Raw genomic sequence first — 66,611 nt, 5'->3', positions numbered from 1 at the left:
TTACACTAGGTAGTATTTATCAAATACTTTAATGTTTTAACTTTTAAGTTACATCTACCCAACCTCAATCCTAAACGCACTCTTAAATATATTGAATTACAATTATAAAAAATTCCTAAGGGTAATTAGAGAATACACAAGATCTGCTTAGGATTGAGATTAGACAACTATAGCTTAAAATTTGCAGCATTAAAGTGTTTAGTAAACACTAGTCGATGTAGTTTGGAAGTTATATTAATATGATTTTTCACTTGTATGATGGAAAATCTATTATATCTTTAATAATTTTGACTAAATTATTATTTAAAATTTATATTTTTTTACATATCGATCATTTCACATTCATTAAATCGATCATTTCACAAAACGTGTCATCAATCTAAATAAAACTGCATATAATTCATTATTTGAAATTTATATTTACTATATATTATTAATTTTTATTTAATAATTAGAGTTATTTTTTTTACAACAGTTGTAAATTAAAAAGTTACAGTATCTTAATCCCATTAATCCCAAGGAAACCTGCCGGGGAATACACTTTACAGCCGATATATATGATATATGTTACAATAGTTGCAAGTTTTTGTTATCAGCCACAAATTATTTTGCGACGTTCACCGAATATGTATTTGTAATGCAAGTAAGAGAAAGAAATGATGAAACAAAAAACTCCATGAATTTTTCTGTTTTCAGGTGATTGTTGGCCACTTGGCCCAAGAGCCTGGAATTTGCCTCTTGTGAAAACGCTCAAGAGCATCTAAAAATGGAGATGGTCAAGATCTAAGTTCATCGATAAGTGTTGCTTTTTCTTTTACAGTTTTAGACTTTTGTACGAATATCGATAAATTTGCAAGAAAACATGTTACGTTATTGTAATGATTCCTCCATGCCCTTCCAAAATATTTGCCCCTACGCAAATGATTACGCAAATATAAACGTAAAGAATAAGGAATAGAATGTGGGATCATGTGTCTGCATAATTACATTGCATACATTTTTGTATTGACTTTATTTTCCTTTGAACATAATGCATTATACAGTTCAGTTTTCCGTGTTGTGTACCGTATTTGGTTCAATGATCAAACAATGAACCAAAAAAATTGACAGCCTATTACAAAGACTAATTGAAAATCATTAAACAAAAGCTGAACCAATAGAGGTTCATTAAAAAAGAAAAAGAAAAAAAAGAAAAAAGAAACCTTGGTCACGTGCGGGCGATTATACGTGTGTAAAGGAACTCGTTCCACGTGTCGGGTACCCCGGGGAGGCACCAATGGATACAGTCAGCATAAGTTGCAGGGTCAGCTTGCTGTTCTGGCGTTAGCATTTTGCCTTGGCGAATTGTGTATACTGCCGTGTGTCCATCTTTTCTATACTCTGAGAGAGTTGTAATGTTGATGAAATGAACTGGAACTTTCATTGATCGAGTAACATTTGATGCCACCACAAATAGCCTTCTGTCTGTCCCCACGTTTAGTGGCATTGAAAGGTTTGTGATTGGGGTAGTTTCTAAGGCACATTTGATCCCATCTGGGTTCTCCCAATCCAAGCTCCTGTAACAAAATTTGGTGGTAAAATTATTATTAAAATAAGTAAAAGGGTAATTGGAGGAAAAAAAAAAGAAAGCCCATGTTAGGAAGAAAATCAATTGAAGTGAAATGACACCAAAGAGAAGATGCTGCTTTGAGGCAAATAATGATTGATTATTAGGTATAAAAGTGGTTTACCAACTAAAGCTTAAAATAACGTTTAATTATGGTCATGTAATTGGGTCACAAGGCCCACAATCAACCACTCATAGGCATGCTACGTGCGTGATACAATTAAATATGTTTAGTAGAAAGCATTTTTCAGAAAACTATTTAAAAATATATTTTTTTATTAATCGCCTATTAAAATGCCTCACTATCGATATATAGCTTCTTCCAGACTTGGTTTAATTGAGAGCACTGTTAAGCATTTTTAAATTTCAATTTCAATTTAACTATCAATTGATATAGTATTTATTTTCTTAGATGGTAGTTAAGTTATTTTACAAATTATAAAATCTATCATTTAATAAATAAGTGATATATAATATTAAACCTAAAGTTGAAACTCAAATATCAAAATTGTTAATATTATTGTCTAATTAATGAGCCAACAGCAGGCAGTAGCCTGCCAATCGTTCCAATTAAAAAGAAAAAAAAATATAAATCCAATGATAATTAGGATTAAGGCAGGATTATGAGTTAATTACTTGATATGAAGAGGAGACATGCTACCAAAGAAAACGGTCGTTCGATTGGGGTCCACATTTTGCTCCACCCATTTTGACCACGTCTTTAATACTCTCGCGTAAGCGACAGGCCGTTCGATCTCATCATACTCCGTGGCCCCTTCGTCAAACGATCCTCGCCTGTTTTCCCCGGAAAGAAAAAAAAAATGAATTAAAATGAATTAATGGGGATAGTGCCACGTGGCAGCGTTAATTGTTGTTACTATATCTTACAGGACTTTCATGGAGAAAGTGTTCATCCACCAAATGTAAGTATTGAAGATCAAATAATCAACGTTCTTCCAATTTTGACCATGCTTGTTGATTGATTCGGGCATGATTATGCGATTTAATATGCTGTGCATGTTTGGATCATCGGAGTTTGATTCGACCAAGAATGGGGCCCAGTAGAATTCCACCGTTGCATTGTAGTCCTGCAAACACATGATCACCTTAAATCCCGCGGGGCAAATCTCCATGCAAATGCCGCCAATTTTTTTTTCATTTATATTTTTTATTTATTTATTTTGGAAGAAGATAGAAGAAAGGAGTCCACATATTTATCTTGTTTATTTTCCAATTTTCAATAGCATATGCATGAAAAAATTTTGATTACAAATTATTCTACCGACACTGAATAGAATTGAGTATGTAATTATATTTATGTGTGGACGAAAAAAATATGAATATCCATGAATTATAAAAATAAAAATTATAAAACTATTCACAAAGCAATTAAAACGTTGTATTAAATATAAAAAAATATGATTATTCATCACATCTAGAGTCTTTTTAGAACCTCCATTGAACTATAATAATAATATTATTTTAAATGTAGGTTATAACCTCCCAAAAAAGTTAGAAAAGTTAAATTGGTTATAACTTCACAGAGCCATAATCTTTTCTTCCAAACAAATCTCAATAATGCCATTCTTAAAATATTAAAATTCTATATATTGTCAAAAAGGAGAGAAAAGTTAAAAGTAACAAGCAAAAAATTAAAGAGAGAAATTTCGCAAAAAAAAAAAATAATAAATAAAAAGGAGATACCTCAATTCTAAAAACAGCTAGGGATCCAGTTTTGTTCAAGCTCTTTCTCCCTGGAGGAACCACAGATTGAACCAAACAAACCATTGATTCCCACTGGTTTCTATTCAACGAGTCCCCAACAAACATAAGCCTCTTGTTCCTTAGCTTCTCTAGCAACAACCTTGCTTTAAACCTTCAACAACAGATTCACAAAACATAATTAAGCTTATGAATTTCCACAATCAAGAAAAATGAAATTCAAAAAATCAAAATTCTTACTTGGGCAAAGAACAATCATTGGGCTGCCATTTCCAATTCTGATACAGAGAATCTTTTCTTCCATTTCTCAGACAAGTAACTTGAGCTGTTAGGAACTCACACTCCTCTTCTTTGTACAAAGGATGTGTCTCATTGTCAAAAACCCATTGACCTGTAAAAAGATCACAATCTTCTGGAGGCAACTCAACTTCTTGATCATCATCATCTTGTATCAATACAGGCAATTCAACCTTTTGCTCCACTTCTTGAGGCTCTTCTAGTGAAGTTCTTGAACTAACTGAAACCGATGATTCTTCATCATTTTGAATTGTTTCTTGAACTGTGTTCGTTTCTTTTACTGTTTCTTGAACTGGGTTTGTTTCTTTTGCTTCTTTATTAGGTCTAGATGAAAATGGAAACTCAGCAATGGACTTGACATCTTCGTTGTACATAAAGACACCGAATAGAAATATTGAAAACACCACAACAAAAACAGAAAGATTGTTGTTTTTCCTGTGCTTCATCGTGGCTTGTGATTCACCAAAAAACAACTTGCGGCGATTTAGCTGCATCAACGAAAAAATAAGGGGGGAAAAAGAATTATTAATACAGCTAGTAAAGTGTTGTGAGAAACTGCAGAATAAGAGATACAAATATAGAGAGAGAGATAAAAGAAAGAAACTTACAATATATTAGGTTTCAGATTTTCTTTATTTATTTATTTATTTATTTCAGTTGAAGTTTGGTGAAATGGGGTTTTCTTGAAGAAAATGGTTAGGCTTTTGGTAGAGGGAGAGTTGTCTTTCTCATTGGACTGAACTCAAGTTGCGTTTTTTTTCTTTTTTTCTTTTTTTTTTGTTTCGTTTCGTTTTTGTTTTTGTTTGCGTCTTTAATGCTTATTTTTGGTAATAACTTTGAGAAAGAGACGAGTGAACTCAAAACTTTTCAGAAGTTGGTCTTAATCTGCTAAAATGTGTAGGATGGCTGTTATTTTCTTTAAGATTCTGAAACGGAAGCTTGAGTTGAGCTTGTTGTTCATCAGAATCTATGGAGACAGAAAGGGCAACAATCATGGTGATTTTTGAAAGGTATGTTGATCAGATGGCTGAGGATGGACTTTTGATTTTATTTAACAAAATGGAAGATCGGACGGCTGAGGGGGAGAGAGGGGTTGCGGGCTACGGTTACAGATTCAATATATATATTAATATATTAATCGTATAACAAAATTTTAAAAAGAATTGGAAGTTCCATGCAGCCTTGGGCCACCCAAAAGTTTAGTTCAATGAGTAGGATAAAAAAAAAAAAAAACAAAATTAGCAGGTGCTTAAACAAATAATAATCTGACATATTTGGTCAACAAATGGACCATTAAACTAGTTTATCTTGACTTAACAACTATGAAATATTTGGTACAAGGAAATATTTGGTACAAGGATCTTAAGCTTAATCAAGATTAATTTTTTTTAGTCCTCTACAAGTTTGTGTTATAATTTTTTTTTAAATTTATTGAATTCATCTGATTTTTAAAACTGATATTTGGATTACATTAATCTTTTCTTTGCGTGAAGAGATGATTTGCACAATAATAGAAAACATTGTTCCAATATTCCATACAAATTAATGCTTTTCTTATTGTAATAAACGATTAGGGTTGCCATCAAAACTTCACCTAAAATCACTTCAAATGTCAATGTTTAAGTTTGGTGCAATGTTGATAATCCACTTATTTGTAGATAGAATTGAATTACTAACACCATATTGTCAATTTTTTCCATTTTTTAACAAAGCATCATGCATGTAATATTTCTTTGTCCCCAACAACTATTTTCACTAGAGTCGAGTTTTAGGGAAAAAAATAAAATAGACACAAATAAATCAAAATTATTAGTAACTTTCTGTTTGAGAAAAGTAAAGGCTAAGAAACCCTTTAATTAACATTTTTACTTGTGTATTCAATACATCAACCATGTCCCTTTAGTTTGTACACTAGGTCGCTTCATCTATCACACTTCCCTTTTGGTGGTAGTTTGATTGGTGTAACATCGCTTTTTTTCCAAGCTAAGGCAACTATACAATTGAGGCTAGACGGCCAGATTGAGGCTTCAATGAATTAAAGAGAAATTTTACAGTAGTTGATGTCAAGTTCTTGGTCACATAACCATCAGTCATGATCAATAGATAAACTTTTGTGCCCACTTTCGCTATCATTTACAATACACCTTTGGATTCAGCCCACTCTTTCCTTTATCTGCAATTCATATTAAAAAAAGGGAAATTAAAGGTGTATTTATAAGTAAAAGTTAGGGTTTCAAAAGTAATTAATATTAAGAAAGCCTTGGGTTATATGTTTTATGTTGGGATAAATTTCTATATTTTGAAGTCAATGTCTAGAATTTTAACACAATATTGTAATTTTATATTTACAAGCTTTAGAAAAGAGAGAGAGTGAGCAATAGTGCAAGAAGATTTTATTTTTTGTTACAAATAATAAAAAAATAAACCATTTTATACTAATTCAGTACATTTTGACAACATTATCTCCCATACAAGAAAGTCTTGTACTACATCAATTGTACATCAATTCAATAACATCATTATTCTTTAATTTTAGTACATAAGTTTCCTCATCCTATTCTCATGCTAAGGAATTAATTATCATGTTCCTTTTTTTTGTTGGATGGGAAATGATTAAACTTTTAAGGCCTTATAAGTTCATTTGCCTTGATTATTGGTCTACTTCGACTTAAATTATTTTCGCTAGTGTGGTGCCTTTGAAATAAATTGCACCATCATAGCTTCTAAAATTCACTTTCGATGTCAAAACCTGTAGTTAGTGATAAGCATAAGCCCACATGAGGACGTTTTCGGCGACGGGAAATAAATAATTGAGCTTTTGTTTGGGAGATTTGTAGCCCTTTTTTTTTCCCATATAGGGCCTAGAGTCAAACAGTTAAGTAGCTCACAATTTCGAATTTATAGCAATGAACTAATGATTCCATTTTTTATCGAACCACTTTTTGAATTGATAATGTTGATTTTCTGTACAGAATATTAACTATTTTTATATTTGTTGCGACATTCACGGAGACAACAAATTTTATAAAGAATATGAAACCTTCTAAACTATCATAGACCACTTTTATTTCTTTCCACTTGTGCTTTTATTTAATGTGTTATCATCAATTCGTTTGGAATTTTTTCAACATAACGCAAACGTGATCAGTAAGTCATTGTAGAATTGTTGTAAGATGATGGATATATCCAGATCGTTGAGCGTCAATCATATTGAACTATCCAATTATTGACCGAAATACAAGTTTCATGCAGTATGATTGAAAGAAAACAATGTGACATCCTATCAATGTATTATTATTAGGAAAATTATCATTCGTATATTCTAAATTTACAGTTTTATCAAAAATACTACAACACTTTAAGGGTGTATCAATCATCCACCCTAAATTAACAAAATTTATCTGCCGACCACTAAACTGTTAGCTGTCGTTTGAAAATTAACGAAACTGTAGTGAATTGACGATTTTACCATTAAAAATGATCACTTGTATACCCTTAAAATAACTTATGATCACTTATATACCATAAAATTATCACTTGTATAATATGAAAAGACCAAATTACCCCTTGACGTCATCATATTTAAACGGCAACTAACGGTTTGGTGGATGACAGAGACATTTTATCAACTTAGGATGAACGACTAATATATCCTAAAAGTGTTGTAGTAAACTTAATAACGGAGTAAATTAAAGGTATACGATTGATAATTTCTCTTATTATTATTTACATTATTCATTGAACTGTACTTATGAGTTCAGCTTTTAAGCTAACAAAATCTCCACTCATAAACCCAAACCCATTGGACTGGTAATTTAATGTTGGGCTAGGACTCTGGGCATTCATTGAAGGTACCCACCCATTCAAGCCTCCATGACATACGTTTTTGCTTTCAACGGAAATATGGAATGAAGAGGTAAACGTATTTTTTAATATTAGTTAGAGTTTATTTTCGAGTTGTACTTGATCTATCCTTGGGATGTATATCTAAATTTTTGATAGACTTTAAATTATAATAAGTTCCAAGCTTATTATGATTAATATATATATATATATATATATATATATATATATATATATATATATATATTTATTATCTAGTGGATAAATCTATTGGTGAGATTGATTTTTTCTAAAATTTTTAAAAGTGAATGTGACCCATTTGAGTACAAATGTCGATTCAATTTGTCTTGAGCTCTTGTATCTAATTTTACTATCATATCTAATAAGTCGAGGTACATATTTTTAAAAAAAATTATGAATGTAAGTAAATTTGTAACATGCTTTTAAACAAATCCAAGCAACTACCCAACAAATGTTCAAAAGAACCCACCGAGTAAAACTGAAATGATAATTTACAACAGCTCTAACAAAACAATAATGGATTAAAAAAAAAGTAAATTACTCTCCACGCATAATCTTCAAAAAGGGGAAAAAAACAGTAAAAACAATTAACAAGTTTTAGATGCGGTATCGATCGAGTGGGTCGTCTTTGAAGAGAAGACGCTCATGATAGACTCTCCATGCATAATCTTCAAAAGAAAATGACTCAAACAATTTTCTCCCTTCTTCATCATCATGGCTTTGGCCTTGGCCTTCACTATTGTTGTTATCATCTTCGGTATTCTCAGCATCGTCGCCATGATTGTTATTACTAATATCAAGCTTGGGAATGAGTGGGAAGACGACGCTGTCAATTGGAAGAGTCACAAGTAGTATCATTGATATGCTATCATCTGATTTGCTTTTCTCATCCCCCACACCACCCATTGGCCTCCCCGATCTCACTTTCTTTGTCTTTCCATTGGTCCATACCTATCATTTAACCCACATTCAATATAAGAAAATTTGTTATTAATTTAAGGGAATCCCCAATGAAGATGTCCTTATGTTTTAAGAATACTGGCTGAGATTAAGTTGCACTGTTTAATTACAATTAGTGTCAAATTAGAGCTTGCACAAAGTAGTCTAGCTTAATTATATCTATTTTTAAAAATACAGACTTACGAAGTTAGGAATTCATATTCACCCGAGCATACTAAAAAAAAAAATTGAATGTCCTAATAATACAAAGCTTTGATGAGTAGTTACATTGGCAAAAATTTAAGATTTTTTTTTTAGAAGATTTGAGATAGTGACATTCAATTATTATTTATTAACGCGATATATAAATAAATCTGGGAAAAAAAAATTAGCATGTATAAATGATATAAATCTGAAATAAGTCAAATTTGAACTACCTTATAAAATTCCCACGAGCCAACTTTAATTAATTAAAAAAAAGTGATAGAGAAAAGAGACGTACGGTGATGCAACATACATTGAAGACTCACCAAATCAAATAATTTCGGTTTAACTTATATCTACTCATCTGGAAATTGATTGAGTCATGCTTATAACACACATTATTATGAATTTCTAAAAATTAATAATTTAATTATGCTTACTTATCAAACACAAATACGTTAAATGTCGAAATTATTGCTTTTTAATTTGCCATGTGGTTGTTTTTGTGGCCCCTTCTTTTACGTGTTTTAAGTTAAGTGGGTCCAATTCACGGCTCAGAGAACTGTTTGAATTGCTGCTCCAAATAATTGCATAATAATTGCAAAAGAGTAGTGCGAGAGAGAAAATCACGAGAGAAAGATCAAATAATTTTGTTCATTCTCAACCTACTTACTCTCTTTCTACCTTTTAATTGTTTCTCTCATTTTTCTCTCGTTCTTTTCTCCTCCAAATATTTTCCATTACAAAATAGCAAAATTATTTAAGAGTTAAAAACTTACTTGAGCTATGTCGCCAAGTGTGACTAAAATAGAGTCCACTTCTGCTGAAATCGGAACCGAACCCGCATCAGCTATCAACGTGTGTTTCGAAGGCCGGATTTGGTAATGTAACCCAACTATATACGGGTAAAATCCACCCGAAAGGACCGGCTTATTCCCATGCAGATTCTTAGACATCCACAATAAAGAACAATACCGGGTCGGGTCATCTCCCAACGGGTTCTGAAACCCTAATGCTGCCGCCAGCATTTCAAAGATCTTCAAGCCAACTTTCTCCATAGCCCGAGTGAACTCACGTAGGGAAGTTAAGTTCAACTCGTTCGAGTCGGAATAACAAGCTGAATCTAAACAAAACGACTCGCCGTTTCCTTCTTCATCTTCTTCTTCCTCAGCTTCATAACCCAGAGGCCAGTTCTTCGGGAAACACGATAGTTTTTTATCTCTTTCAAGTTCAAAGAGAGAGAGAGCTTCTAGCTCAGCTGAGTGAGCGAGTTGAGACGATATGCCATGGTTAGTGAGTTGGAAGAAACCGAGTTGGGAAGCTGAAGAGAGGATCTGTTCATTACGGTTAGGATTTGATAGTGAGATGAGAGGAGGACGCGTGGCCGAAGGAGAGCGAGTGCGGGTATTTGGAAGGGAAAGAGTGGGAGATGGGAGGCTGTGGAGGAGCCGGGAGAGGGCATCTGCGGCGGGGGATGCTGACGTGGATGGGTGGTTGTTGGAGGGCGTCGGTGGAGGTGCCGCGCCGCCGCCGACGCAAATGTTTGGCAAGTGGAGTTGTCGTTGTTGCTTGTGAGCTGAGGATGCCATCATTGCGAAGGAGATAAGAAAAATTATGCAGCTGTGTATTGATATTTGATAATACAAGACATATATAGAGATCGGTATGTGATCACACACGTGTGTGATTGAGCCAATTGGGAAACGAATTTGTGTGCATGGGCCATGAGCAACCAAATAAATAAATGGTATTATTTCAAAAATTCAATTCAATTCATTAATATTAAAAGCGAGAGGAGGGGAATAACAATATATGATATAATATTAGTTATTTGTTTTTGGGAAATTTTATGTGAACTAATGTATTCTAGAATCTAGTACGCGAGTGGCATGCAGAATTGGACGAGTCAAGATGTTCGTATGATTTTGGTGGCAAATTGTCTTTATCAAAGCTTGTCATCGCTTGCAAAAATGTGTGTCAAAGTTTTAATTTATAACCAGCAATTGACAACTGAAAATTGGAACGCGGTTATGTCCTTCTATGTAAGAACTTTATTCTTATGAGTAACATTATTTCATTTTTTAACACGTCACGTACTTTAATAGTTGAGTTGAGAAAGTCTTTGTCGGTCCTTAAGTCCAAATTATATGTGCGCTCTTTCAATAAAATCATACCGCATGCATTTAATTTAAGATTAAATGCAAATGGGTAAATTTGATGTTACCATCCGCATGGAATAATAATTTTAAAATATCATTCAAATTATTATAAACTAAAGCTGGCAAAATGAGCCATTGGGTCGTATTTATGTCGTGTTAAATTTAAGTCAACCTAAACATGAATCATTTAATAATCATGTCAAAATATTAAGATTCAAATATGGTACGGAAAATAAACGGGTTAATTAATAACCCATTTAGTATCTATTTATTTAACATATGTTATGTATACCCCCAAAATATTACACATTTATACTATTAAAGTTATATATATTATATGTATGTATGTATGTGTAATATTATATTATATTTCGATATCATAAAATATGCATGTGTACCAATATTTACACACTTACACTATTAAAGTTCTAAATATATATAATATTTTATAAATAAAACATTGTCTATATGTCCATCCTTCTAAAAAAAAAGAAAAAGAAAGCGATAATCATGTCGAATATTTGAGTTTTATTGACAAGAACTTAAAAATTAATTTAAAATATAAGATATAATTGTGTCATTGGTCGGGTAAATGAGTAAAGAATGTTAACCCTAACCCGACACGAAAAAAATCATGTAAACCCGAACCTGACTCATTTAATGATCGTGTCAAATTCGACGATACATACCCATTTATTCGTGTCATGTTCGTGAAGGGTAATCGGATCGTGTTAAATTTTACCAACTCTATTATAAACCTCAACTAATCTTTTTTTTTTAATTTAAAAGATAATTGAGAAATGGGTCGGTGATGAAAATTATTGTCTTCTTAACAAACATAGAGGATACAATTAAAATTTATAATAGCTTAGTGATTTTTAAAGATTATCATTTTACGAGAGATAATCCAAAATTAACCTAATATAAGTGTACTTTCTTAAAGACATTGATGGCATAAAAGTTTGTTGAAGACTCCTAGGAGCTTCTTAAATATCAGTTCATTATGAGCTTCCTAATTTTATTGCTTTCCTCTATTTTTTTCTTCAATAAAATAGTGAGCATTCATATTTATTTGTGAGGTAGAGGGTTCGAATTTTCACATGAGCACGAGAGCTTTAATTATTTATTATTTTCTTTAGCTTTAAATTTCTTATTAGACTTCAGTTTTGATACATCAAAATTTTTTAGGTTTGAGGATGACTGGTTGAGGTCGGGTGCGAGATTTTTTTTTTGAATTTCTATCTAGATTATTTTTTAAGTTCGAGGATGAGTGATGATGAGTTTTTGTGAGTGAGAGAGTGTTCATTTATTTCTAATTTTCTGTAGTTTAAAATTTTTTAACTTTAATACGTTGAGGCAAATCACGACAGACATTGAGTTAGACTTCAGGTCCTAACAAATATATTCAGTCATATTTAACGTTATCTGCATTATACTATAATGTAATATTAAAAAATTAACAATATTAGCTGGTGTTTAATTCACCTTTGGACTATATATGGTGTATACGGTTACCAGAAATATATTAATTGAAAAGTAAATCAATTAGCTTAATTAATATTGTTTAATTATCCGAGTTGATAACACATGAGACTCAATTGCGAAGGGACTCCACCCAGTGCAGTATCTTTTTGTTCTTTTTTTTAAAAATTGTTAAGTTGCCCAAAATATTCGCAACTTTATTGCTGGTAGTGGCAGTCTGTTGCCTTGTTGCGGGGATATTATTGCTGCTGCAGGTTTGTAGCAGATTTTGGGTCGCACGAGTTCTGTTTTTCTTTGTTGTTATGCTTATATAAATATGTTCCATCTAATTTTATAATTATATAAACTATAAAGGCTACCAAATCCATGTACTTTTGTATGTCACGCTTATCTGTCATCCAAGATTTTACATTAATTATTTTATCCAGAGACTGTAAAAGTTCAGTTCTCAATTGGAGCAGAGGCATTAGGCATAGTTTTTCTTCAGATTGGAACCCTAAATTTTGATACCGAGAACTAACATATATGAACGACAGACTAACATATCAACTACATCAATATTATTATCAAGTATAAATTTATTATTAATTATATATGCAAGTATCATATATCAATTAATATATATATTTCATTATCATGTATTGCTAACAAATAATAAGAAATGGCCAATTTTTGGGAATATTACCGACGAATCCATGGCGATACTTTTTTTTTGTTAAATTTTTAATTTTGGTTTTGTTGGCCCAAGATAATTGTTATTTTATAACAAAGACAAATGGCGAGATTGACGGCATGCTTCGAGCAATCATACAAAATTAAAAATAGCTTGGATCGGTTCAGCAGAAAATGGAAATTAAAATTCAAGCTTGTACGGCGTTTTGATTCTTGACTTATAATAAAATAAGTTTAACCTTTCAATTTGTCTAATAAGGTGGCCTGTTCTTCAGGATCATTAAGAATGATTATATATAGTTTGTTAATCTAAACACTTTTTATATTAACAATATATAAATGGAAACTGACAAAAAAATGTAAATTTTCACACGTCTAATAACTTATTAATGCTTAAAACGATCCATATTATTGATTAATAAGTTATTATAATTAGAGCCAATTCTTTGAGTTCAATGAACGTAAAGTTTTTCTTTACTAATTAAAGATAAAAACAACAGATTATAAATAAATTTATTTGACACATACTCCGCTCAATATCCAGAATCACAAGTTGGTAATTAGAAGTTTGTGAAATGCTTAAAACTTCAAGATGTAAGATATAAGAAAGAAATTATATTATCAAATACCGCAAATTAATATATTCATATGCAAAAAGCAGATAAAGTAATTAATGCATTTTAAAAATTTTTGGAAAAAATGTGGAGGTGTGCGTAACCCTAACCTCTAGAATTATTCATTCTGTCAAGCTAGGGCTTTAAACACCACCAAGATGATCGATCTAAGGAGTTGGGTAAGCACAAAGCTATTTAGAAGAATGCTCTGTGAATCAGAAACTCGTCTCCTCCATGTAAGTAGAAGTTTTCACTCGTTTCAAAAGATCAATTAAAAAAGAAAAAAAGAATGAAAGAGATGAAGAATTGGTGTGTTCTGTGCAATTAATTTATGCAAGCTACATAATAAGAAATTAAAGATAATTAATAAAAATTTGAACTTGAAATTACTAACATGATAAGGTGACAGCTATGGAATAAACTCAATAAGGAGAAGAAGATAAGAGATGAGAGTTATCTTCAAGTCTTTGAAGCTGCAGTTATAATAAATCCAAGCCACCGCCAAATTATTCGAATATTCTCGATGCAAGGGTATATTTCCCTATTTACCCCTTCGGATATGGTTAAATAACATTTATTAATAGTATGGCTTCGCTCTCTCCAATGTTTTGAGTTGCGGGCGGCCCCTTCCCATTCTTATTGAATACCAAAAAAAAAAATTGATGTAAAGAACAAAATATTGTGGGAATGCTACTCTAAGAATAAAATTATTAGTTCTAAGAGAAATTAAAAAAAAAAATTCAAAAGTATACCACTAATAACTTGATTATGACACAACAAGAAGTAAATGCAGTTTAAATTTTTTTTTTTTTTTTTTTTTGGCGGGGGAGAGTGAGGGTAGATGTTACGGGTAAGGTTATTTGCACTATAAAATTACTCTAAATACTCTTATTTTAATAAAATAATTTATTACAAAATCACCCATCATATAAATTACTATTAAGGATAATTTATTTATGACCCAATACAATTTAATTACTTTAAACACTCATAGAATACACTCAATATTTAACATATAATATTTTATATCTAACATCTTAAAAAATAATTCATGGAACAACAAATCAATATTTTAAATAATTTTGAAGATTAAATATTTGTAAGAGTTACATTTTTTAAGAAATAAAATAAGCTGAAATTATTGTAAAGGTGCTCATATTTTTTGTCTTTGATTTTTTTTTAAAAAATAAAAGCACTCTAAACCTAATAACCTAGTCAACATCTTCTTCTTCTTCTTTTTTTGGTCAGATTACAATTTAGTTTTTAATTATTATTAGGGTAGTGAAAGTCTATACTTCTTGATCTTAAAGAAATTATAGGTGCAAAAATGATATGGAATGCATTCTTTGATTAACGAAAACTAATAAATAAAATTATTTTTAAAAATCTATTTAAAACTTGACTAAGTTTCATTATTGCAAGTTATGTTATATTTATTTAAAAAAAAATCTTTGAGTGTGCTGAATTTTTATTGGTGTTTTGAATAAATTAATTTAAATGATTTAAGTGGATATTTTTCTTAATATTTTAAAGAGTGTATAAAATAAAAATTAATTTTTTAAATTTAGTAAATAAGTGTATAGAATGTTTAGAATAATTTTTAGAATACAATGTTAAAGATGAAAAGTCAATTTTTGCGCTGATGGATACCAATCAAATCAATCAAACGGTGACTAAAAGAGCTACTTAGTGGGTCCCTAGATACAATCACCTCATCGATTCCACGTCAGATTCCCGCATCACAAACATTCGAATCACAAAACTTCCAACCCCCGATAAAAATTCTCCTCCATCGCGCCAATATCCTCAATTGCACCAAAACTGGAAACGAACAAACCGAAAACAAACTTCAATTGTTTTGTAAACAGACTTTGGAAAATCAGCAAATCCGTTGTCGTTTCGAAAATGTTCACCAAAATTTTTAAAAAAGCCACCAAGCAACCGTCACCTCCTCGTCAGGTTCTCAATTCATTTCTTCATACGAATCGTTACAATTATTTAATATATAAAATTTGTGAATAATTCGCTACAATGCATAAAAAGCTCTTGTATAAGAGATGCGTTTGGAAATATAAGTGCTTTTAGATAGCCATTGCTTCTTTTGTCTTTGAGATCATCATTTTTTTTTCATTTTATTTTTTGTAAAGATGTTTAATTAATCACAGCATTTATGGAATTCTTCCACAGAATGATGAGATAAAGGAAAATCTGACATCAAAGGACTTTGATCCACGTGTCACTCTCCACTATGGAATCCCCTCAACTGCATCAATTCTGGCTTTTGATCACGTTCAATCCCTCTTGGCAATCGGAACACAGTGAGTTGATATTTTTGTTTGGTAACGTTAAGAATGAGCGTTCAATTGATAAAAGAAACTGGCTTGCACTTGGCCATTGCCTTACTCATTGGAATTGAGCAGTTTTGCATTTGGTTATTGAAGCTGGCTGGTGTGCACTTTATTTTACAAAATTTAGTTTATTGGCGTTCATTAATCTCTGGTTCTTTATATTCACCGCAGAGATGGTAGGATAAAAGTGATTGGTGGTGATAATATTGAAGGCCTTCTTGTATCTCCGAAGCAGTTAGCCTTTAAGCATTTGGAGGTTCGTGCTTTATACGTTTGTTTCTGTTTTGTGCTCCTGGTGGATATATTAAATGCATGATCAGAGAAGTTGGTTATTCAAATTTCACTATGCTTGGATTTTTTTCCCTTTTTAAAAAAAAATCTTTGCGCACCATTTTTATGACAGCACAAAAATATGGCATTTTTTTATTTCATATTTGTGGCAGTTCCTACAAAATCAGGGTTTTTTGGTCAGTATCTCCAGTGGAAATGAAATTCAGGTACTGATTCTTCGTTTTCGGAGCTGCAATTGTCTGGTTATAAGGTACTCTAGTATTACTCTGTTAGGAATTATTATATCTTCATCCAGTGCAAATGTCTGGCAAAGTTGCTTACAAAAGTGTACTTTTAGCCATTTCCTTCTTACTTTCTTCCCCTTTCCATGGACAGAATGATTGGATTATTAATAGTTTGTTGGTTTTGACAGCTGTGGGATTTAGAAGCCAGGAGAATAACTTCTACTTTACCATGGGAGTCCAATATAACTGCTTTCTCTGTTATCTTTGGCACCAGTTACATGTATAACGGTTGATTTTCTTTTAGCATATTGCATTTCAGTTGTCATTGATTGGCTGCAAGTTATAGTCTAAATATTGTAACTTGCTATTGATGTTGGTACCTCCTCATTACATTTAGGTACATTGGAGATGAGTATGGAATGGTGTATGTATTGAAGTATGATACTGAAGAAGGAAAATTAATACATTCACCGTATTATGTTCCGAAAGATGTTATAGAAGGTAAAGGCTTTACTTTCGGCGCCAGTGAATAAAGGCTTTACTTTTGGCACCAGTGAATTTACTTTGAGATGAATATGCATTCTTAGAGTCCTGAGCCATGCATCAATTTTTTTCTTTTCTAATTGCAGTCCAATTGTAGTCACTTCTTTGATTGATTTTTCTTCACATTGATGATTTTAAAGAGCAGAGATATAATGGAGTTGGTAACATGGTATGAAGAGTTCTTCTGTCAATTTTTCCATAGTTTATTGTTCCTTTTCATCCATAAAACCTATCTTATGCGAACAAGAAACTGCCTGTTTGAGGGTTCTGCTCTTGGTCTAATTCTGGACACATTTTACTTCTACTTTGTTTCTTAAAAGGAATCTAATTGATGGTTCATTATTTTAAAATAATTTATCTAGAACTACTAACAAAGTAGAAAATCGAGACATTTTCCTGAAATTCTTGTTACTTCACAGTTCTTTCAGTGGCCTGTCCTATCTTCTTGAGTTGAAAATTAGGCATACTAAATTTACTTATGTCTATTTGGTCAATTATTCTGTTTTCAACTTCAGAATCATTTGTATTAGCTATACAATACCCAACATCTAAACAATGCTACTATCTTTCTCAATTCTGCAGAAGCTGCTAGTATTCAATCATCTATTGTTGGAGTTCTGCCCCAACCATATTCAGAGGGAAAAAGGCAAGGCAGCCTTCAATGCTTCTCTTCTCTTTTACTGCATGCCACCTGATGAGTCTGGTTTCATTGATTTCATCATCAGAAGCAAACTTCGTTTCTTTGTTGAAATCAGGTTACTGCAATTTCAAAAGCATGTGAACTCCACATTGGGATTCAGTCAGTGTGTTAGTTGAGACATCTTGAGCTGCAATTACTCTTTTCTAAGTCTCAGTAATCAAGGTGTTCATGGACTGCGTAGGTACACAATTTACAGAACTTAAGTAGGTATAGGTGCCTCTGACGCTGGAAATGGAACTCGAACCCGAGCTCCATTGTGGTTTTTGTATGCTGGTAACATTGATGCAAGATAGAGAAAATGGATCTTGGTGTCTCCTTTGCTTGGAGATTTACTGAGTTGCATCACTTATTGTGATGTCATACTGGGTTATTCTATAATACTATGTGACCCCGGCTGAAGCTGCTAGTAGAATGACCAATTTTACAAATTCTGTTAGGATTATTCCCAGGAGATGGATATGTACTTTCCTTTAACAAGCCTGAGGAAAACACTATACCAAAAAATGGAACTTGATACTAGAAAAAAAAATAAACCATTTCTATTGCGGTTTTTTCCCCTTATTTTGAAGCATTAAAAGAATTTCCTTTTGCAGATTGCTGCTTGTATATGCGAATGGCTTGATTATTCTTTGGGATGTTTCTGAAGATAAAGTTGTCCTAGTTAGGGGGAGTAAAGATCTTCAATTGAAGACTCAAATAGTTGATGATCCTTCAAAAAATGCCAGTCATGATCTTTCTGAAACCGTATCAGACAATGAACAAGTGGAGAAAGAGATAAGCTCTCTCTGTTGGGCATCTAATGATGGGTCAGTTCTTGCGGTTGGTTATGTAGATGGAGATATATTGTTTTGGAACTTACACACTGCAGCCTCTACCAAAGATCGGAAATCTGAAAATTCATCTGCTGATTTTAGTAAACTACAATTATCATCAGGAAACAGAAGACTCCCTGTCATCACTTTGCATTGGTCTGCAGAGAGATCCCGTAATGATTGCCGTGGCCAACTCTTTGTCTATGGTGGTGATGAAATTGGGTCTGAAGAAGTCCTAACAGTACTCTTCTTAACCCGAATAATAACTTTTTACATTCTGCTCATAGTTAAGTCTTATGTTATTGTCCAATTCAATATAATAATGGTGGAAGGCGTCTTATTTTCAATTGTTTGAGTCAACATTATATCTCTTTGTATCTTTGGCGAACAGTGATGGAATTTCTAGTCTCCTATGTCCATGAAATATCATTTTTCATGTAAGCTTAGAATTATAATTCCTTTTTTTCTCTTCTGCAGATGTTGTACCTGAACTGGTCTTCTAGAATAGAAAGTTTGAAATGCATTGGCCGTGTAGACCTTGAACTTAAAGGTTCTTTTGTTGATATGGTTCTATTACTTAATGGCATGAATGAAAGTCATGGCACCATGCCATGTGTATTGACAAACCCAGGAAAACTACATGTTTATGATAGACCACGCTTTTCTTCTAAAAAATCTGAAGAGAGGAAAAATATTTCTTCTTCTTCATTGCAGTATCCCATTCTCATACCCACCATTGAACCGGACATGACAGTGGGAAAGTTGTGTATGGTATGTAGAAATGGGAAGCTGTCAGTAGAACTTTCAAAGGTATTATTAGATTTAGAGATTTCTTGAGAGACATTGGATAGATTCAAAATTCATCTGCAATTTCTGCTGTTGATTTATTACCAGCTGTTAAATTAGGTTCACTTTGTTTGATTAGACTCTCTCAGCTGCGAAAGTTCGAGCATCACATACACCATCAACTCAGTTGACAGGGAGTACTACAAAGTGGCCTTTGACCGGCGGGATTCCCTGCCAATTATATGATGCTGAAGATTATCTGGTTGAGAGATTATATATAGCAGGTTACAGAGATGGATCTATTCGAATATGGGATGCCACATATCCCACTCTGTCACTTATTCACGTTTTAGGATCTGAGGTTGGTTGAGTTATATCAGTTTTGTGATTTCTTATTGGGGATTGTTATGTACAACTTTGGCTGTTGTTATTGGGGTTATTAATCCAGATCATATTACTTTGATTGGGACATTCTTGCTTGATGGAGCATGTATTGTCTGATGGGCAGCTGCCAGGTATCAGAACAGCTACAGAAAGTGAATCAGTATCAGCACTGGAATTTTGCTCCGTCACTTTAAATTTAGCCATTGGCAGTTCTAGTGGCTTGGTAAGAGCATTTTTTGGGTGTCTTCTCATAATGTCAGCAGATGTAATCGTCTAAAGACCTTTTTTTTTTCCCTTTTTTCTTGGAGAGTATGTAGGTTTGGTTATATAATCTCATCAAGAGTTCAAACGAAGAAACCTTGAACTTAGTGACAGAAACCGGAAAAGAAGGTTGGGTTTGCATATACTTATGTCATTTCTTATAATTGTTAGATCAGTAGTGTTATGGCTGTCAGGAACTTTGTCTGGTAATGGTTCAAATCATATAGACAACTTGGATCAGTCTAGTTGGCTGGTTTTAGAAGTACAACAGATAAAGCTAATTTCAATTTTGTAATTAATTCTCCATATACACTGTTTTCAGTCTTATTTATGAATTTTGCTGCATAACTTGCCTGCAGTTCACATTTTGCCCGGTGGGGATGGGCCTCAATGCAAGGCTTTATTTTCTGTCCTCAATTCTCCCATATGCAACCTCAAATTTTCAAATTTTGGAGCCAGACTTGCCGTAGGATTTGAATGTAGCCAAGTGAGGATCAATTTTTTTGTTTTGTTCTTTGATACTGTGCTTTCTAGCTTGTGTTGAGTGGCAGTACGGCCTAGGATTTACTTTTTCACATTCGTATTTCAGGTCGCAATGCTTGACATCAGTACATTCTCAGTTTTATTTATTACAGATAGTTTATCCAACTCAAATTCCCCTGTACTGTATCTGGCTGTGAAATCACTCTCTGACACAAGTAACTTGACAATAAGTCCAAAAGACTCGGATATCAACTCTTCAAATGACACCAAGAAGGAGACGTTGTTCTTTATGACCAAGGATGCACATATTGTTGTTTGTGATAGCACCACAGGTCATATACTTTTCTCCCGGTCAATACATCATCAGGAGTCAAATGCGATTTATATGTGCATTATAGGCAAGTATTTTCAGTTGTGAAAGAGAATAAAATTTCTTTTTTGCATTTCGAGTTATATCTTCCTGATACAAGCATTCATGCAGAGGGTGGGAATTTTTTCTCTGAAACTTCCAGTGAGAAACAGTCATTGAACGCACCTCAAAATAGCAAAGCTACTAGTGAACCTGATCAAACAAATGCCAACACTGGAAGTGATCCAGTTGTAGCTGAACTTGAAACCTCTACTGAAGCCACATATTTGGAGCGGATATTCGAGCACTTGTTTGTTTTACTTTGTTATGAAGATGCATTGTGGTTGTACCCTTTGAAATCTTTGATTCAGGTGCCTCTGGTTTCTCATTAATTTGTTTGAAGTTCATGATTTTTCTATCTCCACTTGACAAGAAGTAAAATTGCCTATTTCTAGGGGCATACTGACTCCATTCACAAGGTGAATCTTTTAAAGCCTTGTTGTTGGACTACAAGCTTTAAGAAAAATGAGAAAGAGTGTGGTCTAGTTGTACTTTATCAAACTGGGGATATTGAGATAAGGTAAAGTTCATGTAAACTGCAATTCTTGTTGATGTGGATGCTGTAAAATATCTTATGTTTCAAAAACCAAATCCCTTTCACTTATTCAAAGAGGAAATAGATATATGTAGCACCAAATTTTTTCATAGGTTTTTGAATCTTGGCATATTCTGCCCAATTATTTGAAACTTATTTTTATTATTAGTATTTTTCTTTTTATCATTTGACAGGTTTTTGCCATACCTTGAAGTAGGAGGAGAGACTTCTCTAATGTCACTACTAAGGTGGAACTATAAAACTAATATGGAGGACACACTATGTTCGTCTGATAGTGGGGAAATTGTCCTGGTTGATTTTTCTTCGTTTTCCTTATTTTTTATCTTTTTTTCTAAATTGACCAGATATTTATCCATACGGTATCATACAATACCAGCTTAACATTGATCCATGTCCCTAAATTATGTCACAATTTAATTGTTGTCAAAGCGGTTGCTTTTCTCTTTTAGATGCCAAGCAGACTAGTGATAGAATCATACTAATATCACATGATATTTGTGTGTATTCGCATGTATTTTGGCGTCGCCAATCAGTTTTTGCTTTGGGTTATATTGTCTAGTACGTGATTTTTACATTTTTCTTTTGCAGATAAATGGATTTGAATTTGCTTTCATGTCACTGTTTTCCTGGGAAAATGATTTCAGGTCTCTCTCTCTTCTCCTAGTCCTTCCAGCCCGTTCCTCTCTTCCTTTGTGTGTGCATTATACTGCATCCGGTTATATGCCTAGAGTAGATTCTCCCAGTAATTTCATATGAATCTTTGCCTTGTTTCAGGATTCCAGAGTCTTTCCCCCATCTTCATGATAAGGTCCTTGAAGCTGCAGCTGACGCCACTATCGATTTATCTCCTGCTCAGAGGAAAGAAGAGGTTGATATTTAGGCTCTTTGTCTTTGCTTCTATATAGAATGTGGGATTCTGTGTCTAATTTCCACGGTCACAGGGCACTGCCCTTGGGATTTTAGGTGGGATTATTAAGGGCTTCAAAGCAGATAAGGCGGAACAAAATGTACTTATCCCAGAAGTTAGTAACAAGACTTGTGCACACTTAGACAGCATATTCTCGAACCCACCATTCTTAAAGCCATCCACGGACATTCCAGATGATAAAGGAGTCATTGAACTTAACATAGGTTCTCTATCTCTTACTCTGATCTTTCTCCTTTGGCACTTTCTCCCTCCTTCTCTGACTGTGTTACCAATATGCTTCAGATGACATTGACATTGATGGACCTCTAATCGTTACATCTTCGTCCCAAACAAGCAAGAACGATAGAAAAGGTATACTCGTAGATTTGTTTCTTTAACTTTTTGTGTACACCTTACAGTGCTGTTGTGACAGATAAGGGAACGGAGAGGAAAAAATTATTTGAAGGTGCTGCTACTGACACAAAACCTAAATCCAGAACTGTTGATGAAATTAAGGCTAAATATAAAAAATCTGAGGTAATTTCCATTTGAATAATCGGAATTTACTTTTTTTTCTAAATAATACTTTCTAACTTAATCAGTGGTTCCAGGTCCAGGGTACTGCCGCCGCAGCTGCACAAGCAAAGGACAAGCTTGCAGAACGCGGGGAAAAACTCGAGGTAAATCACTTGTTGAGTGTCTAAGGACAACTTTTCGAAAAGCAATAGGGAAGTTTAAGTTTTCTGGAGACTATAACTGTTTTAATAATGGCTCTAAAAGTTCTGAGAGCAAATAATTGACCAATCTTACAAGCCCGACCTTTAGACAATACTGCCTAACCTACCAAAGAAGTATCTCTCACATAATCATACAAATTCGTTGGAATGTGGACGCCAGTATTTAGGCTTTTGGTTTTATAATTTAATTGGCATCTTGAACTGGTAGAGAGGAATAATTTTTTTAAAAAAATTTGGAGGCAACCCGAACTACCTATAGGTGGCTAAACAAAACCAGAGGGCTCAGGCCGCGGTGACGAGCGGAGCCATTCTAAGTGGGGGAGGGGTGTAAGGTCATCCTATGTTCCGGCATCCCCTGATTAAAATTCTAGGCTCTGACCACCATTATGATGGAAAATTATCACATTAATTTTCTCCAGTAAATTTTTTTTTTTGGATTCCTTATTTCATTTCATCAATCTTTTTCCCTTGTTTGTATATACCAGATGCTTCGTGAACGAACTGAAGAACTGCAAAATGGGGCTCAGAACTTCGCAGATTTAGCAGGTGAACTTGCAAAGAGAATGGAGAGGCGCAAATGGTGGCAGCTATAACAAATTCCTTATCATAGTGGCGTTTGAAAGACAAGCCCTCCATGAAGATCTTATAATGCATTGGGATATGGCACCCCTGCAAACTTCGGGTGTTGATGATTCTGATAGTTAACTCCCCATTTCTCTAAACTGTAATTGGTAAAGAATCTTATTGAAATCAGAAATTGGGGGGGTACAGAACTACTAAAATTATACTTGAGACACCTTATGCATTACTTGGAACTTTATTTACATGTTAATGCATAAAATCTCTTTCAATCCTTTTCGAAATTCTTGATATAACAATTGCAGATAGCTTTTCAGCTTCACCTTAGTTATTGCCTGTTCGTGAAAGAAGATCGAAGACAGGCCGCACAATCCTTGAGTATTATTCTCAAAGTGCTTACACAATTCATATTAAAAATGGAAAATATTTCACAGTAGACATATGTAGCTCAAATTGCTCAAATTTCAGTTCGGGAACTGCTTATTCTTGAGTCGTCTCAAATATTTGAAGGACTAAGGTTCATGTCATTTATCTGTCGGGTCATGCTTTGGCAGTCAGGTTCATGTCATTTATCTGTCGGGTCATGCTTTGGCAGTCAGGTTCATGTCATTTATCTGTCGGGTCATGCTTTGGCAGTCATCGCCACTCAGTAGTGCATAGAATGAACTGCATTCATGAAGGAAGATATTCGCAATTGATCCTTCTGAATACCATCCGAGGCACAAATGCCGCTACTAACATCAACTCCATTAGGTTTCAGGATAGAAAGAGCTTCACAAACATTTTCAGGGTTGATCCCTCCAGCCAAGAGCCATCCATGTTTGCTTTGAATTGGTGGTAACATAAACTGGGTCCAATTAAATCCTCTGCCACTGCACAGAGTATCAGAAAGATTTCATATAAAATGAACTTCAAGAACAATACTACAAGAAGCAAGATTTTCCTTTTACCTGCCACCCTTTGCACTATCCACAAGAACCCAATCAACCAAAGAGCACTCTTCATCAGAAATCAGGTTCAGTAGGTCCCCATTTTCGTTTGCATGAAGTACATATATTATTCTGTTTTTTTGCACTAAATCTGGAAATGCTGATCGAGAACCATCTCCATGAAGCTACACAACCTCAGAGCATAAAATGTAACTATTTGAACATTGTCATGTTAATTGCAATCAAGAGCAGAAGTAAATGCAAACCTGCAAAAATTCAAGGTCTGCGGAATCAGAAGCTCTTAACATTGTCTCGGCGTCATCATCCACAAACACCCCAACTGGCTCTGCCCCGTATTCTCTCGCAACTTTCGAAATCTCTTTTGCAACCGAAAGTGAAACTGAACGTTTGGAGTCGGGCCAAAGAATCATCCCAATGAAATTAGCACCAGCTTCTGCTGCCAAAGCAGCATCTTTGGCTGATGTAATTCCACACATCTTAACCAAAGGCGGTTTCTTTTCACTTTGTTCAGTTTTAGAAGAAAATTTGCCGTTGTGGGCAGAACTGCAGGTAATCTTATTCTTTGCAAACGACCCATTCCTTAGCAAGCATAGTCTTTTCACTTCCGTGGCCCCTGTAAATGCAAGAAAATCACTGACCTTGCAATAAATGTCATGCTAAAAATAAGAACAAAATGTAAAATTAAATCACCTTGGATATGCCTCTTGTGCAACTCAAAAATTTTGGGCTGAAAGTGACCATTAGTAGTATTCAACCCTGTAAAAGATGAATGCAGTTAATAAAAAAATCATGCATTAATATATACAGCGCAAAAATATTAGAACCCAGAAAACTCATGGCATATAAAACAATAACGTTTCTTTGGGGAAATTCATCGAACAGTAAATACGCAAATCACCCAAACACGCTCAAGGAGGGATAGAGAAATCGACCGGTGGTCATATTGCTCTATGTTCAGAATATGGGAATGCTTTGCATATCTTGTTGGGAGATGTAACTTGGCAGCGAGTTGTCAAAAGTTACCCGCCAAATGATAGTAACTGTTACTGTTTAAATAACGATGAACTTATAATGCAGCTATGGGAAAATGACACATTCGCCTCCGTATTTAACACCTCTCGTTAAGATAAAATTTCGGCCCAATCTTTATATGCAGCCAGCGGGCCCCGCTGATAATGATATTTTGTTTTTTGGTAGATTTTCTCCAAAGCTTCTATTTGATATTTCTCGGTCAAATTTTAGTGTTATTAAGTTTCTTCTGTATGATAATAAACGTTGGTTTGAATGTGGATTACTATATATTACAAGCATGGCATGTTGATACTTGTCGTTCAAAAAATTATATTCTTATAAGGAAAAGGTCAAATATTAGACATATAATTTAAACACTCCAAAACTACCATTGATTCAGTCAAATATTCGTATCATAATGCTTTGAATGCTAATATTTTAATTATTTAATTAAGAAGTCACATTCACAGTACCACACTAATTCCTCTAATTATCCAAGTAAATCATTAGACAATGGAGAGAATATGCTATCCAGTTTTTAAAAAAATTGCAATCGGTGGAAAAAAATTATTCACGATCCACCTACCTTGCAATACATTTGTAACTATCACAAAATTTTTATCACTTAATACATTTGTGATAAGTAATAGGGAAATTATCATTCGTATACCCTATATTTACTCTGTTATAAAAAATACTACAATACTTTGAGGGTGTATCAATCGTCCAGCCTTAGTTGACAAAATGTATCAGCCGACCACCAAACCGTTAGCTGCCGTTTGAAAGTTAACGGAATTACAGTGAATTGACGATTTTACCCTTGAAAATTATCACTTGTATACCCTTAAATTCTCTTTTTATCAATTGTATACCCTTAAATTATCACTTGTATCATATGGAAAGACCAAATTACCCTTCTGACGTCATCATACTTAAACAACAACTAACAGTTTGTTAGTCAGTTGATACATTTTGTCAACTTATGGTGGACGATTGATACACCCTCAAAGTGTTGTAGTATTTTTGATAATGGAGTAAACTAAGGATATACAAATGATAATTTTCCTAAATAATATCGGGTGCGTTTGAGATTAAGGTTGTGCAATTATAGTTTTTAAATTACAGCACTAAAATATTTAATAAATACTAACTGCTGTAACTTAAAAGATATGTTAATATGATTTTACATTTATATAATAAAAAATTTATTATATCGTTAATAATTTTATCAAAATTATTATTTAAAATTTATATTTATTATATATTATTAATTTTTATTTCATAACCATAATTCTTTTTCACAACAATTATAACTAAAAAATTATAACGTCACAATTTCAAACCTACCCATCATTCTCTATGCCAACCCATTTGCTTAATCGTATTGCCAATGCAGGGAGAGTCTTGGAGATTATTTCTCCTTGTTGTCAGCTTCAGACAGCATTAAAGAACAGCATTAATTGTGTTGGTGACTCAAGATTCAAAAGAAGCATGCAAGAAATTTCTTCCCAAATGAAAAATAAAAATAAATAAATAATGATGATGTATGGCTAAGAATTGGTCTTTGTGGGCGGCTGATCATTACAGGACAGCTTCTCATTCGGAGTGACCAGGGCAAGACGGAGCAGAAGTAAAAGTATGGGGACCCCACACGTCATTTTGATGACGTTTGGATAAAATTTTCCCAGCAGCAATTTCCTGGAAAATCCTTGGCAGTGAGACAGCCGCCAGCTTCAAGTAAAATTATTGACATTTGGGCGGCCAAGTTCATTGCCAGAGCTCAAGTGTTGTACTGATTCACTACTCGCTTGCCCTTTTGAGAACTATGACGCTGCTTCTGAATAAAGTTTTATTCGAAGAAAACATTCCATAAACGAGTTTATGCAAATATTTTAGGTGTCTGTACTTGTCTCTTCAGCATATAAATTTACAGAAAAAGGACATCCAAGCCTCCTAACGTTTCAGGAGTAGACACGAAGAATTCCTTCTAATTTGGGCTGCTGCAGTCAGCCAATCAACACCAGCACATATGGCTTCTCCGTTGCTCCGCTCACAAAACCAGTTTCACTATCAGTATGAAAATATGCTTGATGGCTTCAAATAATAGAAATCACTGACAATAAAGTGAGATTTGTGAGTCCATTTTTAAAATCTTTTCCGAAATTTATATATATAGAAGTGATACAATATCTTCTATTGTTTCATTTCAGCTTCAATATAATCTTTCTTTTTGCTAATAATTAAAATGGAAGGGAAAAAAAATCACATTCCAGAAGATTTAAAAGAATAGAGAGCACTGAACAAGTACTAGCATTGAAACAAATAGTATTATATTTTGTAGATTACAGTGGGAATCATCAAAAGATTACACAATGTAGGGAAAGGGCTTTAGACCTCTTTCCATGTAAGAGTGTAAAAACAATTAACAAATCTTTCTTTAAGCTAAACTATTAATGATATGAGCAGGGCCTCATTTATGCTCACTATATTCTCTCTTTTTTAGCTCCTACAACTTTAGCTACAAACGTGGAATCTAAGAAGAATTCAAAGAATATGAATTTGGTCAGAATAAGGTAGGAGCACATAGCTGTTTTCATTATGCCACCATCTGCTCCTGTTCTATGTACATTTGCTCCATCCATGGATTGTATTGCTGCTTCTCTGCACCAAACAATCCCTGTCCTTCTGGCGTAACATCTTTCACCAAGGAATTAACCCAGGACACATCTGGCTCATCAACATTCGATGATGATGGAGTGAAGCCTTTTGTTGTTGGGGTTGTTATATTGTTGCTACGAAACCCGAATGAAGCTGACTTCTTAAGTTTGTTCAGCTCATCTCCTTGAACTCCCCAATCCAGTTTCCCATCAGGGGAGCTCCAATCTGATAGATTAGAGGATCTCATAGTCGGAGGGTTAGAAACCATGCTGAGACCAGCACGACTGGTCACTGCTCCACGATCAATAAAACTCTGGCTTCGCTTTGTAAAGGCAGAAGACCTTGAATTCATCACTGCAGCTGCCACTGCAGCCGAAGAATCAAACCCAAATGATGAAGGTTTTCTCACTGGAGAGGATGAGAGGTTGGCAGCTGGATAGCTTGCACGAAGTTGGTTCATGTTTTGGCGCATTTGAAGCCCGGTTGGAGATTGCAACTGAGTTGGCGTTGATTGTTTCTGTGACATTCCCTGCAACTGAGACAACATAGAAGGATCAAGAGATTCGAAAACTTCGTCAAGGTTTCGATTCACATCTCCAATCCTACTGTATTCCTTGCTCCAAGAAGATGGGGAGGAGAGACTAGATATCTCATCCAATAATTGTTGCTGCAAATTGCTAGTGCGATTTTCTAGCCCAAGCAACAAGTCCAAATCTCTTGCACTAAAAGTGGTCTTCAACCTGCTACCTGGCAACTGCAAGGCCGGTGGAGTAAGATTAACTTTGTTCTGCCACAAGTTTCCACTCTTGGGAGAGGAAGCAGCAGCCAAGGGAGACATTGGTGGAGTTGAAGTAGCGGGCAATGGCATAGATGCTGACCCAAGAGACAAGGGACTCAAAGTCGTCATGTCCACTGCACTGGCTGAAACAGGGCTAGGTGAAGGCATAGCTGAACCCGTGGATGCATATACAGGGCGCAACTCTTCGGGCTTGTGAGCAAAGAAACAGACTTTGCGCGCGCAGCCGATCTCATCCTTGCAAAGTCTGGTTCTGTACTGGGCAGGATGTAGCCAGGACTCAAAAACTCCATGAGCATACTCACATCCATCCCCCTTGGGGCATGCCCCCTTACGGAACTCAGGGCAGGGGACACAGGTGTAAGGATACTTCCTAGGATCTCTCCTCCTAGCATTCTCACCCGGATGAACAAATGGGCACTCTGTCCAATCATGTGAATAAGCCCTCGAGCATGGCTTTATCTTAAAAGCGTACATTCTAAAATCATCAGTTCCATAAACTCCATTGTTTATATCAGGCAATGATACATCAATTGGGTACTCTTTCTTCTCAGTTCCATCTTTTGATAACTGAGGCACAGGAATATTCACCAATTCTTCTTCTTCAAAAATAGTATGATCGCCTTTCAACAATAACTCTATTGCCCTTTTTCTTGAATGGAGTGGTGATTTCATAGCAACTGGAATGAGATCAACTGGCTTATTCCCATACACATCAACACAGTTAACATCAGCAGATGCACTGAGTAAGAGCTTGACCACCTCAAAGGAAGAGTTGGCACCACCAGCAACAGCACAGTGAAGGGCAGTGAAACCATCAGAACCACAGGCCCTATTCACATTAACTTTGCCTGTTTCAATAACATATTTCAATACCGCAACACTTCCAAACATGGCAGCAATCATGATTGGGGTCCTCTCTTCAAATCCCATCTTTTTTGATCCAATTCTCCTACCATACCAGAAGCTGGGCTCATCAACATCAAAACCCTTCTCTTCTATTTCTCTCTTAAAGGCAGAGATATCGTCAGAAGCTGACAATTCCAGCAAAATTGAGGATTTGTTATACAAGGCACCATCTTTTAGCTTGGGGAGTCCACCTTCCATGAGGAAATTTGAGCTGCAGAATTTACTATTTGAATACCCAATTCCTGCATATTCATAAACAACAACAATTTAATATGGCACCCAATTTAAAGTTCAAACCATAGTAAAGAAGTAAAATAAGAGAAAGATTATAGCATAGAATGGATGAAGCACATATAAAAGTTCTTCTTGGTTGACGTAAAAAATACAAGAAAGCAAAATAAAATTACTTTACCCTTGACCTGAAAAGTTGTGACCCTTAATAGTGGTGAGATACAAATAAAATAGAAACGAAGAAACTTTATACCATAAAATTTAAAATTTTCGCATAGATCATTTAATATTCCTCAATTACATCAACAAATAGATTTATTTAATATAAAAAGAACAAAAATCAAGCAATGATTATACGATAGTAAGCTCCAAAGCAAAGACTTCGTCCCCTAAGACAAATTTATAGAAACAAATACTAAAAACACAAGAGAACAAGCCAATAAACTCAACACAAGCAACCCCGGAAACCCAAAAAGTAAAATCTACCATCAAAAGAAACCCATTAACGCACCAAGTACAATACATACAAAGCAATCAATCCTTAAGAATTACATGCTAAATTGGAAAAAAAATCAGACTTTAACTGAAAAAAAAAAAAAAACCAAAATGCCCAACAAGTACAACACAAACATAAGCCAAGAGTTTTGTTCATATATTGCTCAAAAGAAAAAAAAAACATACCTATGAGTAGAGCTTGATAAGTTGATAAGATTCTTTGATTCTTTAAGAGTGTTAATTTTATAGAAGAAGAGGAACAAAAAGACTCAGCTTTTGAGAAATGACTTGTGTGAAGTGAGAGACTAAGGTAAGGGGGGTGAGGGCCTTTTTATGTGTTTCTTTGAAGAGAAGAAGGGAGGAGGAAGGTGAGGAAGGTGAGGAAGGTGAGTGAGGGACTTTGAGACTTTTCTTCGTCTCTGTTTCCTCTTTTGGTCAAAGTCAATGCTTCAAAGGCAGGGCCACTGCTTTAGTTTTAGTTTAGTTTTTGGTTTGGTTTCTTTCCTGTTAAGAATTGAAATGAAATGAAATGAAATGAAACTCAAATACAAATGCAAATGCAAACACAAGTGATTGGGTCCTATTTTACGCTGTGATATATCTAACGGGTTTCATGGGTTGTCAGTCACCTTTGTTTGTGCCAATTTCTCTAATAAGCTTACGCGCGCTTCGCTCTCTGCCTCCCACTCCTCTACTGATTTATGGGTTTAATGATTTTGGGATCCCTCAAGTTTTTAAATTTTCTCACATAATAACACAGTTTAGGTACTTATATCAATAGGTCTCCATTTAGTTGGGGTGACCATTTGAGCCGGAATATTGTCCCAATTTATTGGGCCAACTCATTTATCAATTAAGTCAACAATTTAAAGTACTCACCTTGCCAACTATTCCTCATTAAATTTTATCTTAATATGTTATACACACAGGGACTAGAGTTGGCAAATTAAGAACTTAGACTCGACTTTTTCAGGTGTAGATTCAAGTTCATTAGAGTAAACGTGCTTGGACTGGACTTGAGCTTTTGCTTATTTTTTAAAATTTTTTAAAAATTATTGTAAACTTAAAATGAGTTAATAATAATCAAATTATTAGAATAAATAATGAATTAAAGAAAATAAATATAACAAATCAAACAAATAATTTTATCGTGAATGTGTCGGTATGTTGAGACTTGAAATCAAAATGAGACTTGATTTATATATTGGCGGTAAGAGTTCAACTCGTTTAATAATCATGTCATTTTATGTCAAAATCCGTTTAAAAATCATGTCATTTTATGTCAACACAAACTTATCTATTTCTATTATGCTGATGTTAGGTTGATCTATTGTTCTAAAAAATTATCACTTATACATACCCAACATCATAATGGAGTAAGTAAGATATCTTCGTTAATTATAGAGTCTTTTGTATTTTACTGTTTGAATAAATGTTCTAGTGCTTTGATCATATTCACGTAGAAGTTAAAGACGGGTTTACCACAAAAAGCAAAAAGCATTTTATTATTTAAGAAAATATAGAAAAAGGAGGGCTGTACTGTAAATGTCATTACTATCCTTTTCTTTTTGTAACGAGTTGGTTGTCATCAGCTGAGGGGTGCGAGTGGGGGACAACTGGACAAGGAAAAGAAAGCTGGAAGCAAGTGGGAGTGCGGGAGTGAGAAACGCGTTGAAATTGCTAATTTATCAGGTGGGTGACGCCTGACTCACCCTTCCACTACGCAAAATATGGACCAGCGTAGCTGCGACGCTCTCCAATTATTTGTTTGTTTGTTTATTGTTTCTATTCGGGCACGCCATAAATGTTAACCACGTTGACGATTGATTCCCCGTCTACACACGGAGTCCACAGACTTGACTTATTGCGCGTTCTCTGTACAGTTCGTAAAGTTAATCATTGCAATCCCATGATTTGCTCATCAAACTTACAGCTTTATTTGATTACCACCTCTACGGATAGATATCACCATACAATACGATATTTGTCGATGGTACAAAAGATGGTACAGTACTATTCTTATCAATTCAATAGATATACAATTCAAACATCTGGGTGCTGCTAAGTTACAGATTCTGTAACTTACAGCTCACCCAAAATAAATTTTACACAACCCCTGAATTGTTTGAATAACAACACTTAGAGGTGTAAAGAAACTAGTTTTTGGGTGGTTGTATGTTACAGATTCTGTAACATAGAAAGGTCCCAAAAATCTACCAAAACTAGCTAAAAAATAGGAGGTCATTAATATTTAAATGGATGTTCACCCCAGAAGAAGAAACAATTAATATTTAAATCCCTAAAAAGACTTGGAACTTGCTCATAACTTTTGTTGAAGGACAAGCCGCTAGCGCAACTTCATGGTGGCTTTCGATCATCAAAGTTTGAAGATAAGATTTGTTGATACGTTGTCTATCACATACCTGTCACAGGTGCAAGGAATCATGGTCTCTTGTTGTGGTCAAATATGATGAGCTGTTTGACTCTGATTAGACAGACTTCTTGGACCATGGACTCGGGTCGACGAGTAGTATTTTTGGGGCCGATGTGGAACAACTTTGACATTGGGTGATTCTAAGTACACGCCTTTGGTCACAGAAGTAGGCTTTTAACACCCCTTTGAAATTCCTCAAAATATTCTCTTTTTTTTTTAATTGAAATTACTTAAATAACAAAAAGATTAATTGATTCATTTCTTCTTTTAAATGGAAATTCAATAAATAGGAATTCAATTAAACACTTAAATAAATTATCTTTTTAAAAAAACTTTTTACGCCTACCCTATTTCATAATTTATATGTATATTATAAATTTTAATTGAACAAACAATTTTTTTTTTTGAGAAAATTATGAGAGTTTAGAGTTACGGAGATAGAAATATATAATAAGAGAAAAGTAGTTTAAGATTTTAGGATTTACATCTATTTTATTAAAAAAAAAGTACCATTTTTAGGGTAAAATTTTATGGAATAATTGACTAATTTATCGATACATTGGTTTGTATTTTATAAATTAAACTGAGGGTGTTTTAGGAAATACAATTTAAAAGGGGTGTTATATAGATTTAGATAGGGGTTAAAAGCTCCTATCATACTGGCCCAAAAATGAAGGGGGGTGTGGTAGCTGATGAAAATATATGTGAGTACTTCAAAGGAATAACAACCGGAATATTTTTCTCTGTTGCACAGCCCAATGATGCCACAAATCTAAACTGGCTCGCTCAATTGCGGGGCTATTTAGCCACGGCTGGATAAGATAGTGAGTTGTACTTAGCACACCCTTCAACATCCTGATAAAACCCCCCTACTATGAAAATTACATTTAAAAACAAAAATGTACAGTCTACTTGATCTATTGCCCACTCAAATTCCTTAAACCAAACCAGCGTTATATAATTTTATTTTTCTGCAAACTCTACCGTCATCAACAATACGTTTTTTTTCCCCTTTTCAAATCAACAATCAATTGAATGGACTTTCACAAGCTTCAGTAATAATCTACTTTTCTTCCTTCTTACAAAGATACCCTCCATATCAGAACTATTTCAAACTCTCAAAGAATGTTAAGTATATTAAGTATTTATGCAAGTAAAGGGTTTACAAATTCGCAACTCACGAGGGACCGAGATTACTTCATGATCGATAAAATACAAGAGTAACTAAAACCTCAGGTCAAGAGATAATCTTAGTTTATTCAAGGGACTATATTTCTTTAATGATATGATTTTTTTCTGACTAATCAATTAATTAATTTACTCTCAATATTGTGCTATGAATGGTTCTTGAAGTTCCTATTATGGAAATGAAATAAATGTTAATATTTTTTAAAACACATGAAAATGATAAAGTTTTTGAACATGCAAAATATTTTGTAAATTTATAAGGGAAATTATCAGTATGTCCTTAAATTGTCATGTTATCAAACATACTACAATACTTTCAAGTTGTATCATTTATCCACCCCAATTTTATAAAATGTATCATTCATTCACTAAATCATTAGTTTCTATTAAAGAATTAATAGAATTATAGCAAATTAACCATTTTGCCCATGAAACTCAAGTTAATGTAAAAAGACATAATTACCCCAAAAGCACCAAACCTAAATTGTATCCATTGGAGCCAATAATTACTATAAATTTGGCTATATAAGGACCTAAAATACACTAAAACAAGTAACTTGCAGTATTCAACCAATTTGCTACTCATTTGCAACAAAAAATCAGCAGCAATCTTGCTCATTGATCTATTACACACCTAAAAAAATCACTTCAAATATACCAAAAATACTCCCATTGAACTTTTACAATAAGCCATTCATTTGAAAATGACCTCTAGGGAAGCATCAAGTTCTCATGTGAGTGGAGTCGATAGATTAAAAAGTAAAATGCTTGCCAAAATATTACACGAGTGACGTGCAGGTGGTGGCTATAATGGCAACATCATTGAAGAATACTAATACAATGTTTTGATCATGCAGGTGGAAGCATTATGGGGTGAAGCATTGTGGTTTTTGGGAATGATTCACTACTGAAGCTTTCATATATCTTAATACTAATGATGAGATGTCATATGAACAAGATTCGAAGCTAAATGATGATATAGTGAAGATAAAGAAAAGGCTAAAGCTTATTGAAGGAAAGTTTAAGTATATCCTAGTTGTGCTAGTGTGTGTCTTTGTAACTATCTTTATGAGAACGTAATGCAGCCTATAAAATTTGTATTCAATAAGTATTCAACAATAATCACATATTTTCAATGGTAATAATCATAAACTAAAACAATAACAACTTGTTCAAAATGCAACCAAAATATATATGCAAATAACAATATATCTTCTTCAAACACACATCCAAAAAGTCCAAAATATAATTTAGCTCATCTAAAAGTATATTCACATCAACTCAAAATAACATAACAAGCATAATAAATTGGAAAACTAATATTTATAATTTGTTTTCAACAAAATTATATCATACACAATGAGCATCAACTCATTACATAGCACCTATTATAATATATGCATGTGATGAATTTTGGGATTAGTTCACTTTGGATAGGTTGACATCTGATGTCCTTCTTGAATTACAAAAAAAAAAAAACTAACTAAATTTCTATATATGTAGTTATGAACTATGAACTACAAGAAAACAAATCAGACCTCTTTTTCTACTTGTTCTAGCAGCTCTAGCAATATTTATAGTTCTTATTTTCTTTGATCCAGCATTAAAACCCTCTCCTGGACCACTTGCTACATGGTTTCTCCTTATTGTATTTCTAGTTTTGGAAGTTAACAATTTAGTATATAAATGATATAGTTTATAAAATTAGGAGGAGCAAATGATACAACTTGAAAGTATTATCGTATGTTTGATAATAAGACAATTTAAAAGTAGATGACTGATAATTTTTGAATTTATAATGATACATCCACCTATATGTCAATGCATTCAATGAGTTATCACTTAACCAAAAAGTTAATATTTGAAGTGCCGAATACCATTTAAGTTTCTCTAACAATCACTTCACAACTTGACTTTAATACTTAAAGTTTAAAAGTGATAACCTAAACAATAGTGTACACTCTTGTTCAACATTCCTATTCACTAAGGACCTATTCCACTATGCGTCAATTTAATCATGATTTGAACAAAATCATTTAGATCAAAGCTACTATAACTCTATAAGACTATAACATCACTCTAAACTACCACTTAGTGTATATTTGGTTGGGCTTCTCTACTAGCCCAAAAGAGCTTTTTTTAAACCAAAAAACTCTTTTAAAAAACTATGAGTTGTTTGGTTGCATTTGTGGTAGAGCTTTTAGAATTTAAAAAAGTCATTTTACTTGTACTGGGAGAAGTTTCACTAATTCTTAAAAAGCCATAGTGTATATACAAAACTCTACACAAGAAAGATTTATCCACTTGCTGCCATTTTTTCACAAGCAGCAAGTATGGTTTTTCTCATGCTTTCTTTAGAGTCATTTCTGTCTCTCGTACTTTCTTTAGAGCCATTTTTGTCTCTCATGCTTTCTTTCATCAAATAAATTGTTTATTCTCTTCACTTTACAAACATTTTTTAACAACTTTTTCACTTTATTAATTTATTTTACTATTGTTTAATATATTCATATGGTCTACATAAATCAGTATTTGTATTATGTGAATTATTCATTTTATTTATTTTATTTGTTTGCTGGATATTCATTCTATTATATTTGTATTTTGTTTAATTTGTTCATATGCTGGATGTTCATCTTATTTATTTTATATTTGTATTTTTATTATAATAATATTAAAAATCTTTTGTCTGGAATGGAAATTGTTGTAGAGTGAGGATATTAGATAAGACATATTGTGATTTGTATAAATTTATGACTTAAAATTAAATTCTCTTAGTTATCTTTTTTGGTAATTTGACTCCACAAAAGCACTTTTAATATTGTAGAACCAAAAATCTAGTGTTTTGAAAGAGTTTTTTTAATTAACAACTAAACACCCAACAACTTTTTATTAAAAGCTCTACTTATAAAAACTCTACTAAAAAAGGTATACCAAACGGACCTTTAATCTAAAAGCTTAACTTGAAGGTAATGGTCTAAACCAAAGTCTTTACGTTTGTTTAACATATGCATTAAGCATATCTTACGCAACCACAAGGTAGATTTTTTTATAACATTTCATATTTTCATTACCTTTTTTATTAAAAAAAATGTTGGCGAAATTCGAACCCTAAGTTTCTCATATTATTACTTCAAAGAGCTTCAACCGTCCAATGTGGGCAGCTTGGCTGGATATCTCACCACACTATTTTCATTTTCTTGTTCTTTCATATTGCAGTCGCTTCTTAATCAGACATACACTTTTCGACTCTGAAGAACGTGGTCGCTTCATTTTCAACAATCATAAATGCTGTCGACAACTCAAAACAAGTTGCTCGTGTTAATTTCAGAAGAATTCAGCACAACTTGTTGATCCAATAATTGTTTCATTCTTTTCGATTAATGGAGGTGAAGACGACTGCTATCAACAAATGCTTAACCAAAATATCAATGATATAGACTTGACTGTTTCAACTCTCACCGTCACTAAAAAAGCACTTCTTTTTATTTGTTTTATTTTTCATTTTTTATTTTAACTCAACTACCTTTGATAATCTCTATATTTCTGAGTATACTTTCAATTCATTTTATTTGGTACGTTTTTATTATTTTTATTATGCTGAAATCATGCTGACCACAAAAATATATACAAAATAATTTCATCCAACTTGCAGACAAAATGGAAAAAGTATCATAGTCCCCAGTTCACTTCTAGGAGACAGGGCATTCATTTTTTATTATTATTTTTTTGTTTAATTTTACAATCATGAAGAGTGAAAACGTTCATTTTGACTTACCTAAAATGCCTTCTACTGTTATTATTTTATAATTTTTACAACGGTGAAAGTGACGAAGCACCTAATCTTTTTTTAACAATGACTCAACTAACATAAACCCTTTTCATAAAGAAGAAAGAGATTGGGGTTTAATTGATCAACGTTGCCAATTTTTCCTCTAAATTTGCTTTATTTTTCTATGTCTATCCTGCATGCAACACACGTGCTATTTCCAAAAAGATGATGACAATAATTGTTGGAAGACGTGAATGATCTGGAATCTAGGTCATGGATGATGTAATCTAGCATTCATAAGGCATCACTAAGATTTTATTTTATTTTTGCCGATTTTATAAATAAATAAAGGATAGATCAACGATGATATATAAATTGGTTGTCGTAAAAAGCAACACCCGTGTCTTTGAAATTTTCCCGTCAGGATTCTTCATCTAAAAGTAAAAACGTAGCTATCAGCATTCATTTCAACACATGTACAGGACTATATTCTTTTTCAATTTTTTTTTTAAACTGATTAATCATCAGATTACTGTATTACACAGATATTTACAACAACTGCTTATTGTAGTAGAGATATTACACTGATATTTACAATCAGATATACATGATTGAGACTTATATTATTACAATGAATTCTATAAAGTACATGCCCAATATAAATAACCCCTCACAGGAAAGGATGTCCATACTCCACTTGCATTTCGCAAGGGAGAATAATTTTTTAAATATAAAGAACATTTAGCTCCCACAATACTTTTATGGGGGCTAAAACCGCTGCCCGAAGTGGCTATTCTTTTTCAATTAAATGTGAGAATACAAGGAGGCTCAAATTGCCTGTTCTACTTTCACTTAGGTGGGATTTGTCACCTATATATGTCTACTCGAAAAGCTGCTGTCTTCCAATTATAGATTTACTACTGGTTAGCATTTTAATTTTACTTTTACTTTTTTTCTTCCATCCTTTTAATCTTACTAAAATTTCTCGAATTTATTGAAAAAAAGCTCAAAATTTATTAATAACCTTTAAAACTCGATATTAACAGTACGTAAACATATTTGATTTGTTGTATGTATATGTAGGGACTAGGGACCCACGGTCTATAAGAAATTACGTTTGTGGTCAAGGACCTACTGAGCTAAGATATGTTCGAATTGATATGGACAAATACATCCTTTTCAAAAAAAAAAAATAAATAAATAAAATCCTTTTTAGAAGTTCAAAAAATGAAGATTAATTAATAGTGTAGTTATTTCAACGTTTTTCACATGCATATATATAATCCAATAATCATATATTTTTCACGTTTTCACATCTATTTGTTCAAATAGATATGAACAAATATTTCCTTTTCAAAAATAAATAAACAAGATCCTTTGTAGAAGTTCAAAAAATGAAGATTAATTAAACGAGAATATTGTAGTTATTTCAACATTTTTTCACATGCATATATAAAATCCAATAATCATGTATTTTCGTGTGTTTGGTTTTCTATTTAATAGTTGTAATCAATCAATATATTATAATTGAGAGATTGTCATATTCTCCCATATTGAAATCAATATATATAATTTATTCTCCTATTATTTTTAGAATATCGATTAATCTTCCTAACACAAAAAAAAAATTAAAGGAAAAGAAGGAAGGTTAATTAGGTTATTTATTTAATATTTGATCTTAGGAATATTATATTAGAGAAAATGCTTAAAAAATAAAAACTACAAGAAAAATTTTTTTTATTAATTTTTTTATTCACTCCAAAATCTTTATTTCCTGTTTTTAGTATTAACTTTTTATTTTAATTTCAATTTATATAATTTTATGATAAATATGAATAAAAGTGTATTTGAAAATATGGGTAATATTGAAAAATTATAAATCTAGGGGTTTATTGAATATTATAAAAATAATAAAGGAAGTGAAATATATAGATTTTTGTAGGGGAAAAACTAATAATCTCCCTAATATAATTAGGATCTATAGGGACTCTACACATTATGGTACAGCTTAAAAATCTACTGATATTATCTTGGAAATCTACTCTGGCTAACAAACTTAAGGATAACTATACTTTTCTTCCACATTTTTGTGGAAAATTAAAAACAAAAAATCCTCATAAGACTCAAACTGGTATCCTCTAACTAAAGATGACCAACGGGTCGGACGACACAAGCACGGCATGTATCCATACAGTAAGGCACGACACGAGCACTTTTTGGTGGGTAGGTGGCACGACGTGACACAACACGCAGGCTAGGCTGAACTTAGAATTTTAGGCACACGGGCCTTAAAAGCACAACATGATAAAAATGGGTTAAAACACGGCACATGAAAAGACCCGCACGCAATAAGCACATTTCACTCTTTAATCAAAGTAAGTTTAAAATTTTATGATTTTACAAATAACTTTAAATTAAATCTTTTTAATATATTTTATTAGTGCAACTTTTTTAAATTCATTTAATTCTTAGTTTCAAAATAAAAACTGTAATTAATCTATGTATTATAATTTATTAAATTAATAACTGATATCATGATTTCAATAAATAAAATTATAAATACCATGATTTTATAAATATGGATTATGATTTATGACTTTATTTAAGTCTAAGTTAACAATAAAGTTAACGCTTAAGAAAAATTTATTATTGTTGTTGTTGTTGTTGTTTATGTTAAGTATTAAAAAGAAATTTTAATATCATAAGGTCTAACTTAGTAATTAATATTACATTCTCTTATCATATTAAATTATTCTTATTGAATATGGACTTAAGTTTTGAATTTTTTATTCTATTTAATTTGACTAAAGGCACGTGTACACAAAAAAAGTACGCCAACAACTTGGCATGCCCCCGAAAAAAATTGAAAAAAAAAAGTTTATCGTGCTTTTTTTCTTCGGCATGGCACGTGTGAGGCCGGCATAATTGGGCACGGCACGTGTATTAGGCCGGGCCTAAGCAAAAAGAAAATTAGGCATGGCATGGCACGAAGCGTATAATAGGCACGATGCAGCACGAGAACGAGCACGCATGGGTCTTGTCGGCCTGGGCCGTTGGCCATCTCTACCTTTAACACCATTAAATTCAACCCGACTAAATTGACTTTGGATTCTTTTTATTTCTTTTGGAACGAACACGTCTATTCATTATTGGAATCATTAGTATCAAAGAGAGTAACGATTGTGTCCTGATTAAGAGCCTAATTTTTTTTACATTGCCTACTATATGTTACAAGGAATTTGATGAATATACTACACATTTCATTTGGTTATTATTATTTTAAAGACAAATACTGGTTTAATCTTTATATTTTGACTTAAGTGTCTATTTAGGCTCCGTTTGGTATAACCTTTTAAATAAAACTTATTTAAGTAAAGTTTTTGTTAATAGAGTTTTAATAAGTAAAAGATTTTTAAACATTTTAATATTTAAAAAAATCAGTATCTATTCTCAAAAGCTCAAAATTTGAGTTTTTGCTAATAGAGGCAAAATGACTTAGTTAATATTCAAAGGCTCTACAAAAAAAAATAAAAAAATTAATAAGAACTTATGAGATTAAATAAGCACTTATGATTATTTGATAAATCATACCAAACAAGCACTTAATCCATATATTTTAAAGGTATCTCAAAACACCTTTATAGTTTAATTTGTTACATTCTTACCTCTACTTTTCTTTGCTTTTACAAAAATATCCTTACAATAGTATACTTGATATTAATTAATTTATCTTTCAAAAAGTTAATTTTAGCAAATTAATTAATAAACATCAATATGAAAGAACTAGTATTTTTTTTACATGTGCAAAAACCTTGTTAATAATTATTTATAAATAAATTAGTATCCGTCAACTTAAAGAAATGTTTAATATCCTTACAACAATTTTATTAATAATTATTTTATAAAAAATTAATTTTCCAAATTAATCCTTAAAATTAAAATGATAATATGAGAATTTAGGTAAATTTTTGTGCTACTTTCAAGGCTATTATAGTAATTTATTATTTTTTTCTTTTCATTAACACTCTAAGTATATTGTTGTAAGGATTTATTATAAATCATTGTAAAAGAAAAAGAGAATAAGTTTAGTAACAGTAGTAGTGCCTTCAGGTATTTTTTTTTAAAATATCGAGATCAAACAAATACGTAAATTAAAAATATAGAGATTTTTTAAACTGGCATTTACCCTTACTTTAATTTATTTGGGATTCAGTATGTTGGCATGAGATTGTGGCGAGTTTTTTTTTTTTTTTTTCAAAGGTTGTGATTAATATTTGTTGTGGCGCATAAGATTACAATAAGATCAAAATGGAGATCTGTGGTTGTTAATTATGAAATAAGAATGGACTAAAACTATAAATTTGACTCTATATATTATAAAAATATACACACGTCAAACGAGATAAGGAAAGTTGAAATCAAAACGTGATAATAATTCCATATAAAAAAAAATATGCAATTTCTCTTTGCAAAAAATGGACGAAAACAAAGAAAGTGGAAATCTCGAAGCGGAACGAATGGTTTATTAATGAGTATTCTTTTAGAATTAATACACGACAACATTGACTTTCTCGCATTTAGCTTGAAACTTCTTAAAAAGTAACTTAAGCATCTGCAAAATCAAAGATAACATGGACTTACCATCGTATTTGTTTTTATTTTATTTTTCCCTTTAAATGAACGATTATAGTCTAAATTCTAAAAGAATACTAGGTTTATCAATGCATAATGTTGCACCAACCAAACAAACAATATTGCATTACTAGGTATTACCAAAATATTGTAACTATTTTATGAATTGGGGTTATACGAAGAAGCACTTGGTGAATGATTTTTCGGAATTTCTGTCAAATCTTTTCATGAACGTTAAGCAAATGAAAACTGAAAGAATGGTTTTACGGATTTGTTGCCAAATGTTTTTCATGCATGGCAACCAAAAACAAAACGAAACGAAACGCTTAGTATTAAAGAAATTCAAGTTTCACTGAAAATAAGCATGATTTTCCGGAAGAGCTGCCAAATGTTCTGATGGGAATCAAAGCAAAATTAAAAAAAAAACAAAATGAAATGAAATCTAATTAATGTCGTCATGTATGCATGATGGTAGCATTGTGTGAACACGAGGTTCGTCAATTCGTTAACTAGCTGTTTTAATTTGAAAATTAAAATATCCGCGACTTCTATTTACTTTAATCGACATTGAAGTTGATGACGTGACAAAGACGTAATTTGTTCAATGGATGTGGAGGTTGGTGCCTGGCGCCCCGATCGTTTGACGTATAAGTTTTGCATGTGATATGATTTCTTCGGATAGCTCAGAAAATTACATAGCAGATTCATTGAATTAACTAATTAACATTCTATTTCAATGATAAGGCTCAAGGTCATTTTGAAGATAATGCTTTATTATGAAATGAACGATAATAATATTAGGTTATCAATTTGGATAGAAAAAAAAAAAAAAATCTTAGAATACGTTAGATGCTTGTTTGTTCTTTATATTTTAATTTAAATATTTGTTTAATTCTTATCTTTTAAAAAATATCTCAAAACATCTTAGGTGTTAAGTACGTTGTATTCTTATGTTAAGTATGTTATATTCTTATTTTTATTTTTTTCTTTATTTTTACAATAATATTCTTGACATTCATTAATTTAGTTATAAAAAATAATTAGTAAATTAAACAACAATTACTATTAGCAAATTAACTAATAGACGTTAGTATGAAAGAACTAGTATCTTTTGTACCTTACAACAATCTTATTAATAATTATTTATAGATAAAGTAATATCAACCAAGTTAGAGTAATGTCTATTATCCTTACAGCAATCTTACTAATAATTATTTTTATAAAAAAATTAATTTATCAAATTAATCTTTGAAAATAATAACATAAAAGTTTTCATTAGTTTTATTTTACTTTTAAAGCTAATTTGATAAATTAGCATTTTTCTTTCATTAATATCCCTAAGAATATTATTGTAAGGTATTATCGTAAAAAGAAAGAAAAAGTAAGCACGATATATTTAGTAACATGGATGTCTTAAGGTATTTTTTAAAATGTAAGAATTAAACGGACTCTTATGATAAAATACGAGGACAAACAAGCATTTATCCTCATGGAATAACAACAATGTTTTCATACTTAATCTTCTCCATACAATAGAACTTTGATAAATTAATACTTAATTAATTGAAAACTTCAATTAAATAATAGTTTTTCCAAGTGCTAACATGATAAGTTAAAAAATTTATAACATAATAGTATAAAAAAAAAATCATATTTTCCTATAAGACTCCTAACTATATAAATTAACAATTTTATGGTTTGAAACTAAATTCTATTTGGCTTTCCTCTTGAATCTCGTCTCTAACAAATTCCAATTGGTATTGTCATTTTACAACAGAAGTTATTCAATGTTACTATCACTTGGAGTCTTATTTGTGAGACGAGTTCTATATGTCATCTTTAACATAGAAAAATAAAAGTTCTACAATAATCTTATTACTACTAATGTAAGGCAGCAAACTATTATTTAAATAAAACACAATAAATACTAAATCAAGGTATATCAATACTATAAATGTGATCATATTTTCTTAAAATAAGGCATTTGTTCATAAATTAATATTTGATTAATTTAGCAAATATTATATAGATTGTCTATGGTGTCAATGTTGTTAATATTAAAATCAAGGTAAGTGACGGAGTTTTGATTTCCATTAATACTACGTACAGATACTTAAACGAAAAAAAAAAGGATAAAAAATCCAAAACAAATATGAAGATTTGCGGTAACTTAATTGACGTAGGTAATTGCAAAGCAAAGATTAAATATGCATTTATTTGGAAAATCAACACGGATTCTACCAATAATTAACTAAATATTGTTGCAGTTTATTCCATTTCGGTTCATAATAAGCATAAATATGGATCCACTTTAACTCATTTTGATTCATAGGTTCTAAAAATGGATACATTTTAATTAATGAAATTGAAAACAAAATCTCGACTTAGGAGTCAAAATTCCAACAGTGTACATTGGTTGAATCATGTGAAGGCTACTACTTCTAGGCTAGCGAGTGGGCTTCGCATGAGAGAGAGAGAGAGAGAGAATCATTCAAATCAAAGGGAACTCTTACTCTTACCACTCAATGCTTCACAGCTAAAAATCCAAAACCTGCATGTAAATAAAACGTGGCCTATTTTAGAGTGCAAGGCTGCCATTTGGCTTCGAATTCTGCTGTCATTTTGGCATTAGCTTCAAAATCAAAAGAAGCGTCTGATCAAATCAACTGCATGTGAAAGGTAAGGCCACACAATTTCAGTTCAGCAATTTCTTTTTCGCACGCCAGTAATTTTCTCTTTGAAATTTCAGCAGGGCAATGGAGGTCAAAGGAATCAATGAGGTCAGTGTTATTATCATTTTCAGTTTTTAAGGTGATTATTGCATGTATTCCTTTTTTGGAAAAAAAGAAAATAAAGTAAACTATTATAAAATGGATTTTCATACACTGTTTGATAAAGTTCCAGAGTAATATTATTCAATTCTGGTTGCTTATGATGTTTGGTATTTTACCCCGAATTTTGATCCAAATGACGTTATTTTTCAAAGCAGCTATTTTCCTTTTAAACTAAATAACGTTATATCGTTTAAAACAATATTGTATTACTCCAGTCTGTTTTATAAGGTACCAATGCTCTTGTTTCACCATAAATTTTGAGCAATACAAAGCATTCTTTTTTATTTATTTATTTTTGGGACAAAACAATGACATATTGCTTAAAAAAATATTGAATTACTCAAATTCGTATTTACAAGATATGAATTTTCGAACTCTCAGAAATTTCATTTACGCTTGCTATTTTTCATAACTGTTTCTTTAATTTTCTTTCTTTTTTTTTCTTTTTTAAGTTGATGCCACAGATGAAGTTATGCTAATTTTTTTTTCCCGAATAATTAGTGCTCATGTAATTAATTTATTATTTGCAAGACTAAGGCCGGCTTGTTTCAGTTTTGGCGAGTTTCAATAAAAAATTTAAATTAAAAATTGCAGACTACTTGAAACAGACCGCTTAATTTTATAACACAGCAGTTATAAGTCGCCATCCAGCAGTAATTAAAAAGTTAAAAAAATGCGAAAAGTTTCTATTTTGTCATGCAAAGTAGCTACTCTCTACTCAATTAATATATATATATATATATATATATTTATATACGTACCACCCAACATAATTACAACAATTAGTACAAATTAACGTCGTATAATTAATTAAAGGGTAAAAACTCATTTAGTCCATGTATTTTAAGATTATAGTCAATTTAGTTCTATATTTTTAAAAATACATCGAAACATTCATGCCGTTAAAGTATTGATACCCCTACCGTTACTTTTTATTTCTTTTGGCTTACTTTTACAATATTACCCTTTTATAAAAGTTTTTTTTGTTTGGACATTAATAAAAAGAAAATAATTAAATTACCAATTTAATCCTAAAAAATAAAAATAAAAAATTATATTAATTTTTAATTGTCAAAAATTGTGTGCAAACTATTAAGTGTGCAAATGGTGCTTGCAAAATTTTTTTTTTATTTTTTAGGGTTAAATTGGTAATTTAATTATTTTATTTTTATTAATGTCCAAACAAAAAAATTATTATAAAAGTGTAATATTATAAAAGTAAATCAAAAGAAATAAAAAGTAACAGTAGGGGTATCAATACTTTAACGGCATGGATGTTTCGAGGTATTTTTAAAAATACAGGGACTAAATAGACACTATCTTAAAATATATGGACTAAATAAGCTTTTACCCTTAATTAAACTACTCTATAATTATAAACATTTGTTTTCGTTCATTTGATTATTTCCACTAAAAAAGATAAAATATAATACAGCAGCTATTATTGATGCCAGTTGGTTACGGCGCCGAAATTGTTTCGCACATTCTATAACGTCTGGGTCTCCATCTCTGAGTCTCTCTCGTAGCTTATGATCCATAAGTTATATAAATGGCTGATATTGGATTGCTAAAGTTTGTGTGCATTTTGCGTTTGTCACCTTTTCTCTTCTTTATCTCTCTCTCTCTCTCTCTCTCACTCTCAAGTTTCCACTCACAATCTTTATATAAATATATCCACAAGAAAAATAATAATAATAATAAACCCCATTACTTTCACGTTCTATTTGATCGACTGATGTCCGCTTCATTTCCCTCCACTTACTCTCTCCTCCTTCGTCCCATATCAGTATAAAAAAATACCACCCTCCATTTCTCCTTTTCTCTCTCAAGGTTTCATTATTTATTTCGAGAACTCAAAAAAAAGTATTAATTTTAAGTTTTTGTTTTTATGTTTGATTCTTCATCGTACTATATAGCTTTTACTTTCCATTAATTGATTTAGGATCAACCTCGGTTCCCGAACCAACGACCAATTGACAACATGAGCTGCCAAGATTGGCCTGAACCTATAGTTCGTGTTCAGTCCTTGTCCGAAAGCGGCTCGACCGATATCCCCGACCGGTACGTCAAGCCGCCAGCCGAACGCCCCGTGCTGCCCAACAGCAGGATTAATGGCGACGACGAAAAGATAAATATTCCCATCATCAATCTTGCCGGCCTCGACGGCGGCGACGAGAATGCTCGACGCGAAATCCTCGGCCAAATCTCTGCCGCGTGTCGCGAATGGGGGTTCTTTCAGGTCGTCAACCACGGCGTTCGCCACGAGTTGATGGATGATGCACGTGAGAATTGGCGCCAGTTTTTCCATTCTCCCATGGAGGTTAAACAAGCTTACGGTAATTCTCCCAAGACTTACGAGGGTTACGGAAGCCGCTTGGGCGTCGAGAAAGGGGCAATTCTCGACTGGAGTGATTATTACTTCCTTCATTATCGCCCTTCTTCGCTAAAGGACTTCAACAAATGGCCCGCCACTCCCGCTTCTTGCAGGTACTTTAAATTATATAAATTAGCATTAGTTTGGTATTAATTTTATTTAAGGGGGGGGGGGTTCAATTTTGATTAATGAATTTAATTTTTTTTTTTTTTTTTGGTTTCAATTAGGGAGGTGATTGATGAGTACTGCAAGGAATTGGTGCGTCTAAGTGGGAGGTTAATGAAGGTTTTATCGATTAATCTCGGAATAAGCGAAGATCGATTACAGAATGCATTTGGGGGGGAAAATATTGGGGCCCGTTTGAGGGTTAATTTTTATCCAAAGTGGCCGCGGGCCGACTTAACACTTGGGTTGTCGGCCCATTCGGGCCCCGGCGGCCTGACCCTACTCTTGCCGGACCATCAAGTCACCGGTTTTCAAGTCCGCAAAGGCGATAATTGGATCACCGTGAAGCCGGCCAAGCATGCTTTCATCGTCAACATTGGCGATCAAATTCAGGTGAGTTATTTATTACTTCCTAATTTTTTTTCTTTTTATTTTTAATTTTTAATTTAATTCCGTCTTGCTTGATTAGTCATAAAAGTGAGAAGTGTTTGTATGTTTTTATCAATTGAACAACTGAAGCACATGGAGTGATGGAATTGGTGGGGGTCGCTTTTGGTGGGCTAATTAATGTCTAGTCATCAAACTTTAGTAAAAAATAAGTTTATAGTAAAAACTTCAGATTCTATTTTTTTTTTTTCATTTAGTCAACAAGTTATTTTTCTTGTTTATCCAATTGCCAATTTTTTTTTTTTAATGAGTTGTCGATCTTCCAAATTTTATAGTGGATAATCTTTGATTATTGCATGGGATAAGGCAATAAAATGATATACCGATTATTACGCATTTCAGTCTATTTTTCCCCAACATTTTTACACGTGCTACCTTAGAAAAGTATTTGCTCTCATCCTTGTCACTTTCAACTGAATTATTCTCACCCCACCTAGTTGCTTTAGCAACTTGAATCCGAGTCCCATACTCCCATATTCTCAACGTGTTTAAAAATCAAAGAAAGAAAAAGTTTTGTTGGAGGCCGACATTCACTCCACAGATGGTTCCAGAGAAAAATACCAGCGTGAATGACGCGTCGTCAAGTATACGACAAACTTCTTAAAAATACAAATTTAAAATGTATAAATTACATTATTAAATATCAAATTGGAACTAGACTTCGTGATTAATTCCAAATTCGCAATGAAAAATATAGATTTGAAGTTCTACTTAAATGTTTTAGTGTAATACAATGTCAAATTAGAAGTAAACAACAATATTTAGCCTCGTGTCTATACAAACGTACAGACATTCGCATCTGATGATTTAATTCTATTTTAATCTTGCATACTTTTCCATATACTTTATGGTGTTCTCAGGTTCTAAGCAATGCAAATTACAAGAGCGTGGAGCACAGAGTGGCTGTGAATTCAGCAAACGAAAGAGTGTCGCTTGCTTTCTTCTACAATCCGAAAAGCGACATCCCAATTGAACCTGTCAAAGAGCTAGTTACAGAAGAAAGCCCTTCGCTTTATCCGCCAATGACGTTTGATGAGTACAGACTCTTCATTCGAACGAGAGGACCCAAAGGAAAATCTCAAGTGGAGTCGATGAAATCACCAAGATGAATGACAACGACAATAGGCATTAATTATAAATATTTTAGCAAGAGTTTCTTTTGTTTTCATGTGTTAAATAGTCCTGTAAATCACATTGAAATTGTCCAACCCTTTATTGGTTATGTCAAAAAGATCCATCATGTAATCATAAAAGGGATAGGGTTTTTGCTTTCACAGAAATATATAGAAAAGGAGAATATCATATATAATATTTAGTGCCATTAATATCATATATAATATTTAGTGTCATTTTACTGTTTATTATTTGATCCTTAATTATTGGTTTTTTATTTTTTAAGTAATAGTAGACATACCAACATTTTATTTTTAATTTTATTCTAAATGATATAACATATGATGTGTCATTTATTAAGTGGTTGATGTTTTTCATAAATTACAAGTGAATAATTATATTACTTCACAAATCAATAAATGAATGTCATTAATTGAAATAAAACTTTGGGATAACAATTTGAGATTTGTAGTTTGAGAGCCCAAAAAATATCTGATTATTACAATATCTGGCGATAAGGAATTTTGCCAGGAATCTGTGATCTTTCACACCATTGACTGAGGCAGATATTTTTACTGGTCATTAAAAAAAAAAAAACGACATTTTAGCCTTGAAACACGATTTTGATTAGTGCTGTGATAGAACAAATTTTTATTCATATGATCACTTTCCTTCTTTCCTTTTCTCTCTATCAAATCATTCATATCAAGTAGCTCACTAACATATTAAGGATAATCAAAAGAAGATAATTTAAGCCGGTGACATTTTTAAAATAGTCACAAACCTTGTAATGCATTTATCTTCTTTCAATACCCAAAATTGATTCAATAATTAAATGGGTGACTATTTTATTCAAGTTTCATTATTAGTTTTGCATGTGATTCTTTCGACATTAAACATAATAACCCACTATAATTTCACTTTTCCTCATATTTGTCATTTTGTTAATTCGTTAAAGTGGGTCACTAACACCATTAATTAATCTCATCGTACGGTTTTATAATTAAATATTAACATGCTTAATTTGTATCTTCAAACTTGCAAAAAGCCAAGTCTATTGCTGACCCCATCCATCTCTTTGATCTTTCAGAACATAATCTAATATCACAAAATATAAAATATAAATATTATCCCATTTGTAAAACCATTCCTCCTAGTCATGTTCAAGAATATTGATTTCATTTTATGCATCAATCACAATTTAAAGTCAATAATGTTAACCATTGAACCATTAAGGTTGCCTTCTGGAAATATTAATTATCTAATTGAAAAAAAAGAAATACCACACGTGTTAATTTATCACCATATATCGCTTTCATTAATTTTTATCATTACAAAGTTCAACAAACAACTATAAATATATGTATATTGGCTTACATTGGATGGGAGCTCACGCAAGTGTATTTTATTTTTGTTTGATAATTGTCGGTTGGAAAATCCAAATTCGATTACATCGTTGAATAGTTTTTTTTTTTTTTTTTCAGTTAGTTTGAAATTTGAGTCCTTGGTATTTTAATTTCAGTTTCTTAATATTAATTTAGGGAAAAAGTCCTTCTCACCCTTAAGATTTCATGTAATAGTCCATTTCATCCCTACCTTTTTAATAATATCCTAAAATATCCTTCCGTTAACTCAACGTTAGTTAAATGCCGTTTGTTAGTAATTCGTTGAGGACAAAAAATGATTTTTCATTAAAGAAAAAATAAATAAAAGTTGACATATAACTAAAAATTATTTTTATCTAATCCCACTAAATAGAAAATACTGAAAAAGATGAAAATTTTTATTTCAGGTAATTGTTTTGCAGTTCTCTCTATTTTGGCAGCATGAAAGCCCTAAAAACCCTAGATCTAAGTACAAATAATAATCACAATTTTCATGTATAACTATACTCTCTAATTGCACTGTGAGCCAACTTGGGGAGACAATAATGGTAAAAAAAGAGTGGTGGTAAAGTTCAAAATAAAAATTGATTGAAGATTAAGAAAATATTCAGCACTTGCAAGTAAATAAAAATTGGTTATATTTTTGAGTTTTTCTTCCAATGATTTAAAGATGTTGTGTTATTACAATTTGTTGCTTATAGCGATTATTCAATGGTTATATCAAACTATTTCATCGTTGATTTCATTTAAAACAAATTAATGAATTTTGCATATTTTGTAGTGTTATTTAATTGTGTAAAAAAATTATTTTAATATAATTTGTATCACTTTAATGAAAAATTATATTTTACCCTTAGTGAATTACAAGTTAACAACATTAAACTAATGGTGAGTTAGTGGAAGGATATTTTGGGTTATTGTTTAAAGAGTAAGGATGAAATGGGCTATTGCATGAAATTCTAGAGATGAAAAGGATTTTTTCCCTGTTAATTTACTTAAGGCAATCTTCGATGTTCTAAGATGGTCTCCTTTAATTGGTTGTTTGCCTTTCTTTTCTCCAATTTGTGTGTCAAAAATGTTATTTCATTGAATACTTGGTTAATAAATAAAGAAGATGAAAAATGAATTCATAAAGAGAGAAAGAAAATGAGTATCACCAAATTATCTGTATATAAATAAAGAGGGTCATTTTTCTATTGTGATGTCTATATATTTTAAAATGTAAATATGAGTTAATTACTAATGATTAATTATACAGATAAAAATATATGAATTAGAGGTAATTACATGTAATAGGCTCTGATTTTTATTTTATAAGATCCTCTAAACTTAAAAAAAAAATTCATCCCAAATAAAGTGGCATACTCATCAAGTGGTGGATTTTTTTCACAATTTATAATATAATAAAGTAGATTATCTTTCAATGGACATGAGGTCTTAATGAATCTTTTGACTTTGGGATATGCATCACTTATTTATAAAAAAATAAATATTCATTTAGTCCTTATATTCTATCTTAAGAGTCAATTTAGTTCTCATATTTTAAAAAATATCTTGAGATACTCTTACTATTAAATATATTATAATTATACTCTTACCCTACTTTTTTTTTCATTTATAATAATACCCTTGTATCAATAATCTTGATATTAAAGTTCTAATTATTAAAAAAAAAACTTAACCAGCAAGTTAAGAAATAAATATCATTTTGAAACAACTGGTATTTTTTATACCCTTACAACAATCTTGCTAATTATTATTTATAAATAAATTAATGCCAGCCAATTTAAAGAAATTTTTAATACCCTTACAATAATCTTATGAATAATGTTTTATAAAAAAAATTAATTTACCAAATTAATCCTAAAAGTAAAATAATAACAATTAATTTTTATTTTACTTTTAAAGTTAATTTGATAAATTCACATTTTTTCTTTTTTTTAATATCTCCAAGAATATTATTGTAAGAGTATTATTATAAAATCAAAGACAAAAATAAGGTTAGGATTGTAATATAATTATCAAAAAAGATGTTTTAAAGTATTTTCTAAAAATATAATGACTAAACGGATATTTAATTCAAAATATAAGAACTAAACAAATATTTATCCTTTTATAAAATATTGTTTATACTTATTTACAATACTATTACTAGACCCTTTTTTGGTTAAATTTTTGAGTCTACTAGTTTCTCAAACATAATGTTAGAAAGTCTCATGTTTGATTCACTCTACATGCAAACTTATATCAATCATTTTAATTTCAATTTTTTAAATTAGTTTTAAGTTCTTATCTCTCAGCCTAATTATGATCTCTTGACTAAATCCATATTTCTCATGTTTATCTATTAACTTAAATTATTTAATCAAATAATTTGAATTTCTCTACCACCAACTATAAGTGTCTCTAAATTGAAATGAGTTTTATCGTTATTCTATAAGTTAATTAAAATCCAAATCTTTAATTTCCATTTATCGATTGCGTTAGTTATGACAAAGATGCATCAACAGGTGTGATGCACTAGCCACAAGCAGTCAAAATTGTAGTGATAATGAACAAATGGAGAAAGACATGATATCCAAGTAAGCATGATAACACTCATTGCCAATTTAAAAGTCTCTATCAATATTAAAGATGAACGATGCCTAGTTCACACTTAGACAAGGACTAATGGTTTCTTTCCATGAAATAGACAGACATAGTTGCAGCCCCAACTGGAAGACTTAGGGCCAGTTTAGTAATGCTGCAGTTTTTAAAATAATTGTTGTTAGTTGTGCTGTAGAAATAATCAGCTGTGAAGAAAATCAGTTAAGTGTTTGGTAAATTTTATTTTTAAAAGTACTGTGAATTTTGAAAGCAGTTATGGGTGTTTGGTAAATCTTATTGTTAAACTGCTGTAAAAAAATAAATGACTAAAATGTACATAATGTAAGATGAAATTTACTTATACATATAAAAATGTACACGTACAATACCACGTGAAAGATAACATTTTCGTCTTTTTCATTATGCAACGAACTTTAAAAACTAACCAGTCACCGGAAATTATATGTAAACCGCAAGTAAGGCAAACAACAAATATTATAATAATAAAAATTGCATAGCCATAGAATCGTTTATAATAAAAAATCCAAATAAGACAAACAATGAATATTGTAATAAAAATTATATGGGCATAGAATTGTTTATATATAAACAAACCCAAATAAGACAAATAACAAATATTATAATAAAAATTACATTGAATATGCATGAAAAGGGTGATGAATCACTTACTGTTATTGAATATGGTGATAGAACACGTACTAGATCTTGCTTTGTTGCACTAGAGAAGTTTTGATAGAACACAAAATATAAAGAAATAGGGTAAACGGAACTACGGAAGGTGTGCGTTAATTATAATAAAAAATTATTAAAATATTGATTTTGTTTCCAATTTAAATAAGGATAATTTTGGGTTTAACTAATAATTGTAAGGATATTTATGAAATTATATTAAATGATAAAATTGATTTTCAAAATCAGAATCTAAAAGTTACTCCTTCCCTGTTTTTCAAAATTAGCTGTAGAAACTAGGAAGAGCTGATTATGGCAAAAGTGATTTTGAATTTTTTTTACCAAACACCAAAATTAATTTTTAAATTTTTAAAATCACTTTTAACCCTCCTAAAAGCAATCCCAAACGGGGCCTTACTATAAATTGATTAATAATATTCTTTTTATTAACGATTATAAAATAATTTCAAAGTTTTGGGTTTTCTTTTTGATAACGTGGGCAAAAATATTATCTCCGTATACCTATGTGTGAGCAAGTAGAAGGAGATAAAGGCATCAAAATAGGGGTTTAATTTGTCAACTCTGTTGGTAGGTTGAATGAAATTTGACTATGTTTGTTTGATGCCAATAACTCCTTTAATTGAATTGGATTGTCACCTACTCATCTCGATTGTGAAAGTAAATGGAAAAAAGAAAATGTTGGTGTTAATGATTTTTGTTTCTGAAAAAAATATAGTATAGTTACAATCTTTATATTCTTCATATCAATATAATTTGAACTTACAAATACAAAAAAAAAAAAAAAAAAAAGCCTCAAAATCTCAAATCAGGGAGGGCAATGGCGGGGTACTGTGCAGGAATGTCAATTGTCATACTCGTACCTGTTTGGCAGAAGATATTCTCATTATTAACTCTTACATGTTGTGAGCTTGAACAAGTATTGGTCGGAGATTTGTAGAAAAAGGTATAAATACCCTCACCTTCCTCTATCCCATATATTTCCTTATATTTTCCAACATCTTGCATATATTAGGAGAAAAAAAAAAATACACACATCTTAATTATTTAACCCTAGATGAACATGCAGCACAATATTCTAAATTATTTTAAAACAATCAATTTGAACATAAAAAACTGCAACAAATAATAAGAAGAAAACTTTCAATATTTCTCCTTATTATTTGTTGAGTGAAGTTTATGAGTTTCAATTTGAATTTTTCACTTGGAATTTCAAGTGTATGACTTTCAATTGTAATTTGTAAATACCAAAACATGCTATCAAAAATCGACTTTTGTTTTTTCATATTCCATGAAAGTTGAAACTTAAGCGGCTAATATTTATGTTTTAAGGTTTTATTTTTATTTTAATATTTATTTGATTTATTTGTTAATTTTAATTTTAAAATAATAATTAATCATCAGTCAAATGAGTTTAATTTGTGGGTACGGGTCATTGTGCTTTATACCGGTGCCCTACCCATCCAATCAACTTAAAAATTTTACTAAAAACAAAGATAAAATTAATTCCGAAATCCTATGCCCCCTAACCCATAGTGATTTTTTGCCATTTCTATGCAGAGGAGGTTGAGTGATACCGCCGTTCAAACAAATTGATGGGTTAATTGTAGACTGCTGAGATGTTTACATCGAAATTGTTGGGCAAAGAGTGGGCCAAGTGACTAGTGCTTGGAGGACACAAGGGTGCGTCATCCAGCACAAAGATTCAAAGAAGATCAAGTCAATGACCACGTGCACATAAAAAAAAATAGCACGTTCTTTTTTAATTTGTGGAATTGTCGCTCACTGGATTCTGAATTAAAAAAAAACCCCCACCCACTAGCACATGTACTCTTCGATCCAGCCAAAAGATGACATGCTACGAATTGATTGGGCACAAAATCAATTGATACACGTCACCTGATTTTTATATTATTAGAATTGGAGCTAAGAAAATTTGACGCATTCGATTATGACATGACTCAATTATTTGATATGAACGTGACAAAATAAATAGATATCAATTGTTAAATTTAATATGATTATTAAAGAGATTGAGTATAGGTCGATATGTTTTTTTTTTTGTCATATTAGGATTAAAATTCTTAACTCATTTATTTGATTAATGACATGATTATATTTTTTATTCTAAATCAATTTATAAGTTCTCATTATCAAAACTCAAATATTAAATATAATTCTCTCTATAATTTTTTTTTTTTTGGGAGGAAAGGGGGGAAGGGAGGAGAATGAACCACACATGGTGTTTTATTTATAAAATTCTATATGTATAACTTCAATAGTACAAATATTTAAAATATTAGTAAATATGTATATTTTATAATATCGATATATAATATTATTTACATATATGTAATAAAAACTTTAATAATGTAAATATTCAATATTTTAGTAGATATCATTCTCGAGTACGGACGCCTGTATTTTTTTCTTAATGCGGACACACTTTTAAACCATGCGATTTAAAAGAATTAATTATTGAATTAACTATAAAATTATGCGGTTTTAAACAAATTTAAAACTAATTCTTTTAAATCTCACAGTTTTAAAGTGTGTCTGCATAAAAAAAAAAATGAGAGCGCCCACACTAGAGGATGTATGTATATATGTATGTATATAGGGGCAGCGCCACTTGAGAGCTAGGGGGCTAAAGCCCCCCCCCCCCCCCCCCCCCTAGAATTTTAAAAAAAAATTAAATTCATCTTCTTTTAGTGAATTTGAGATAACTTCAAATGAGGGAAATTCTAAACAAAGATTTCAAGCTACAATGTTATTGAAGTCAATGCAATCATTTGATTTTGTGTTTAGCTTACTGTTAATGAAAAATATTCTTGGATTTGCACAAGAGTTATCACAAGCATTACGAAAAAAGGATCAAGACATTGTGAATGCTATGAAATTAATTGAAGTGTATAAGAGAAACTTACAAAAAATGAGAGAAAATGAATGAGGATCTTTACTTGGTGAAACTTCTTCTTATTGTGTAAAACATGATATTGATGTTCCGAATATAGATTATCTGTTTCGAACTCAAGGGAGATCACAACGCAAAGCTCAAAAAATCACAAATTTGCATCGTTTTCGTGTTGAATTATTTTATGCAATTTTAGACATGCAACTTCAAGAATTAAGCAATCGTTTCAATGAGACGAATACTGAGTTGCTTCTTTGTGTGGCATGTCTATGCCCCAATGACTCATTTGTAACTTTTGATAAACAGAAACTACAGTGGAAAGGGCATTTTCGGTTATGAATTTTGTAAAAAATCTTCTGCGAAATTGGATGGGAGATCAATAGTTAAATGATAGTCTTGTTGAATTCATATAAAATGGTGTATTTTGTAGTCTTGACAATGAGGTTATTCTTCAATGTTTTCAACATATGAAACCTCGTCGATGACAGTTATAAGTGTGTTGAATTAAATACTTTAATGAATTTTTATTTTGATATATGTTATTTGTTGAGTACTTTCTTGAATTAAATTACTATGTTAACTTAGCCCCCCTAAAAAAAATTTATGGCACCACCACTATATGTATACACATACATCGAGTGCAAATGTCTGATGTAAAATTTATTAAATAAATATATATTAAATGGATTACTAGAAAACTTATTTATTTTTTATGTTGAGTTAGGATCTTAATATTTTAACATAATTATTAAATGGATTGTAGGTCGTGTTTGGATTAGTTTGAATTTGACACGACACAAACACAATCGATCCATTTTGCTAGCTTTAAATTAGAGAGTAATAATAACATTTAGATTACATCCTTACTTTTCTACACTTTCATTTATACTTACTTTTCTACATTTTCATTTATACACACACACACACATATAGAGTCCGCCTAAGTTTCAGTGAATGTGACTTACAGCTGTCTTGTAAAATTTCGTTCAGCCCCCTATACTCTATATTATTTATAATTTAATTTATTTATAATTATTATAAAACTTTCTGAATTATAAAATTTCATTTAACCCCTTACACTTTGTTTTATTTTATTGAAACTCCTAGAGTATCCATTGGCCCCCTATAATTTTAAATTTCCAAAACAACCTCCATTTAATTAAAAAATATAATTATAATTTTTTCGTTAAATTGTTAATGATAATAATTAACGATAATTATTATTAATAATTATTTTTTGAATAATAATAATAACAATCACAATAATTAAAATAAAAATTATTTAAGGATTTTATAGTAATTTGTTACAATTTAACTCACTCTAATTTTTATTCTAAGACAAAGTAAACACATAAATGGTAATACAACTAATTCTAATTATGATTCCTGCAGTTCAAGTAAATAAATTATTATGATTCTAATTCCTCATTTTGATTCTAACTATTCCGATTCTAACTTATTATGTTTCCAGCTAATTTCGATTCATTTTTAGTGAATGCACTATAAAATTCATAATACTTATGAATAAATTGTAAATAATATAGAGTGGTCTAATTGAATATAGAGTTGTTTACAATTTTCTAGAATCGGATTAGCTAGAATCGAAATGAGGAATTTGAATCATAATAATTTATTTACTTGAATTGTAAGAATCGAAATTAGAATGAGCTATATTACAATTTATGCGTTTACTTTGTCTTAGAATAAAAATCAGAGTGAATTAAATTGTAACAAATTACTATAAAATCCTTAATTAATTTTTATCATAATAATTATTTTTTATTTTAATTATTGTTATTGTTATTATTATTCAAAAATTAATTATTAATAATAATTATCGTTAATTATTATCATTAACAATTTAACGAAAAAAATTGTTATTAATTATTGTTAATAGATTAATTAATTATAATACTTTTTATTCTTGTTAATAATAATAATAATAATAATAATCTATTTAAAAATTATAATTATATTTATAATTATAATAATTATGATTATAATTTATTTAATAATTATTATATTTTTAATTAAATGGAGGTTGTTTTGGAAATTTAAAATTATAGGGGGCAAATTAATAATCTAGGTTTTTCAAAAAAAAAAAAATACTCTAGGAGTTTTAATGAAATAAAAAAGAATGCAAGGAGCTAAACGAAATTTTACAATTGTAAGTTACATTAACCGTAACTTAGGCGCACCCATATATATATATATATATATATATATATATATATATAATTTCACTCATAATTAACATGAGGTCCAGCTCCAGCCTAGGTCCAGCCCATCATCCGCTGCCCATTTGGATGTCAATCACCTAAAGCTCCAATAAAATTAACTAGCAATTACAATACAATGACCATGCAATTACACAACTCTAATCATGATGGGCAAATGCCAATTGTCAAGTATACAATCAAATACATGGATTATAAAGTTAATATTTAACAAGTAAAAATAAAATATCATGGCTTCACAACAACACTACAACAGCATCAATGAGGCCTTCTCTACAATGGCTAATGCCTTGCTTTCTTTGTGCTGCAAGATGGACATTTGTACTGTTTAATGTTTTCGGCTTTTGCCGGTGTAATCTTCACACACTTGCCGTGGTACCACCGTTCACAAATGTCACAACCTATCCAAAACTGGGCAGAATTGTAACTTCCCCCACAGCTTCCACAAAAGGTTTCATCATTCTCAGCATCATCAACCTCCCCAAGACTCTCCTCGAGTAACTCATGTTTGCTCCTTGCTTGTCCATCAATTGATCTCTGCAAACAGACAGCGGATTATAAACCCAAATCATGTTGCTTTCATCAGCCGAAAGAGAGTAGAGCAATGTACCTTTGTGCTGTTCCAGGATTTGCTTCCGCCATCTGCCCCAGGCTTATTGTCTTTTACGGATATCCTTCCAGTTACGACTTCAAATAATGTGGGAAGATCATTTATTAGGCTATATAGACGCTTCCTGTTGAGTATCCTTAGTTTATAGTCCATTGACAAAACATTGTTTAAAACAACATCATAACAGACAAAAAGGCAAGTTATATCAGAACTTAAGATTAGTAGTAGTGGTAGGTCCTTAACCATCTTATCTGAATGCCCCAATTTACTTGCAGTTTATTTAATTTACAATATAAAGAAAATATTCAATCGCATTCAGGGAGGGATGGAGGTTGGAACAAGTGCTTTACAACTAATGAAAAAGTACATGCATTCGTTTGCCAAGATTTGGTAACATTTAAACAAGTGCATGCATTCGTTTGCACAAACTGGATTTGAGACTTAAGCTCAACTGAAAATTTCCTAACTTATGAAATTAGCTCGATGATTTGTAAAGAATGTCCGTGACTACAAACGGAGGGAGAAGAAGTAACCAGATTCTTAAGGTCAATCAAGTTTTCATCAAGCTCCAGAAGCAACGAAAAGGCTATCGCAGAAAATACAACAACTAGCTGGTAATTGCTCTTTACAAGCGAAGAATGCCATGTATCAATGAATTAGTATTTTAAAGACACAAGCTACAGTAAATGATTGTTTAGGAAAGAGCACTAAGGATGCAACATAGGCTAATTTGGTTCAGTACAATACAAATTGACTCTTTAAGACAGTCACATTAAGGCTATAATAATATAATAACTACATAAAACCCCATGTGTTTGTTCTCTCAATTGTTTCTCACTTCATACAATATCCATAGTGAACAAGTCTTAATAATACTTTTTCCCCCTATTTCAGATCTTCAAAGGTGGCTCAAGTCTGTTCTATCAACTTCCTACTCCAAATGACCTTCTTGGGTGTCTGAAGAATATAATTCCAAATGCAATAAGAGAACATAGAAGATGACCCATGTAACAGAATAAAGACCACACTTAAGTTCAGCAACCCCAACTTTAATATTGGAAGCTCCCAAAAAGATAAAGAAAAAGTTCATACAGTCACGAGTCAAGTGACCATGGATATATAAAAAAGAAAAGGTAGCATCAATGACAACCTAGACAAATGGCATTGCATTTCCCACAACAACACAGCTACTCATCAGACCAGAATATAGCAATTGGAAACTCACTAGAATAAAAGCAAACCAAATATGGAACTTTGATGCTATTGTCATTTATCCATGCCTAAGTTATAGATGCAGATAGTTGAAAGTGCCTCCAGCTAAGTCAGTGACGTGGTTAGACTCCACAGTATCTTCAGCAGAGATATTAATCTACAGCAAGGTGTGGTATATCCAAAACATAGTATCTTCTCTTGCTTGGCCCATAAAAAAATAGATTTTATATTAGAGAAAACCAGAAGAAATGAGAATATGCAGGTGCTGATCAAAATGTCTCTTTCCACTTATGAAAAGAAGAGAACCAATATCTTTTTGCGGATGCAGCAGTCAGAACAGAGATTTTACAAGTTTCTCCAATCTCCCACTAAGAATTTGTAGAAGCTGAAACTGATGAAGTAAATCAATTGGGTAAATAATAACTTGAAAGGAAAATCCTTTTTCTATTTTGCAAAAGTTGGCCTGGAACGCATACATCTACAATCCATTAAGGAAAAGAACTCAAAGCCTTGCAGGAACTCTTATCATAATGAGAAACGGATGAAGTACACTATAATTCTGAATTCTTCTTAAAAGATTTAGCACTGAGCACTTGTTTCTTACAAACTTTTAGTTGTCTATCCATGAACAATTGTTTTGCTCAAGATGTGATCATTTCAACAAAGGGCTCCTAATACATCACAATATCGAAACAAGCAAAGCTCAGTTGTACCTTTCACTGCCATTAAGCCGAGCTCCGAAGTAAAAAGCCACGGCAACCAACCAACAATCACTATGCACAGCAACAAGGGAAAGCCAATCTTTCTTGCACATGCCATCCCTCGAAAAATTTATACCCAAGGCCGGCTCTGGTATCTCCGGTGGCACCTCATCAGCCGGCATTGTCACCTCCCATGACTCGTTTGGATGACCGTACAAACACAAATTCTCCTTCTCTAATAAAACAAACAAATTCTTCATATCTTAAAGCAGTATTAAAAGCAAAAACAAAAATAAATTTAAAAAATCAACCTCAAAACTTTTCAGCAACCAAAGAGTGAAAAAGGAATTAAAATGGAAAAGAGCGAACCTGGATCGCATTGTGAGTAGAACTGATCGACATCTGAAAGGAAAGCAAATTCGTCAACTTTTTAGAAAAAATCAAATACGTGAAAAAGGAGTAAAACAAACACGTACATCTTATTCTAGATGAAGCAAGAAGAGAGTGAGAGTGACGCGCGCGCACCGTAAGTGAGAGCACGGACGAGAGCGGAGCGACGAGCTTTGAAGTCCTTGAAGATCTCTTCTACGGTCCGGGGACTCGAAGTAGCTGATGACATTTGCGGGTGTGTATTCGTACGAATTGTATGTCCGTATTTACTTATGCATGTATAAAATGGAGTGGTGATTGATTCTACAAAAGGGATGACAAAATTTGTTTTTGTTGGGGGGAAGATCGGACAACAAGTCAACAACAGTGCACAGAGGGAAGCGAGAGAGCTTGGGTGCTTGATGCTGATTGTCAATATCTGGCTTGTTTTTGTGATTATTGGGCCGAGCCGGGCCTACTCTCTCCTAGCGGCCCTTTCTGGCCCTGTACAAAACTACATTCATTAATTTTTTTTGGGCGTCATTTTAATGCCCCTTATCATGCTTGCTCCCATTATATTTCACACTCTACATGTGAAAATGTTACTGGTTTGTTATTTCGGTATATCCCAAAACATGGTATCCTTGGGCATTGACATGCTTAATATTTACGGACAAATTGCCCAGTCGCATCTGGCTGGATCTGCACAAAGCTCGATCAATATGAGCAATCAAATTAAGGAATAAGAGTTAGAAGCTTCAGTTCAATACCCAGTGAAATATCCACACAAGCATTATTACAGATTATATACAATACACAAGCTTCTTAACCTGGCAAAAAAATCCCAACAAAATTTTGGGATTAACAACAGGCCGAAAAAACAGTAGCTAAAAGTTCTAAATGCAGCTACATTATACATCTAACTACAAGACTAGGCTTTCAATTCAGAACAAGTTTTGGCGGCAGGCAAACACCTGGTGTTAGCTCTTCCAGGAAATGGCCCTCACAAGCAACAAGTTTTACAATCGAATTAGCTGTGAGGTTGTACTTTTCTTGAGCATCGAGGAATCCGCGGACAAGAACTTTCTCCAACCAATCTTCGATCACCCTATTGCTTTCAGATAAATATGCAGCTGCAAGTAATTGCTCCATGACTTTTCTGTCAATCTCAAGCAAACATTCGGAGCCAACAGTCTTGCGGAAGCTTGCATTGATGTCTTTCAGAATTTTCTCAGCAAGTGCATCGAAATTGAATGCCTTGAAAGCCACGATTTTAACTCTCTGATTGAAGAAATCTTGCAACCAAGATTTGGTGTTCTCAGATGAGTCAGAATTTCTATCATCATCACTGTCTAGGACTAGCACCTCATCCTCTTCGGCTGGGAGATTTAAATCTAAATTCCTAGTTGGTGATCTATGAGCCCTTTTGACCATTTCTGAGGTATCATGCTGCTGTGGATTATCATTCCTTCCAATCAGTTTCCTTTTATTCAGGAGTTTCTGGTGAGACATGCCTTCACTAGTTTCTGATGCAGACAATTTTTGGCTACTGCTGCGATTCACAAGAGCAGGTTCAATTAGGATCTGCGTCAGCCTACTTTTTGCTCTATATATTTTTTCCTCAGAGAATTTACAATCCTTCATCTCAGAAGGGAGAATTCTGGCATCCTCGACAAATGATGATGCTGTCACGAATATTGCATTGCTGACGCTCACTTCTCTTCCATATGAATCAGGTAGTTTACCAGTTTGAATAGCCTTAGACAAGCTATTTTGGACATGCACGTCAGCCTTATCTACATTTTCAAGATAGACAACGGAAAGGGGTTTCTTTAACAGCTCCCAAGCAACATAATCAGCCAAAGTTTTCCCTCTGAACTGTACACTGTCACCACCTACAACTTGGTGATAAAATTTTGGGGGATTATTCATCTCCCCATCCTGGGGACACAGGTCCGCACAGATAAAATTTTCCTTACCTCCATATATTATCTCAGCAAGGGCAATGGCGATCTTTCTTTTGCCACACAGGTCAGGTCCGGTAAAATTGAACCATATATCCCTTCTAGGACTTGCTCCATGGTGATCTTCATGTCCTGTTCTGCGTTGAGCTATTGTTTGGCTTATGACACTTATGGCTTCATCTTGCCAGTCAATTTTTTCAGTAAGAGCTCTAAAAAGTGTCTTCCAATTGCTTAGATCAAATTGGCAATTCAAGTCCAGACATGAGGAGGATGAAGATTGAGCCAGCTGGTTAGATATACTCTCATTGACAGTTGCAGAACAGCAACCAGATAATTCCTGCGAACGTTCTGTAAGATCTTTAGATATAGGTTCCTTTGGTTCATTACTAGTAGGAGCAGAGCCAATTCCCAACAGTCCCAACCCCAAATCTGTGGTCACAGAAGTAACGGGTGTTGGAGATTTTCGAATGCCATCATCCACACTTGAATTGGACAAACAGCAAGGAGACCTACTGCCACCTGAATCAAGATCTGTGTTTGATGATTTTTCCCGTAGTTTCGATAACAAACTATCATTCTTAGCCCTGGAAACTGTATGGAAAGGAAAGACTGATCTTGAAGCAGACACATTTTCTGAGTCGATGGGGATGCCTGAATAGACATTGACGTAACTACCTCCATTGACTGATGCATTTGTACTGCTGCCGCTGTTATTAGCATTTTCCTTTTTGTCTTGAAGAAACTGAAAGCCTACAACAGTGGGAAACTGAGAACCTACTTGTAATGACTGAGTTCGATGAAGACTCTGGCATATGTCATCCCATTTCTTTGTAATTTTGGACCTCAATGCCAATCCATCCTCTTTGGTCTGCACTGAAGAGAAACAAAGTGAATTTTCATAAATATAGCAGCCATTCTATAAACTACTCCAATCAATATGTCAAGTGACTAAATTTTAGTAATCTCAAATGAATTTGGAGCCTCCTATAGTTTTAAAAGTACAACACAAATACAGGGTACAAGGATAGACCTAGCTTAAGTTTATAGCTCCCTAATCAAAGAAATTATTTGATAAAAACTTTAGATTATTAAGAAATTATCATAAATGTTTAAGCGGCAAAGCAAGAGCAATGAAGCTAGCAATGTCCATATCTCAGTGATTTAATATTGATCATGTATTGGTATTTATGCCCTTCTCTAGCTAATAAAAAGAACTGTAACCCAGATTAAAAGGGTTTTAAAGCCATACACACCTTCAGATCTAACGCTTTATTTGAGTCTGGCTCAGCCATCTGCAACCAAGACGGCAAGACAGATTGGCATTGATCTGCTATTGAAGCAGTGAATCCTCCCTTTGAAGAAGCAATTATTTCTTGTTCACACTTTTCACTGCATTGTTGACACCGTGATACATTTTGACATAAACCGCCTAAGGGGTTTTTGAACTCTGAAGGTGTCGGGAAGAACCCACCAAAAGGAACGAATGATTCCATCAGGCTGCAATTAGTAACATAACCATGAAACTGTGAGATTCAAGAACATAAACACAGAATGCTAAATTTCAAAACTACTCAGAACTCTGCACGTTGAATTAATGAATTTCACTTTAGTAGAACCACCTAAACAGATATACAAAACGCTAATAACAGGAACTAATAAAGGACGTTAATAAATTCAAGAAAAAGCTGATTTTGATGAGAGAAATAAAGCCCTGACCTTGACCTGTGGCATGAATCAGCCAAAGAAGAAGTTCTAAGAGAAGTAATAGGCAAAAGCAGCAAATCCCAGTCCTTTTCAATAGATGAAAACCTGCTGACAAACTTCAAATATGTCTCATAAGTTGCAGCAGCGCCTATCAACCAAACTCTGCCGCCATGTAGCTGCAACAACCTTGTCAATTGGGCAACCACATAACTCACGGCATCACTAGTTTCATTATTACCACTCTTATTATCATCATCATCATCATTATTACATTTATTATTATTAACAAATACTTTTAAATCTCCATAATTAACAACCACTCCAGGTCCTAAATTTCGCTTTATTGACACATCTACTTCCTCAAACTTCATTTTAACACTCCCTTTACCACACTCTCCACTGACGAACTTCGAAACAACAGCCTCAATCGAAATAATATCCAACCCAGATAATTGCACAGACAACCCGAAACCAAGCCCAAGCCCAAGCCCATTACTGTCATTTTTATTATTGTCATGACGATTCTCATTTTTTTTTACTATGTTCTCTTGGAAGATTTTAAGTGCACCGGAAGCATGTATACCGACAAGCAGAGGATTTTTCCTCTGCAATAGAACATCACTAATCCTCCTG

General features: G+C 32.4%; 8 protein-coding genes across 8 annotated transcripts in view; 2 read left to right on the top strand and 6 right to left on the bottom strand.

The window, feature by feature from the left end:
- Window positions 1-1,198: 1,198 nt before the first annotated feature.
- On the bottom strand, window positions 1,199-4,196 carry LOC18044920 (protein ESKIMO 1). The gene is made up of 5 exons (XM_006435694.2): window positions 3,569-4,196; window positions 3,311-3,482; window positions 2,495-2,694; window positions 2,243-2,401; window positions 1,199-1,556 (listed from the first exon to the last, which is right to left on the bottom strand). Exons 1-5 carry the CDS (start codon window positions 4,117-4,119, stop codon window positions 1,208-1,210), a joined length of 1,431 nt encoding a protein of 476 aa, XP_006435757.1. The 5' UTR covers window positions 4,120-4,196; the 3' UTR covers window positions 1,199-1,207.
- Window positions 4,197-8,064: 3,868 nt separating this feature from the next.
- LOC18044919 (gibberellin 2-beta-dioxygenase 2) lies at window positions 8,065-10,240 on the bottom strand. Its single transcript, XM_006435693.2, has 2 exons — window positions 9,412-10,240; window positions 8,065-8,440 (listed from the first exon to the last, which is right to left on the bottom strand). The coding sequence occupies exons 1-2, from the start codon at window positions 10,222-10,224 to the stop codon at window positions 8,087-8,089; spliced, it is 1,167 nt and encodes a 388-aa protein (XP_006435756.1). The 5' UTR covers window positions 10,225-10,240; the 3' UTR covers window positions 8,065-8,086.
- A 5,224-nt stretch (window positions 10,241-15,464) lies between these two features.
- LOC18045109 lies at window positions 15,465-23,784 on the top strand. The gene is made up of 24 exons (XM_024185546.1): window positions 15,465-15,518; window positions 15,747-15,877; window positions 16,079-16,163; window positions 16,351-16,404; window positions 16,659-16,702; window positions 16,820-16,923; window positions 17,548-17,611; window positions 18,259-18,718; window positions 18,955-19,287; window positions 19,403-19,624; window positions 19,772-19,870; window positions 19,965-20,058; window positions 20,268-20,395; window positions 20,498-20,789; window positions 20,873-21,111; window positions 21,196-21,320; window positions 21,530-21,647; window positions 21,945-22,000; window positions 22,131-22,224; window positions 22,298-22,487; window positions 22,567-22,635; window positions 22,697-22,800; window positions 22,875-22,943; window positions 23,486-23,784. The coding sequence occupies exons 1-24, from the start codon at window positions 15,465-15,467 to the stop codon at window positions 23,591-23,593; spliced, it is 3,336 nt and encodes a 1,111-aa protein (XP_024041314.1). The 3' UTR covers window positions 23,594-23,784.
- A 176-nt stretch (window positions 23,785-23,960) lies between these two features.
- On the bottom strand, window positions 23,961-25,675 carry LOC18045108 (N-(5'-phosphoribosyl)anthranilate isomerase 1, chloroplastic). Its single transcript, XM_006435691.2, has 5 exons — window positions 25,462-25,675; window positions 25,220-25,285; window positions 24,775-25,142; window positions 24,530-24,693; window positions 23,961-24,451 (listed from the first exon to the last, which is right to left on the bottom strand). Exons 1-5 carry the CDS (start codon window positions 25,469-25,471, stop codon window positions 24,226-24,228), a joined length of 834 nt encoding a protein of 277 aa, XP_006435754.1. The 5' UTR covers window positions 25,472-25,675; the 3' UTR covers window positions 23,961-24,225.
- A 2,152-nt stretch (window positions 25,676-27,827) lies between these two features.
- On the bottom strand, window positions 27,828-31,094 carry LOC18045107 (zinc finger CCCH domain-containing protein 29). The gene is made up of 2 exons (XM_006435690.2): window positions 30,816-31,094; window positions 27,828-30,145 (listed from the first exon to the last, which is right to left on the bottom strand). Exon 2 carries the CDS (start codon window positions 30,099-30,101, stop codon window positions 28,137-28,139), a length of 1,965 nt encoding a protein of 654 aa, XP_006435753.1. The 5' UTR covers window positions 30,102-30,145; window positions 30,816-31,094; the 3' UTR covers window positions 27,828-28,136.
- Window positions 31,095-47,079: 15,985 nt separating this feature from the next.
- On the top strand, window positions 47,080-49,802 carry LOC18045106 (probable 2-oxoglutarate-dependent dioxygenase At5g05600). The gene is made up of 3 exons (XM_006435688.2): window positions 47,080-47,976; window positions 48,091-48,421; window positions 49,336-49,802. The coding sequence occupies exons 1-3, from the start codon at window positions 47,471-47,473 to the stop codon at window positions 49,582-49,584; spliced, it is 1,086 nt and encodes a 361-aa protein (XP_006435751.1). The 5' UTR covers window positions 47,080-47,470; the 3' UTR covers window positions 49,585-49,802.
- Window positions 49,803-59,520: 9,718 nt separating this feature from the next.
- On the bottom strand, window positions 59,521-62,718 carry LOC18045105 (PHD finger protein ALFIN-LIKE 2). Its single transcript, XM_006435686.2, has 5 exons — window positions 62,467-62,718; window positions 62,311-62,343; window positions 61,954-62,176; window positions 60,029-60,152; window positions 59,521-59,955 (listed from the first exon to the last, which is right to left on the bottom strand). Exons 1-5 carry the CDS (start codon window positions 62,558-62,560, stop codon window positions 59,701-59,703), a joined length of 729 nt encoding a protein of 242 aa, XP_006435749.1. The 5' UTR covers window positions 62,561-62,718; the 3' UTR covers window positions 59,521-59,700.
- Window positions 62,719-63,113: 395 nt separating this feature from the next.
- Window positions 63,114-66,611, bottom strand: part of LOC18045104 (protein SMAX1-LIKE 8) — a 4,255-nt gene continuing 757 nt past the window's right edge. Inside the window, exons 1-3 of the mRNA XM_006435685.2 lie at window positions 65,991-66,611; window positions 65,528-65,771; window positions 63,114-65,142 (exon numbers count right to left, since the gene is read on the bottom strand). The exon at window positions 65,991-66,611 is cut by the window's right edge and continues 757 nt beyond it. Coding sequence (XP_006435748.1) covers window positions 63,250-65,142; window positions 65,528-65,771; window positions 65,991-66,611 — 2,758 coding nt within the window. The 3' untranslated portion in view covers window positions 63,114-63,249. The remainder of the gene's footprint in view (window positions 65,143-65,527; window positions 65,772-65,990) is intronic.

This window comes from Citrus clementina, unplaced genomic scaffold (genome assembly GCF_000493195.1).
Source record: "Citrus clementina cultivar Clemenules unplaced genomic scaffold, Citrus_clementina_v1.0 scaffold_4, whole genome shotgun sequence".
Classification (NCBI taxonomy): domain Eukaryota; kingdom Viridiplantae; phylum Streptophyta; class Magnoliopsida; order Sapindales; family Rutaceae; genus Citrus; species Citrus x clementina.
The sequence above is the reverse complement of the archived record's forward strand: the minus strand, read 5'-3'. Positions and strand labels throughout refer to the sequence as shown.

Excerpts from the sequence above, each read along its gene's own strand:
- LOC18044920 (XM_006435694.2), bottom strand. The coding sequence starts at position 4,119 with ATGCAGCTAAATCGCCGCAAGTTGTTTTTTGGTGAATCACAAGCCACG. Across the intron at positions 2,402-2,494 it reads ACTTTCTCCATGAAAGTCCT|GCGAGGATCGTTTGACGAAG; the intron begins GTAAGATATAGT and ends CGGGGAAAACAG. Across the intron at positions 1,557-2,242 it reads ATGTCTCCTCTTCATATCAA|GAGCTTGGATTGGGAGAACC; the intron begins GTAATTAACTCA and ends ATTTTGTTACAG.
- LOC18044919 (XM_006435693.2), bottom strand. The coding sequence starts at position 10,224 with ATGATGGCATCCTCAGCTCACAAGCAACAACGACAACTCCACTTGCCA. Across the intron at positions 8,441-9,411 it reads CACTTGGCGACATAGCTCAA|GTATGGACCAATGGAAAGAC; the intron begins GTAAGTTTTTAA and ends GTTAAATGATAG.
- LOC18045109 (XM_024185546.1), top strand. The coding sequence starts at position 15,465 with ATGTTCACCAAAATTTTTAAAAAAGCCACCAAGCAACCGTCACCTCCT. Across the intron at positions 20,059-20,267 it reads TTGGGTTTGCATATACTTAT|TTCACATTTTGCCCGGTGGG; the intron begins GTCATTTCTTAT and ends ACTTGCCTGCAG. Across the intron at positions 21,112-21,195 it reads CTTTGAAATCTTTGATTCAG|GGGCATACTGACTCCATTCA; the intron begins GTGCCTCTGGTT and ends GCCTATTTCTAG.
- LOC18045108 (XM_006435691.2), bottom strand. Across the intron at positions 24,694-24,774 it reads CAGACCTTGAATTTTTGCAG|CTTCATGGAGATGGTTCTCG; the intron begins GTTTGCATTTAC and ends GAGGTTGTGTAG. Across the intron at positions 24,452-24,529 it reads GATAGTGCAAAGGGTGGCAG|TGGCAGAGGATTTAATTGGA; the intron begins GTAAAAGGAAAA and ends TACTCTGTGCAG.
- LOC18045107 (XM_006435690.2), bottom strand. The coding sequence starts at position 30,101 with ATGGAAGGTGGACTCCCCAAGCTAAAAGATGGTGCCTTGTATAACAAA.
- LOC18045106 (XM_006435688.2), top strand. The coding sequence starts at position 47,471 with ATGAGCTGCCAAGATTGGCCTGAACCTATAGTTCGTGTTCAGTCCTTG. Across the intron at positions 47,977-48,090 it reads GCCACTCCCGCTTCTTGCAG|GGAGGTGATTGATGAGTACT; the intron begins GTACTTTAAATT and ends GGTTTCAATTAG. Across the intron at positions 48,422-49,335 it reads ACATTGGCGATCAAATTCAG|GTTCTAAGCAATGCAAATTA; the intron begins GTGAGTTATTTA and ends TGGTGTTCTCAG.
- LOC18045105 (XM_006435686.2), bottom strand. The coding sequence starts at position 62,560 with ATGTCATCAGCTACTTCGAGTCCCCGGACCGTAGAAGAGATCTTCAAG. Across the intron at positions 62,344-62,466 it reads CGTCCGTGCTCTCACTTACG|ATGTCGATCAGTTCTACTCA; the intron begins GTGCGCGCGCGT and ends CTTTCCTTTCAG. Across the intron at positions 59,956-60,028 it reads AATCCTGGAACAGCACAAAG|AGATCAATTGATGGACAAGC; the intron begins GTACATTGCTCT and ends GTCTGTTTGCAG.